The sequence below is a fragment of the Convolutriloba macropyga genome, chromosome 10 (assembly GCF_964194025.1).
Source record: "Convolutriloba macropyga chromosome 10, txConMacr16.3, whole genome shotgun sequence".
In the NCBI taxonomy this organism is placed as follows: domain Eukaryota; kingdom Metazoa; phylum Xenacoelomorpha; order Acoela; family Convolutidae; genus Convolutriloba; species Convolutriloba macropyga.
Window position 1 is genome coordinate 9,833,172 of NC_134477.1, and position 72,089 is coordinate 9,905,260.

The 72,089-nt window shown below is 36.7% G+C and overlaps 2 protein-coding genes across 2 annotated transcripts; both read left to right on the forward strand.

Annotated features, from left to right (window-relative positions):
* Window positions 1-31,821: 31,821 nt before the first annotated feature.
* LOC142348275 (26S proteasome regulatory subunit 6B-like) lies at window positions 31,822-47,502 on the forward strand. Its single transcript, XM_075399571.1, has 6 exons — window positions 31,822-32,300; window positions 32,508-32,668; window positions 41,441-41,570; window positions 42,405-42,567; window positions 42,932-43,185; window positions 47,247-47,502. Exons 1-6 carry the CDS (start codon window positions 31,837-31,839, stop codon window positions 47,329-47,331), a joined length of 1,257 nt encoding a protein of 418 aa, XP_075255686.1. The 5' UTR covers window positions 31,822-31,836; the 3' UTR covers window positions 47,332-47,502.
* Window positions 47,503-50,642: 3,140 nt separating this feature from the next.
* On the forward strand, window positions 50,643-57,196 carry LOC142348309 (kelch-like protein 12). Its single transcript, XM_075399611.1, has 3 exons — window positions 50,643-50,875; window positions 56,163-56,316; window positions 56,603-57,196. Exons 1-3 carry the CDS (start codon window positions 50,678-50,680, stop codon window positions 56,857-56,859), a joined length of 609 nt encoding a protein of 202 aa, XP_075255726.1. The 5' UTR covers window positions 50,643-50,677; the 3' UTR covers window positions 56,860-57,196.
* The last annotated feature ends 14,893 nt before the right edge of the window (window positions 57,197-72,089 follow it).

The window sequence follows — 72,089 nt, forward strand, 5'->3', positions numbered from 1 at the left end:
AAGAGATCTAGTCTTTTAGACACGAACAATGATATCTGTCTGTCTAATGAATTTTCATGTAAGTGGAAACCAACTGAAAGTGTAGTAATTAAATATTTCGAAAGCTCTGCGTCAGTTAAGCACTAGAGGAACCTCATATAGGGTACGGGGCACCGCTTGTTTAGAGAAACCAGAAACTTGTAGGTTTTGCTGAAGCATTAAAAGATGGTTGAAGTTTGGGGAAATCCAAGTTTGGGGGCAAAATTTTTTTAAACTGATAATTAAACTAAGACAAGCCGATCGAAAAAAAGGAAAAAGTAACCATAAACGTTCGTCAAAGAAAATTAAAAAATTTGTTATTCTAAATTACGATTGAATAGTTTTCAGTTTAAGCTCAAACAATAAATAATTTTTTTCTATTTCTTTGGTTTCCACACAAAAAAGACGTTTGGGTCCACCGTCACTCAAATCAAAATTTACAGGAATCTAACCAAGTTTATGACGTTGTCTTTAAGGTATGGGTCCACCAATTTTGGTCAAGAGTGCTGAAATATGACTGCAATATGGCTGGGTGCTGTGGCTGTTCAGAAGCACTATGCAAATTTACACCGCAATGCCTTGAAGCAGAAAAAATTACACGATCGGTAGCATTGCAAATAACTCAGCATAAATCAACCAGCAGCAAGCGCCCGAATCCAAAAGCTTAGAATTCTCACTATAACACTGGTGCTACATACTATCTTACATATTGCCTCGATCGAAATAAAAAATTTTCATTAATGTTATCGAGCTATTTAAACTTTTTTTTCGAAATGCCAAAAAAATCTCGATAGAGAAAAATAAAAACCTCAACGAAGATCTAATTAGACTAATGTTGTTGAGTTTTATTACGAATTTCTTTTAAATTTTCGAAAGATTTCGAGAACAATTTTGGAAAAAACTTTTGAGTCAGCAATTTTCTCAAACGTTTTTGCTATTGCTAGCATTTTCAGCGAATGACTTTTACAAAACAATTTACAAATTTACACTGATAAACTACTGAGTTTCTTAAAATAAGAATTGTTCAATCCCAGAACCTTCGTCTATAATCAATTCAAATATTTAGTATCGAAAAACACGTATTTTCAAAAAGTAATTTTATTTGGATTATCTTTAAGCTTTTTTTCAAGTTCACTTGTTTAAATATGAAATTGCATCTAATACTTTTAGTTTTGCTTCCGAACTCAATTTTGTTAACATGCAAATTTTGAAAAAAAGTCAACACGTGTCGAAACATTTTTGTCAATTCTATGGCCTAGAAATTGTTTCTCGTGTTGAAGGCGAGCCCTTGAAGCCTGATATGAGGCGCCTCAATTTTCATTGTTTTTTATCGTTGCTGCACTGAATCAATATTTTCCCTTAGAATGCTTTCGAAGATCTGCAGCTTTCTTTTAAGCACCAACTATTGATGAATTTGATTTTAGATGTTAAATTGTTTTTGTGGTTAAACATCTGCGGTTCTGCGCACGAAAGGCGGACTCTCATCCACTACAAGTAATTTTAGTATACAAAATTGGACTTTAATTTCCGGTCAAAAAGAGTTTTAAGTGCAAGGTTGCATGATTTCAATATTTTGGTTAAAAAAAACAATTATTACAGGACAAATTTGTTGTATTTTAACTTCTGCTTTAAAGTCAGATTGCGGTATTATTGAAAAAAACCAATTGCTTTCTGTTTCTATATGACTTGACCGCCATTTTCCTTCTGGACTGAGAATTTTTCTAGAGTTTTGTTGACAATCTTTTCCAACCATTTTTCTGGGTATTAGTTCTCCAAATTTGTTGACTGACCTGAAAGCCTCTTTAAAATATTGCCGACCGGTGGTTCATCGGTAAAGCCTCTGTACGGTCCCTTCCACAATTTTTTTAGATATGCAGATCACTGCGATATTGTAAATTGTTCCCAATCGGTTGGTTACCTGTACCATTCAAAAGTCACGTTTTTTTGTCGTTGCCCGCATTCATATATCAAATCACGAGTACCACTTTTAGTCTGATGATTCAAAAATGAACTCAACAATATAATGCAGTTCTTTAGCCAAGTTTCCGCTCCCTTGTAGACATCAGTTGAAGCATTTTTTCACAAATACTGCAACACCATACCAGTTCTTCAATTTTTTCATGCATCTCTTTGCTAATGTTTTGACACTTTGCGTTGAACCGTTTTTGCAAACTTGAAAATCCACGGCATGACCTCGAGATACAAAATCATGCTTTTAATCGCAGAATTTTCCTTCAATGTTGTCCGTGAGAGGGACAGAGAACGCTATTTTTTGTATAGGGATAGCTGTCACTAATTATACAATTAGTATAAATGATTTGTGTAGAAACAAAAATAGTTTTTATACAACTTTAACTGTTCACAGGTCATTTGAAGCGGAAGTCACGCCATGTTCCAGCTTGTTTGATAGGAATTGCTGTTGACTCGGCCATCAAGAACTTTTTCAATCGACATTTGAATACCTGTAAAATTACACTTGTACAACGCAGTTACAGTGGTAGTGAGCTGCACTTCAATGATACATGATTAAAGAATGATTTAGAAGAGGAAGAAGCAGATGGAATATTTCCGACGACAAGTATTTCCTTACTGCGCTTGTTAATCCTATAGCTGGCCGTAGCTAATTTAAGCTGTTGAAAAGCTTCTTTTGAAAATTCTATTGTATTGCAAATAGTAGGTTAAAGTTTTCAACTCAACCAGCTGTTGTTTACCAACTGCATTTTTACGTTATCTTATTTCATTTGACGACATGAAACTAGAACAAAAAATACACAATTCGGAGTCCAATTCATCTGTTACTCCTAGGAAATCACAAAACTTAAACTGATTTGAAAGGGACATAGAGCAATTTACTCTAAATGACTAATGAAAAATGTGTAAAATAGCATAGATAATGCTGCGGAGGGAAATTTATGATGTACAGTTTCAATGGTTTTCATACCAACAGCCATTTTTTCATAAGTTGGTTCACTGATATTTGAATAAAAAAAGTGACTGTCTGCGGTAACACCTAAATATATACATTGTTTTGAGTTTTTTTACTGTTCCTACAAACACAATTTCAGAATCATTGAGCCAATTACCATTTTTGCTTGCGAACGTAATAAACTCAGTTTTCTGGCAATCCAGTTTAACCTACTGATACAAAAAAATTTCTCAGAAATTTTAATGTTTTCCTGTAAAGAGTTTATAGCAATATTGGATTTTTGTGACTATTAAACAATAATCAATCATCCGCATACTGCAAAAGCTTGCCAGTTTCACTCACTTGCTCTGGGAGCTGATTTATATGTAAGTTGAAAAGCAGTGCTTGATTCCTTGGAAAATAAATTAGCGTGTTTTGCTGATATCATATGTCGAAATCCAAATTGAGGCGCCGATAGTAATTTCCTACCTCCTATATATATTTTAATTTATTTGTGCAATTTTCTTTCTAATGTTTTAGAAAAAGTGGTTATCGGGATAAGGCGATAGTTTACAGGGTCCAAGATGTCATGCTTTTATAGACATAAATTGCTCGAGCTTGGTACGAAAAACACAGTCATTAAGGGACTGATTTATATTGAAAGTCAGGTGATGGGCTGAAATTTGCTTAATCAATGATAGCCCAGGTGGTTATTTTTCAAGGACCAGTGGCCTTGTTCGGATTCAGCTCAGTGATGATATCAAAGCAACTTTTTTCTGATATTTGCCGAAAATCAAATGATGAAACGCCAACATTGAAACATGGTGTTTCGTCATTTTTCTTTCCAAAATAGTGCCCTAAATTTGAGAAAACAAAATTATAACCTTCTCCGAGGGAATTGTATGTTTTATTTAAATTCATTTAGACCTGCAACTGTTGGAAGAATTGTACCAACATTCAACCCAAAATGAATCGCTTTTTGATTAATGAAACAGTTTTTAAACAGTTTTTGAATAATCAATCCTTATATTCTTTCGGCGGTAGTTTCAGGGGCAAAAATCCATTTTACCACCCACTTGCTTTTTTGAGTTTTTCGCACATCTATTTGATAGTTAATGAGTATTGTGATCTGCATTCCATAAGTTTATTTTATCATCTTTTCGTCAACCAACCATTGCTATTACCTATAAGTGTTTTCTTTCCCATGCCATTAACAAAAGACTTCAATTGCATACTCACTTTAGATAAGTTTTGAAAAATAATATGGTCAACGCTTAACTTTTGTTTATAATTATCCGAAAATTTGAAAAAACTGATGTTCTAAATTTCAGGGCCCAGATTTCGCTTGATGTCACCAGAGCGGTCCAAAAAAAGTTCAGCATACAAAAGAAACGTCAACGCGCAAATTGATGCTTCGGATAAACCAACGATTCAAAAAGCAAACCTTTTTACATTGTTACATACATCGGAGAGTAGCTCATTATCTCACTTTTGTTACTTAAACAGATTTTTAAACACAATCTTTTCCTTGTCACGCATAAATAGAAAAAGATTCTCATTAACAGTAAGAACATTACGTAGGTATTCCTTCTTCCTCAGTTCACTATATACCTTGGCGCGAATTGGGGTCAGGGTCGTCATTGACAAATATATATATTTTAAAAACCTCATTTCCTAATCAACTAACTTTAGTGCCGCGTCTGACAAACTTGGCAATTATCAGTTTTGAGTCTCTAGCTCCACTTGATAAGCGACGACTTGCGCTAACGTCGTTTGAAGTGATTACGACACCAGTTTTTTCCGCTGCACTCACCATCTTTGCAAAGACATCCTCACATAGCTATTCATCCACACAAAAGATACGCAAATTTTTCTTGCGCCCCAACCACCCAATATAGTCAGCCTCTATGACTGAAGACCGGTCCTTCACAGCAGAGCAACGCTTTCTTTCCAAATCCTGGACAACACAGAAAAAACATACAAAGGGCCTTGTGCAGAAATTTTTGGGATGAGTGGGTGTACCCAAATACTTTTCCAGATGTTGCAGCCATTCGATCAACCCTTGTCTCATTACACTCCAAAAGATGATAGCTGACCTCCTCTTTCTTCCTTGAATTTGTTGGAGATTTAATTACTGTATGATCCATCTTTTCTTGAGACTTTAATTTCTGTTATCTAAGATATGTTAATGTGAACATACTTATTGATCAGCCAAAGCCTATTAACATATTCATTACAACAATTAGGCTAATCACAACAACTTATCAAAAAAATTGCACTTGGTTGGCAATTGTTTTGATAAACAAAAAGTTTATCACTACAATTGCCGTTAGTTGGAGACATGCCAAGGTTCAAATCTCTTCTCTTCGAAAGAATTCATCCAAACTTTTGCCAAGATAAATGCTATGGATGCACCCCTTGCCAGTCCATGTTTTGACAAGACTATTTTTTTGCATTAACGATGAAATTTTGTGTATCATTCATATTCAGGAGGAACATAGCCTATATAAAGTACCGGATAGCATTTCAAATGGACCCCGAGACTGATAGATTAGTGACGAGACATCTTACGTCAAGTGATACTATCTCCAAGGTTTCCAAAAAGTTTTTCAAACAGTGGCGTTAAAATTGTAATCAAATAAGGATATTAACTTCGGAAATCGATAGCAAAAGAGGTATTTTCTCTTTGCTCATTTTTTGCCAATCCACAGAGATTTGCATGTTGGACGACCTTGGTTCTCAATTTTTAATCAAATTTATCGAAGATTTGGTTTTGTTTCTTTATATCTAAAAAAATAGCTTATCTCTTTTAGTTTCAGGCACGATTATATCACTTAGAAGTCTATCTCTGAACACTGTTGACGGTCGCGCCGCCAGGGAAATCTCTGTGAGAAAGCGGCGGCAAAATTGTATTCGAAGAACTTTAGAGACTCGTGAAAACTACCTACGCGGAAAACCTAAACGAGTTGCTTGACCGTCAACAGTGTTGAGAGATAGATTTTTAAAAGACATAATTGTGCTTGGAACTGAAAAAGATTGCTTAATTTTGTTAGAGAATTTCTTCAAAAACAATTTGCTCAGAAGAATTTCTTCAGGAACAAATTGGGCGAATGTATGAATATCAAACTCTGCTCTATTTACTTCAAGTTACTTCAAGTTAATTAGTTGCTCTCAAGCGAAGTTCGTACCAATTACATTAATCCTGTCGGTTTTTTAATCAATTTTTTGTTTGCCCTGTTTGATGTTTCTTTGACATTTCGTCCTCAAACTGGGATAAACAAGTAGCGCCTGGAGGGCATTAAGTGCTCTTTGAGCCTTCCAGCTCACTAGATTTCAGGTATGCGAGTCACAGAAAGAAATTAAAGGATCATAATAATTATAAAAATACTAAAGAAAGGTTTTAGGAAGTTCCCAACGTGTTAATGTCCAGGCAAAATGAGTTGTTCAGTCGGTTAACAAAGTTTGTTATCAAAATCAAAGTTTTTGAAGTCTTTACAAATTGTGCATCCACCTTGTGTCTCCAAGTGCACATTTTTTTCTCTATAGTTTGAATCGAATTAAATCCTATATAACCAGATTAATTTTGGCTTACGCTATTGATCCAGCAGTAGGTAACGTCTGAGGAAGTTGTTACAGGTGTTAGTCAAATAACATGATCAAAACTAAAAACCAGTATTGTTTTTCTCCAGGCGAAAACTTGTAGCTAAAAAGTTTTGAATCAATGTACTTCTGGTTGCACCCGATTCTGAGACACTGACAAGCTACCGGAAGTCCATATGTAATTTCCAGACAAGATATTTACAAATTCTAAGATGAGATGCAGTTTCTGGTACAGTGACAGCGGAAGGATTTCTAGTTTTAGCAGAGTGTTTATTTAATTCAACCTTTTTCCAGCTCAAAATCCACCTAGAGCCTTTTCTTTGCACACTTTTAATTAACGTGAAATCACTTTAGCTGGGAAGCCAGAGAAGGCTGCCGTAGTTGATTAACAGGACAACGTAGTTCTCAAAAACATTCTTCTTGTTGCTCAAAATAGTGTTGGAATAACGCGTTCTCTTTCTAGCATGCGATGAATAATTGAAAATGTTTCACACGGTCAAGACTTTCATTTCGTTTGGCGTGTCTAGCCTTTTTTCTATTTAAGGATGTCATTGTAACCTTTTACTTTTTATGAGCAGAACTAAGCTCTTCTTGACAGCCATAAAATTTTTTTCACATCTTTTTCCGATCCCGTTGATGTCAATTGTAACTGTAACGAGGTTTGTCCCAAATTACTTTGACAACATCTGTATAACCATAGCTCTGTGACATAACACATTCTGGAACGTCATTTCAAAAAAGCAAGGAAGGAAGTAGGGCCAAGAGAGAAAATTGGGGAAATCCACTATAATCTTGAAGAGTAGTAGCCAAAGAATTCTGAATCTTGGCGCGTTGTCGTCTTGGCGCGGTGAGGAAGCTTTCTTTGAGTTTCAGGCATGCTCCCTGAACGCCGAACCTCTGGAGCTTGTCTAGGAACTGACTGTGATTTATTTTGTTGGAGTCTTTTTGGAATTGACCTGTGAACGGGATTAGATATGAACAGTCAAAATTATCCAGATATACAAAAACCTCATGATGGAAATAATTGAGGTTTTTTCATCGTTTGTCATTGTTTTTGGCATCCATGCTGTTGATCAGAGGGCTACGTTGAGATGATTTTGAAGAAATTGTTGAACATTAGTTTCTCTATAATTTTCGAGACAAGAGAAAGCAAGGAGATGGGTCGATAAGTTGAGACTGCTTGACAATCTTCATAGTTGTTTCCACTAGTTTTATCTCACTAGTTTTTCAAGCGCCTTGGAATGTTTGTTTAAAAAAGAGCGATTTGTTTGGAGATGGCGCTATTTCAACTAATATGTTACTGCCTATCCCGTCAAATCCTTTTGCTTTCCAATAGTCGAGATTCAAAAGTGTTAGTTGAATTTCGCCTGAAGTAAAAGGTAATTTTGTTATCAATGTTTCTGAGCATTCAGTTTTTCTTTGTTTAGGCTCTGCAGCAGAAAAGACAGAAAAATTTGTTAAAAAGATTGGCTTTTTCAAACGCCAATTTAGCTGTCGAATCGTCAAGATACACTTTAGTTGGGACACGGGTAATTTTGAAAAACTTCTCAGATAATTCTAAATGTTTGAGAATTTGCCATTCTGAAAAATTCTCTTTTCAAATTTTCTTTGGTCTTCGTTGGGCATAGCTGCCAGCTGATTTTGAGCGGTTTCATTTTTTTTCGTCAGTTGGGATCAAGTATAGTCGAGAGTTTGAGAATCTTGGCGACCCCAAGTCATAGACTCAAGGGCTACGCTTTTGGGAATCAAATGGCTGAAAAATAGAGGATTATTGGAAGAGGAGATTTTTTCGTTTTTTTTAGGCTAAATGCTTAGTTTTTTAAACTTGTGAGATGTTTTGAGCTAATCCAGTGACCTAACTGAGATCTGTGTTTTATTTTTAGGGGGACCAAAATCCTGCAAAACTTCGTAGAGCCGAAGGTATTAATGCTCAAGTAGGAAGCCGACATTACTGAGGCAGTATGGGTTAATAGAATGATTGGGGGAAGTCATTGATAAGCAGTCAGTTTGATTGAAATTTATGTCTCCAACAATTACGAGCTCACGGATTTTGAATTCTTTTTGTCTTTGTTTCAGGAGGGATAGAAAAGACACCATCTAACATTAATCCCAACGAAACTCACTGTTTTTGGTAGGATTGTAAATACAGCATATGAGAATAGGAGGCCTGTCACGAGATGCACAATGACGCAATCTTGGATATCAGACAACATTTCACAGATTGGAAGAATTCCTGCAGCTGCGATGAAAGTTCTTCCGTATTCGGTGACACCCTTTTCGTTTAGTCTACCTTTCGATAGATTGTGCGATTAAGTAAGAAGATAGCTATGTTGCTAATACTTTCAGTGAGCAAAGAATTTCTTTGAGACAATTGATTGAGTATAGATTTGTTATCTGAATGGTGTTGTAAAGCAAATTGCGTTCTTTGATTTTGGTTGAGTATGCTGCACACATATTGCCCGGATAAATAAAAATAGATAGCTACTCAGTCCTGGGTTGCAATTTTTTGGTTTGTTTTGGTGATTGCATTTTCTTTTTTACAAGGACACTGCCATCTCTGACGCGGATATCTACAGATCTGATACCTTCATTGACCAGTTTCCGCCTCATCATGAGAAGTTTATTTTCTGAATCAGCTTCTTTTCTTGATATTTGTTGGCTCAGAGACACAGGAATTGCAAAGGATTTCCGCTTGTTTGCTGATGATAAGATAAGTCTTCGCTGCCACACATTTAGAATCTTAAGCAGAATTGCCGGATTGTTTTTGTCGAGTTTGACCATTCGGACACTATTACCAATGTCAAGCACTACTTCAAGATCAGAAAAACTATTCTGGGTTACTGCGAGGTCATGCTCCTGACAAGATTTTGTATTTTTGTCTTTTGAATCAGCGACATGGCGAAGTCTAATATCTGTCAACTCGTCTTGGGCAGAGATGATTTCCTTTTTAGATGACATTGGTTTAATCTGAGTTTCAGCATGGGACTTTTGTTGAAGGATAGTTTTGCTTTCCTCAACATGTGTTTTTTTCTCATCTCCAAATCAAGATTTCTTATCTTTTTCCTTATTTTGGTTGGTCCAGCTGATGAGTTTCATCATAAATTGTTGTTTGATGTCTGCAGAGTCACTGCACAGAAGCAACGCATTTCCACCAAGTGCACGAAAAATTTTTAGGGCAACATGAGACAGTGTCGTGAGTGTTTCAGTTAGACCCATGAGGCACCCACAAATTACGCACTCAAATACTGGGTTGGATTTTTTTGAACTTGCGGGAACCGGTTTTACAGATATCGTACATGGCAGCCATCCTGTTAAGCGTAATAATAGAGAAGAGAGAACCTTGATGACTTCGAGCCAGAGACTGAAGCACGCTTTCTGTTCTGTATTAGAAAACTGAAAACTCACCCTAGTTACCGATGTGATATTTACGTGCCTCTTGTCGTTCTGAATGACTTTGCAGGTTAATTCGTCGAGCCTTGAAGATCAGTTTGAGATCTGGGAAGTAATGAGGGACAAACCCAAGGGTTAGTAGTTCCTGGTCCCTTCGCTTGATGATGCACACAATATTTAGCACGGACATTTGAATTTGCCTGCTCTGACTTGCTGAGAATGTAATTAGGGATGTCGATGACGATGATTTAAAAATCGCAAATCATCCAAGATTTCAGAAGCACCTTGTTGATTGCAATTCACAATTGCAAACAGGTTTGGTATCTTCTTAAGAGTGGCTAGCAGTTACTAACTACAACTGGATTGTTTCTGTTTGTCTTGTAGTGTGGCGAGATTATTATTATTAAATATAGTTTTTTTATTATTACTATTATTATTATTATTATTTTTTATTATTGTTATTATTATTAGTATTATTATTATTATTATTATTATTATTATTATTATTATTATTATTATTATTATTATTATTATTATTATTATTTTTAATGATTATTATTATGGCTTTCACAAACGTGAGGGCATGTTCCTGCAGTATATATATATATATATATATATATATATATAATATATATATATACATATATATATATATATATATATATATACACATATATATATATATATATATATATATATATATATATATTTATATTTATATATATATATATATATATATATATATATATATGTATGTATATATATATACATATATATGTATATATATATATATATATATATATATATATATATATATATGAATCATAATACTTTAAGTCTGTTAAGTTTTATTTCATTTGAGAACCGACATTTTTCGCAGAGACAGACAATTGTTATGAAACACAAATTTTTGATGCTGAAATATATACTGAAGTGCTTCGAGATCAATTTTACGATTCGGATTTTTCGGATTTTGTGTCCAAGTGGTTAAATGAATTTAACATTTGAATCAATGATATTTGCTCTATATGTTGTTCGATAGAAAAAAAATTTGACATCTGAATTTTTTTTTTCATTTCAGACATTACAAACCAAAAGCTTGGCTTTTTTATCAGAATTAATTTTCTAGATGATGTTGAACGCATAATAGCTGTTCACCAATTTCAATAGCAACAGAAAAATTTTTAGTACAAGGTAATAGTTGAGAGGTAAAGAGTTCAGGGAGCTTAGTCGTTCGCAACAATTAAGGTTCGGTAGAATCCATTTCGAAACTTTTTCTTTAGATTTTTTAAGAGTCGCATGTCAGATTTTGAAGGCATATAACAGATAGGTCCGTAGATCAAGATTGGAATAAGCGTATTCTTATAAAGATTTGGTTATACAGTAACCGTCAGGAGATATGATTTGTTTCTTTTAATTTGGTTAAATAAGTTATTAGCTTTACGGGTCCGCAATTCAACATGTTCCTTCCAAGTGAAATTGTCCATAGTCATTCCAATGTCCACCATAGTTCTTAATCGCTCCAGCGACCATTGAACCAACACCTTACTTAATCTCGATTTGATATTGAAATTTATATACTGACATTTCGATAAATTGAAGCTGATAATGTTTTCGTAACCCCAACTCAAAATTGAATCTAGATCTTGTTTGACTACGTGTGCGTTTCCAAGATTTTCATTATATAATAATTTGAGAACGTCAGCAAGAAGAAAGACTGGAGTTGAAAACAGTTTCAGGTAAGTTATTAATGAAAATAAGAAAAAATAAGGGCCCAAGTATTGAGACCTGAGGTACACCCGAGGTTAATCAAATTCATTGTGTTGTTAATCAGATTGTGTTGCTAATCAGATCATGCCACGAGACAATCTTTTCGAGGTTACTAAAGAGTAGATAATTGAAAACATTCTTCTCTGGTTTGACCGAGTTCGGGTTGAGGTTCTTTCCAGGGGTGGACGCTCTCAATCAAGTTCTGATCAACAGCTGAAAGCTCTTTGATTGAGTGAGACAGGGATCTTGCTGCGATAAATTTCAACATAGAGACTAGAAGGTTGATTTGGGTTGATTCCTGAACTCATTGTCCAGAAAGGGGAAGATGAGAAAGATGTTGGGTCCATGATAGCTGTAGTTCTAATGAGATTAAAATCTCCTTTCTAAAACCCCTTCTTTGAGGCTCTGTGAGTGTCACACTTTTGTAAAAAAAAAGGTGTACTAAAAACCTTGAGTTTCATTGTCAAAGATTTAGTGTAATTTTAATTTATTACTTGATTAATGACTGACACAATCTTGATAGGTGTCGACAGATTGAAATAGACAAAGCTCGGGCTTCGAGCAGTACTAACAATTGTGACATATCAGTATTTACTTGGTTAATTTACCACGGTGATAGAACCGATATTGGGTACGGACAAAACTGAGGATAAAACTCATTCATTGAACAATAAACCTACCTTCAGAGTTAATCACTCAATTAGATCTTCATTTATTTGAAACCATTCTCTTCTGCGTTTATCTACTTTTTAATTAAACTTCAATCCTTGTATTTTAAACAAGTACCACGCTCAATTACAAAAGATAATACATATTGCGCACGGGTGGCTGCTATTGTGGCGACAGAGATTAAAAGTAAATAGAAAACCACCACCCAATAAAATTGAGCGTTGTACTAATTTCCAAAAGAAATATATTTTTTTGTTTGAAAACCAATTTTAAACTCGAGTTCGACGTCTTCACATCACGACCCGGAAGAGGAATTGTGGACTGCTGTCGGGATTCGACAAGAACAACTGCCATCTTGGAACTTTCAAGTGAGTACTCCTTAAAAATTCGAATAGCATAAATCAGGGCGTACATGTTTTTTTGATAATAAAATAGCGTTCAGAAACACCAGTATTTTAATTTGACTTAATTTGACTTAAACTCAAGCATTAAACCTCGAGTTTTTTTGCATTTATTGAAGAGGAGGGAATTAGAGTTTCAATCATATTTAAAAGCTGTTAACTAGAGGGTCGAAAAAATAGTTCGAGTTTCGAACAGAATTAGTGAAATATTTCGAATAACAACAGCTTTTAAATAAAATAAGGATGGCGCGGCACTCCTCAAAAACGCTGTTACCGGAACCGTTTACTGGATCAAATGATTTTGAAAGTTATGTTACACACTTTGAGCTCTTGTCACAACTTCAAAAACTGCAAAGAATAGAAACAGTAAAAGGCGCCGAGACCGAAATTGATGAACGGCCGCTTTATTTCGCGTTCAGGGTACAATATTCGGCTATTGATTTCTATCGTACACTTTCGGAGGACACTAGAGAGAGTTATGACGAGACCGTAAAGGCTTTCAGACAACATTATAATGAGGAATCAGTAGTGTTCCGGGGGAGGCTAGCTAGGAGAGTCCAGCAGCCCGGTGAAAAACTATCAGATTTTCTCGGTGATTTCCAAACTTTAGCCTTGAAAGCATACCCTCAGGAATCTAATGAGATAAGAGAACATCTCATTTTGAGGGGATTCCTCGAAGGCATAGAAAATAGTCAGGTGCGACTCGACCTGAGAAAGAATTTAGTTGACGCGGATATGACTTCAGACAAAGCTTTAGAAAGAGCACTACACATTGAAGCAGTCACGAGAATTGAGGAGGAGAATAATGAGCCGCGGGTTTCGGCCATCCAGTCGAATGAAAACACACAACTAGTTAATTCGATTAACGATTTGGTGAGAACACTGCAGACTAATCAACCTAATATCCAAGAGAATCAAAAGTTTTCATCGCAAGGAGCGCGGCAAAAAGAGTTTCTGCGCGGTAGTGAGCGAAGTTCAAGAGAGAACGGAGATAGAAATAGAAGCGCTACACATTGAAGCAGTCACGAGAATTGAGAAGGAGGATAATGAGCCGCGGGTTTCGGCCATCCAGTCCAATGAAAACACACAACTAGTTAATTCGATTAACGATTTGGTGAGAACACTGCAGACTAATCAACCTAATATCCAAGAGAATCAAAAGTTTTCATCGCAGGAAGCGCGGCAAAAAGAGTTTCTGCGCGGTAGTGAGCGAAGTTCAAGAGAGAACGGAGATAGAAATAGAAGTACTCATAGCTATACCAGAAGCAGTGCTGAGCATATACGAAACAATTACGAAAGTAGAGCGCGTTCGCTAACACCGGGAGGTGAGAACAGAAGCCGAGATCGATCGCACGAGAGTCGTGCCGAGCAGTCGAAGTCAGCGATGAGTTTCGAGAAAGAAAAATGTCGCCGTTGCGGTCAGCGAAACCATGCATCTAGGGAATGCAAAAATTGTTTCGATTGTGGGAGCCCAAATCACTTCAATTGAAATTGTCCGTATTTAAACGAGAACTAGCTGGAAATGGCAGGGCCTCATTTTCAGCCGGCTACGTAAAAACCTTGCGTGGCGGAAACAGCCCAGTGGAGGCGTTGTTTGAAATATAATGATAAAAGACACATTGATAATGGCCCTAAATGATAGTGGAAGTAGTGTTAATATTATAAGCGACACACTCTACAAGCAATGGGGGGAACCGAGCTAGATCAGAATGTGCAATAAAAATATAATAGCTGGCAGCAACGGGAAAATGCCTATAATGGGGTCAGCAGATATTCAAGTTCAACTTCAGAAATTTACATGTGAAATAACAGTTAAATTTCTAGTGACCTGAATTGAGATAACGCCTTGTTTATTAGGCATAGAATTCTTGTGCAATTTTGACTGTATTTTAAATCTCAGAAAGAACGAACTTTTTTACGGAGCAATTGGGAAAACATTACAATTGTCCCCATCCAGCGAAGTAATAAGAATCTGTTTTTAATTGCTGCTGAGGATCACGAATTACCTCGTCGTTTTGAGGGTTTCATTAAATGCAAAATTATCGATGAAGAAGGTAACATAACACAGCAAACAGAAATTATAGTCGAACCCATGAAAGAGTTTGAAGACAAATCACACTTATTAATAGCGAGATCGCTGAATGACATGGTTGTTGATGTCGTATGGATTCGAGTTCTGAACCCTACATTAGAACCAAAGAAAGTTTACAAAAATGCGAGAATCGCAGGTGCGGAAAACATTGAAAAAATTTCAAGAGTACAACAACATAACCCTGACAATAATAAAAAGCGTAGGGATGAATTTGATTTTGAGAAACACGTAAACTCAAGTTCAATGAGCTTGTCTTGTGAGGAAATGACAAAAGCGAGGTCACTTTGCACAAAATATGAAGTGATATTTTCGCGAAACTCAAATGATATGGGATTTTGCCAACGAATTTATCATAAAATAAAATTAAAAAAGTATGCTGTGCCATTCAGACGTACATACGGCAGCATGAGCTTTGAGAAAAGAAAAGCCATGAAGAAAAATGTTGAAGACTTGGAACGAGATGACTTAGTCGAACCAACACACTCTGATAAGGCAGCACCATCATTACTGGTACCAAAAAAGACGGAACCTACCGCTTAGTTGTAGACTTGCGTGGTCTAAACAAACAAATAGAGAAAACATGCTGGCCGTTACCACGCATTAATGAGGTTATTGATTCACTGGAGGGAAACACGTAATTCTCAAACATTGATCTTCTGTCTGGATAGTTTCATATGGCGCTGGAAGAAGAGAGTCAAAATGTAACAGCTTTTATAACACCTTTGGGCCTATATAAGTGGAAAAGCCTTCCTATGGGACTAGCTTCTGCACCAGGAGCTTTTCAAAACCTAATGGAATTAATTTTTGCTGGTCTCTCTTACGAAGTAGCTTTAGTTTATCTAGACGACGTTATCGTTTTCGGAAGAAATTTCAAAGAACATCTTAAACGGTTAGAGCTGGTTTTCCAACGTTTATCGGAGAATGGATTAAAGATTAAATGATCAAAATGCAATGTCTTCCAAAAGCGCGTCAGCTTTTTAGGACATATTATATCTGAGAGTGCTGTCGAGGTCGACTCAGAGAAAATAAGAGCGGTAGAAAAAATGAAAGAACCATCATCCCTAAAAGACGTCAGGGCTTATCTGGGCCTTTGGGGCTATTATCGAAAATTCATTCCGGGTTTTGGAAAAACAGCAGAACCTCTTTACAGGTTACTAAACAAATCAAATAAATTTGAACGGAGTACAGAGTGCACAAGTGCGGTAGCAGAGTTGAAGAAAAAGCTTTTGGAAGCCCCAGTTTTAGGATATCCAAACGATAGGGATCAATATACATTAACTACCGATGCATCGTTGACAGGCATCGGAGCAATTCTTACACAAAAACAAGGAACTGAGGATAGAGTTTTTGCAATTGCTAAGAAAACTTTGAGTAAAAGTCAACGAAACTACTCAGCAACTAAGCGGGAATTATTCGCAATGGTTCATTTTACCCATTATTTTAAAAACTACTTACTTAGTCAGCATTTTTTAATTATAAAGGACCACAGGGTTCTCGTGTGGATCTATAATTTTAAAGAACCAGACTGTATGGTCGCAAGATGGATAGGGAAACTTGGGCAATTTAATTTTGACATCAAGCATATAGCAGGAAAGAAAATCCCACACGCTGACTATCTTTCGCGCATAAACACAGAAGATGAGGAACAAACAGCTTTCGTTAACGCTATTGCACTAGACTTAGAGCAAAACGATACCGTCTATAGTAGTCGAGTTTGGCAGTTACACAAACTACAGAGAGTAAAACTGCGAGGTTCAAAGCAAAGTGACAATATACTCAAAGAAGTGTATTCATGAGTCATAAACAAAAAAAGAACCGAACCTCGGCAAATAAGAAACGGAGCTTCAAAGGAGTTATGGAAATACTGGGTTCAGTATAAAAATCTTTTTCTCATAGAAGGGATTTTGTATCGAAAACACCAAACAGAATCTAATTTAGAAACTGTTTACCAAATACTGGTACCCTGGGGTAGAGTGTCCAAGTTTCTTGAGCTGCTGCATGATTCGCCTAGCGCAGGACACTTTGGTATAGAGAAAACGTACAAAAAAGCTTGCGAAAGGTTTTATTGGCCGTGCATGAGAAGGGACGTAAGAAACTGAATAGAAAGCTGTGACGTTTGCCTAAAAAGGAAAAGCACTAAGCAGAAATAAGGGCATTCAATCACAAAATGGAAACCTAGTCATCCATTTTTGCAAGTATCTCTTCATATCATAGGTCCACTTCCCGAGTCTCAGGGAAACAAGTACAAATGGTACGAAGCCGTAGCGTTACCCAATCAAGATGCAAAAACTGTGGCAAAAGCGTTTGTTGAACACTGGATAGTAAGATCCGGCTGTCCAGTCAACCTACACAGTGACCAAGGGTCTAACTTTATTTCTAAATTGTTTCGTAGTCTTTGCAGTGAACTAGGAATTCAGAGGTCATCAACCACATCCTACCACCCACAAGGGAACGCAATGATTTAACGAACAAATCGAACAATAGAAGAATGCCTCTCCAAAAATATAGGATAATACCAACACGATTGGACTAATTTTCTACCTTTAGCGATGATGGCATATCGATCATCAATTCATAGTGTAACAAGATACAGCCCAGCGTTTGTGATACTGGGTTTTCCACTGTCGCTACCTGTAGACTGCATCTATGGCACACGACAGACCACGATATATGCAACACCAAGTGACTATGTTTTCACGATGAAACAGAAACTACAGGAAACGCAGCATTTGATTCGAGAGTAAATGGATGTCGAACAAGAACGCCAGAAGTTGTAATATGATCGCAGTAAGTATGGGCCGAGCTATAAAGTAGGCGAAGAAGTGTTAGTTTTCAACCCAACGGTTAAAAAAGGAGAAACAAGAAAATTTACTTCTTTTTATAGAGGACCATAGATAATTGTTGAAATTATAAACGATTTGAATTTCAAGGTAGAAGATAAAAAGACGAGTAAAGCTATCAATGTCCATTATGACCGACTGAAGAAATATAAAACACGAAAAAAACCATTCACGCCTGAGCCTCAGGCAAAACGAAAAACAACCATTAAGGAGCAGAGAAATAGCAACTTGAACAGCTCAGACGATGACGATATAATTGAAATAGAATCATCAACAGACAGTGAAAGCAATCTAAACACAGAAAAACAATCCGAAGCTGAAGATGCTAACGATTCACTAAATGTTACAAATGAAACGTCTGAGAATGAAGCTAAAGAATCAGAGCAAGAAACCTCTAAAGGGCAAGAAAAGGCACAAAATGTTCCCGAGGGAGGAGGTGCTACTTCATCAAAAATTACAGAGTACACTGAAAAGAAAACCAGCAGAAACAAAAACTCCAAAACCAGAAAAAAAAGTAACAGGAATCTAGTAGTAAAACAAAAAGTACTGAAGAAAAGATTAATAGTAATCCCATGGCATCAAAAACGGCTACAAGGTCTAGCAGTCAATTAAAATCGGTGCCTGAGAGTTTAGAAAAATACTTTACTGAGCAAGATGAGAAATAGTTTAGCAGCCAAGAAACTGAAGATGTTTTTTTTTTCAGGAAAATCCCGAAAGAAATAAAGAAATCGAAAAGAAAGACGAGTTCGTCTGGAGCATCGTGTGATCGGATATCACTACGTTTGTATCTGGCATTGCTAGCCATTTTTGCTTCTCCTTCACTTTGTATTAAATTATACGGCTATGATTTTGACAATATCGTATCAACAAAAAAACATTCTCTGGATCACAGTAAAAACTGTGATAACAAAATTCGAGTATCGAAAACAATAGAAGAAGGTAGTTTGATTTATGCTGAGGTTCAGCCCGAGATAAAATTAAGATTTTGCATGTATGAAGCGGCATATACTGTGTCTGCACTTAAAAAGAGCAATCTTTATGACGATGTTGTTTTTATTACCAAAAACTCAAGACTCCTAAAATCCATATATCCATTAAACGAGGGAAACTGTAGGAGCATTTGGCAAAACAAAAACATTGCTTTACCAGGTTTTGGAGATAAAACCTTTAAAATCAACAATTCAGTAACGAAAAAGATTTTACAACGAGCAAGTGAAACTACTTATGCCGAGGAGCATAGCCAGAGCTTCATGAAAAAAAATCGTGAAGGTGCTATGTATGCTGAGCCTGTAGAGTGGGTTTCACCTACAGGAGTAAAACTTATTGGAAATGTGATGATGAATGCAAAACATTACATCAGAACAATTTGGGGAAAGCTGATACAAAGAAACCTCTTAAGCTTTAAGGATCCCTAGGTTTCTCGAAAACTGTTTTTATCAAAACCAAATATTTTGAAGACGACTTAGTAAAATGTTTTTCGAAAATCAAGGTGAGCAAACATGTCAAACGATCAACCACCTTAATAAGGAGGACCCTGTAAAAATTTTTGATAACAACAAGACCACTTTTATCAGCGGAAAAATTTTACAAAAAAACAAATATGAAGATTTTGCATTAGGAATCTTAGAGGAAAAAGCAATTAGGGTGTGTGGACAGCAGGTGAAAACAACCGGAGTTCTAGGTGCTTTTTACTCCGAGGAAAGTTCAGAACTGAAAACTGGTAATCTTAAAATAAACATGGAAATGTTTCTTTCAAGCGTTGTTGACACCTTAAAATTCGAACTTCTCAAGGAGAGAGAATTCTTTTTAATGAAAATTAGAACGCTCCAATGCGAGATTCAACGACTAAATATTCAAACTATGATTGAAATGTCAAAAAAACATTGTTAGTCCATCGGTAACGCTCTTCGAGAAAGGAAGTCACGTCGAAAGAGCAGGATCTGTGTTATATGTTCATAAATGTGCAAAGATGGCAGCAACAATAACTAAACTTCCTTTTTGCACAGAAGAAGTTCCTGTGTTAGGAGAGGGTCAGAATTTTTCTTCTATGAGATATATGGACCCTATTACAAAAATTTTGTATCATAATTATGCAATCGCTGCATGCAACTCGCTGTACCCAAATGTTGTGAAATTAGAAGACGGCAGTTTTCAACAATATGGAGAAATGCTGAAGAAATTCAATCATGAGATATATCAGTGGACGATGAATAATAACTTAAATGTAAGTGACGAAAACCTGCATCGCAGACTTTTCTCCATATCAGACGCAAAACAGAGTCAAATTGCTCGAACAATTAGCCATAATAGTAAAGGAATTATCAGTCGGGAAGCATTCCGAGATTCGGATGGAAAATACAATCATGAAAATTTTATCCATCGAAACGCTCAGTTCCAAAAACAATTTTTTCTAACAAATGAAATAACAGTTTTTCGTAACTTAAAAACTGAAAGCTTATACGTTTGGTTAAAAGCTAAAGACATTGCTGTGTCAGTCTCAACAGTCTACCTCATATACCAAGTTGTGAAAAATTTTCCTAAATTGTTCAACTATTTAGGATTAGTCATTAATGGAGCCTCCTGGCAACAACTGTTGCGGAATCTCGACCCTGTACTATGTATACACGTATGTATAATTAACGGGAACACGTATGTATAATTAACTACTCAAATTAATTAATGAGCGCCGAGAACAAAAGAAAATGATTGAAGAGAAAGAGCCCTTGAAAGAGTCAGTTGTGTAAAAAAAGTTCAAGACCAAAAAAAAATGAAAATGACTTGTCTTGATTTCAGGACCAAAAAAAATGAAATGACTTGTCTTGAGTTCAGGACCAAAAAAGAGAGAAAAAATGAAAATGAGTTGTCTTGAGTTCAAGACCAAAAAAAGAGAAAAAAAATGAAAAAGAGTTGTCTTGAGGTCAAGACCAATAAAAATAAGGGGAAAAGTCTTGGGATCAAGACTGAAAATATTGAGAAACTTTAGAAGCAAAAATGGCTTCTATTGAACATAGCAGGCAGTGAGACCCCACAAATTGGTGAATATGTGTACTATATGCCAGAGTTGTGGAAAGTTATTTCGAAGATTTCCCCGGGAGTGTACCGAGTGGAATTTTGTCTGTCACGGACTCGGAAGGTGTCTACACTAGAACTTTTGACACCCGCCAATATTCGGTCCCGATTTCTGCAGACTGAAGTGGAACTGCAAAACTAGTGCGCGCAGTTAGAGAAATTGAAGAGTACAAACTCTTTACTCCAAAAGGATCTTGTCGAGCTTCAACAAAAACTAGACAAACATTAAGGCAAAGCCAATGAGGCAAAAAGAGAAGCATTGGGAAAACTGAGCGCCGAGTGTGAGGCGCTAAGAGATAACCTAAAGGCGGCGGCAGCTAGAAATGCCAAACAAGAGCAGTCAATCAACTTACTTAAGCAGGAGTTGGCCGATCTAGAAGTCAATACTGATAAAAAGAGCGAATCCATGGAGAAAATGGAGAAAGAGAATGACCAATTGAGGTCAGAACTTCAGCAGTTGGAAAACTATAACCAGTACTTGGCGAGTGAGTGCCGTAGGAACAACACTATAATTGATAGACAAAAGCATTCCTTGAAGAACGAGAAAGCCAAAACGAAGGCCACAGAAAAGTATTTATTCGAGATTCGGAATAAAAATGTATTGAATCGGCCTGCGACATTGTACGAGATTTTGTTGGTAAAAAGTTCTGCTTCAAAAGATCAGATCAAAAAACACTACCACAAAATGAGCTTGTTGACGCACCCTGATGCTGGTGGAGATGAGGAGTTTTTCGAGACCATTAATCGAGCATACCAAATACTGATGAACGATGGGGCGCGAGAAGCGCAAAACAATTTCGGTCTGGACGAGGCAGAGAAAGTCATGAATGACGAAAACTGATACCTAAACTTTTTATATGAAAGTACAAACTTTTTGTATTTTAAAACGTTCATGCATCAAAAGCTGTAAAATTTGCTTGATTTTATGTGAGTGAGTGGCACACTCTATTCTTATTGAGAGGGGGCAGTGTGAGTCACACGTATGTAAAAAAAGGTGTACTAAAAACCTTGGGTTTCAAGGTCAAAGATTTAGTTTAAGTTTTAATTTATTACTTGATTAATGACTGACACAATCTTGATAGGTGTCGACAGATTGAAATAGACAAAGCTTGGGCTTCGAGCAATACTAACAATTGTGACATATCAGTATTTACTTGGTTAAATTACCACGGTGATAGAACCGATATTGCGTACGGACAAAACTGAGGATAAAACTCATTCATTGAACAATAAACCTACCTTCAGAGTTAATCACTCAATGAGATCTTCATTTATGTGAAACCATTCTCTTCTGTTTTTATCTACTTATTAATTAAGCTTCAATCCTTGTATTTTAAACAAGTACCACGCTCAATTACAAAAGATGATTCTTATTGCGCACGGGCGGCTGCTATAGCTTTTGTCTCTGGCATATAATACACATATTCACCACTTTGTGGGGTCTCACTACCTGCTATGTTCAATAGAAATCATTTTTTGCTTCTAAAGTTTCTCAATATTTTCAGTCTTGCTCTCAAGACGTTTCCCTTATTTTTATTGGTCCTGACATCAAGACAACTATTTTTCATTTTTTTTTCTTTTTTTCGGTCTTGAACTCAAGACAACTCATTTTAATTATTTTTGGTCTTGAACTCAAGACAACTCATTTTCACTTTTTTTGGTCTTGAATTCAAGACAAGTCATTTTCATTCATTTTTTTTGGTCCTGAACTCAAGACAAGTCATTTTCATTTTTTTCCGTCCTGAACTCAAGACAAGTCATTTTCTTTTTTTTCCGTCCTGAACTCAAGACAAGTCATTTTCGTTCATTTTTTTGGTCCGGAACTCGAGACAAGTCATTTTCATTTTTTTTGTCTTGAACTCGAGACAACTCATTTTCATTTTTTTTGGTCTTGAACTCAAGACAACTCAATTTTGTTTTTTTTTTACACAACCGAATCTTTCAAGGTCTCTTTCTCTTCTTCTTTTCTTTTGTTCTCGGCGCTCATTAATTAATTTGAGTAGTTGATTATACATACGTGTTCCCGCTACAGGGTCGAGATTCCGCAACAGCTGTTGCCAGGAGGCTCCACTAATGACTAATCCTAAATAATTGAACAATTTAGGAAAATTTTTCACAACTTGGAATATGAGGTAGACTGTTAAGACTGACACAGCAATGTCTTTAGCTTTTAACCAGAACGTATAAGCTTTCAGTTTTTAAGTTACGAAAAATTGTTATTTCATTTGTTAGAAAAAATAGTTTTTGGAACTGAGCGTTCCGATGGATAAAATTTTCATGATTGTTTTTTCCATCCGAATCTCGGAATGCTTCCCGACTGATATTTCCTTTACTATTATGGCTAATTGTTCGAGCAATTTGACTCTGTTTTGCGTCTGATATGGAGAAAAGTCTGCGATGCAGGTTTTCATCACTTACATTTAAGTTATTATTCATCGACCACTGATATATCTCACGATTGAATTTCTTCAGCATTTCTCCATATTGTTGAAAACTGCCGTCTTCTAATTTCACAACATTTGGGTACAGCGGATTGCATGCAGCGATTTCATAATTATGATACAAAATTTTTGTAATAGGGTCCATATATCTAATAGAAGAAAAATTCTGACCCTCTCCTAACACAGGAACTTCTTCTGTGCAAAAAGGAAGTTTCGTTATTGTTGCTACTATCTTTGCACATATGAACATATAACACAGATCCTGCTCTTTCGACGTGAGTTCCTTTCTCGAAGAGCGTTACCGATGGACTAACAATGGTTTTTGATATTTCAATCATAGTTTGAATTTTTAGTCGTTGAATCTCGCATTCGAGCGTTCTAATTTTCATTTAAAACAATTCTCTCTCCTTGAGAAGTTCGAAATTTAAGGTGTCAACAACGCTTGAAAAAAACATTTCCATGGTTTTTTTAAGATTACCAGTTTTCAGTTCTGAACTTTCCTCGGAGTAAAAAACACCTTGAACTCCGGTTGTTTTCACCTGCTGTCCACACACCCTAATTGCTTTTTCCTCTGAGATTTCTATTGCAAAATCTTCATATTTGTTTTTGTGTATAATTTTTCCGCTGATAAAAGTGGTCTTGTTGTTAACAAAAATTTTTAAAGGGTCCTCCTTATTAAAGTGGTTGATCGTTTGACATGTTTGCTCACCTTGATTTTACAAAAATTGGTTTACTAAGTCGTCTTCAAAATATTTGGTTTTGATAAAAAACAGTTTTCGAGAAACCTAGCGATCCTTAAAGCTTAAGAGGTTTCTTTGTATCAGCTTTCCCCAAAAAGATCCGATGTAAAATTTTGCATTGATCATAACTTTTCCAATAAGTTTTACTCCTGTAGGTGAAACCCACTCTACAGGCTCAGCATACATAGCACCTTCACGATTGATTTTTTCATGAAGCTCTGGCTATGCTCCTCAGCATAAGTAGTTTCACTTGATCGTTGAAAAATCTTTTCCGTTACTGAATTGTTGATTTTAAAGGTTTTATCTCCAAAACCTGGTAAAGCAAAGTTTTTGTTTTGCCAAATGCTCCTACAGTTTCCCTCGTTTAATGGATATATGGATTTTAGGAGTCTTGAGTTTTTGGTAATAAAGACAACATCGTCATATACATTGCTCTTTTTAAGTGCAGACACAGTAAATGCCGCTCCATACATGCAAAATCTTAACTTTATCTCGGGCTGAACCTCAGCTTATATCAAACTACCTTCTTCTATTGTTTTCGATAATCGAATTTTGTTATCACAGTTTGTACAGTGAACCAGAGAATTTATTTTTGTTGATACGATGTTGTCAAAATCATAGCCATATAATTTAATACAAAGTGAAGGAGAAGCAACAATCGCTAGCATTGCCAGATACAAACATAGTGATATTCCATCACACGATGCTCCAGACGAACTCGTCTTTCTTTTTGATTTCATTATTTCTTTCTGGTTTTTCCTGAAACAAAAACATCATCAGTTTCCTGACTGCTAAATTACTCCTCATCTTGCTCAGTAAAGTAATTTTTTGATCTCTCAGGCACCAATTTTAATCGACTGCTAGTTTTGTAGCCATTTTTGGTGCCTTGGGATTACTATTAATCTTTTCTTCAGTATTTTTTGTTTTACTACTAGATTCCTGTTGCTTTTTTCTGGTTTTGGAATTTTTGTCTCAGCTGGTTTTTTTTCAGTGTACTCTGTAGCTTTTGATGAAGTTGCACCTCCTCCCTCGGGAACATTTTTTGTTTTCTCTTGCCCTTTAGAGGTTTCTTGCTCTGATTCTTTAGCTTCATTCTCAGACGTTTCATTTGTAACATTTAGTGAATCGTTAGCATCCTCAGCTTCGGATTGATTTTCTGTGTTTAGATTGCTTTCACTGTCTGTTGATGATTCTATTTCAATTATATCGCCATCGTCTGGGCTGTTCAAATTGCTATTCTTCTGCTCCTTAATGGTTGTTTTTCGTTTCGCCTGAGGCTCAGGCGTGAGTGGTTTTTCTCGTGTTTTATATTTCTTCAGTTGGTCATAATGGACATTGATAGCTTTACTCGTCTTTTTATCTTCTACCTTGAAATTCAAATCGTTTACAATTTCAACAATTATCTATGGTCCTCTATAGAAAGAAGTAAATTTTCTTGCTTCTCCTTTTTTAACCGTAGGGTTGAAAACTAACAATTCTTCGCCTACTTTATAGCTCGGCCCATACTTACTGCGATCATAATACGACTTCTGGCGTTCTTGTCCGACATCCATATACTCTCGCATCAACTGGTGCGTTTCCTGTAGTTTCTGTTTCATCGTGAAAACATAGTCACTTGGTGTTGCATATATCGTGGTCTGTGGTGTGCCATAGATGCAGTCTATAGGTAGCGACAGTGGAAAACCCAGTACCACAGACGCTGGGCTGCATCTTGTCACACTATGAATTGATGATCGATATGCCATCATCGCTAAAGGTAGAAAATTAGTCCAATCGTGTTGGTATTGTCCTATATTTTTGGAGAGGCATTCTTCTATTGTTCGATTTGTTCGTTCAATCATTGCGTTCCCTTGTGGGTGGTAGGATGTGGTTGACGACCTCTGAATTCCTAGTTCACTGCAAAGACTACGAAACAATTTAGACATAAAGATAGACCATTGGTCACTGTGTAGGTTGACTGGACAGCCGAATCTTACTATCCAGTTTTCAACTAACGCTTTTGCCACAGTTTTGGCCTCTTGATTGGGTAACTCTACGGCTTCGTACCACTTGTACTTGTTTCCCTGAGACTCGGGATGTGGACCCATGATATGAAGAGATACTTGCAAAAATGGATGACTAGGTTTCCATTTTGTGATTGAATGCCCTTGTTTCTGCTTAGTGCCTTTCTTTTTTAGGCAAACGTCACAGCTTTCTATCCAGTGCCTTACGTCCCTTCTCATGCACGGCCTATAAAACCTTTCGCAAGCTCTTTTGTACGTTTTCTCTATACCAAAGTGTCCTGCGCTAGGCAAATAATGCAACAGCTCAAGAAAGTTGGACACTCTACCCCAGGGTACCAGCATTTGGTAAACAGTTTCAAAGTTAGGTTCTGTTTGGTGTTTTCAATACAAAATCCCTTCTATAAGAAAAATATTTTTATTTTGAACCCAGTATTTCCATAACTCCTTTGAAGCTCCGTTTCTTATTTGCCGAGGTTCGGGTCTTTTTTTGTTTATGACCCATGAATATACTTCTTTGAGTATATTGTCACTTTGCTGTGAACTTCGCAGTTTTACTCTCTGTAGTTTTTGTAACTGCCAACCTCGACTACTATAGACGGTATCGTCTTGCTCTACGTCTAGCGCAATAGCGTTAACGAAAACCGTTTGTTCCTCATCTTCTGTGTTTATGCGCGAAAGACAGTCAGCATGTGGGATTTTCTTTCCTGCTCTATGCTTGATGTTAAAATTAAATTGCCCAAGTTTCTCTATCCATCTTGCAACCATACCGTCTGGTTCTTTAAAACTATAGATCCACACGAGAGCCCTGTGGTCCGTTATAATTAAAAAATGCTGACCAAGTAAATAGTTTTTAAAATAATGGGTAAAAAAAACTATTGCGAATAAATCCCGCTTAGTTGCTGAGTAGTTTCGTTGACTTTTACTCAAAGTTTTGCTAGCATATGCAATAACTCTATCCTCAGTTCCTTGTTTTTGTGTAAGAATTGCTCCGATGCCTGTCAACGATGCATCGGCAGTTAATGTATATTGATCCCTATCGTTTGGATATCCTAAAACTGGGGCTTCCAAAAGCTTTTTCTTCAACTCTGCTACCGCACTTGTGCACTCTGTACTCCGTTCAAATTTATTTGATTTATTTAGTAACCTGTAGAGAGGTTCTGCTGTTTTTCCGAAACCCCGAATGAATTTTCGATTATAGCCCACAAGGCCCAGAAAGGCCCTGACGTCTCTTAGGGATGATGGTTCTTTCATTTATTCTACCGCTCTTACTTTCTCTGGGTCGACCTCGACACCACTCTCAGATATAATATGTCCTAAAAAGCTGAAGCGCTTTTGGAAGAAATTGCATTTTGATCCTTTAATCTTTAATCCATTCTCCGATAAACGTTGGAAAAACAGCTCTAACCGTTTAAGATGTTCTTTGAAATTTCTTCCGAAAACGATAACGTCGTCTAGATAAACTAAAGCTACTTCGTAAGAGAGACCAGCAAAAATTAATTCCATTAGGTTTTGAAAAGCTCCTGGTGCAGAAGCTAGTCCCATAGGAAGGCTTTTCCACTTATATAGGCCCAAAGGTGTTATAAAAGCTGTTACATTTTGACTCTCTTCTTCCAGCGCCATATGAAACTATCCAGACAGAAGATCAATGTTTGAGAATTACGTGTTTCCCTCCAGTGAATCAATAACCTCATTAATGCGTGGTAACGGCCAGCATGTTTTCTCTATTTGTTTGTTTAGACCACGCAAGTCTACAACTAAGCGGTAGGTTCCGTCTTTTTTGGTACCAGTAATGATGGTGCTGCCTTATCAGAGTGTGTTGGTTCGACTAAGTCATCTCGTTCCAAGTCTTCAACATTTTTCTTCATGGCTTTTCTTTTCTCAAAGCTCAGGCTGCCGTATGTACGTCTGAATGGCACAGCATACTTTTTTAATTTTATTTTATGATAAATTCGGTCCCAAAATCCCATATCATTTGAGTTTCGAGTAAAAATCACTTTATGTTTTGTGCAAAGTGACCTCACTTTTGTCGTTTCCTCACCAGACAAGCTCATCGAACTTGAGTTCACGTGTTTCTCAAAACCAAATTCTTCCCTATGCTTTTTATTATTGTCAGGGTTGTTTTGTTGTACTTTTGAAATTTTTTCAATGATTTCCGCACCTGCGATTCTCGCATTTTTGTAAACTTTCTTTGGTTGTAATGTAGGGTTCAGAACTCGAACCCATACGACATCATCAACCATGTCATTCAGCGATCTCGCTATCAATAAGTGTGATTTGTCTTCAAACTCTTTCATGGGTTCGACTATATTTTCTGTTTGCTGTGTTATGTTACCTTCTTCATCGGTAATTTTGCATTTAATGAAACCCTCGAAACGACGAGGTAATTCGTGATCCTCAGCAGCAATTAAAAGCAGATTCTTATTACTTCGTTGGGATGGGGACAATTATAATGTTTTCCCAATTGCCCCGCAAAAGTTCGTTCTTTCTGAGATTTAAAATACAGTCAGAATTGTGTAAGAATTCCATGTCTAATAAACAAGGCGTTATCTCAATTCTGGTCACTAGAAGTTTAACTGTTATTTCACATGTAAGTTTCTGAAGTTGAACTTGAATATCTGCTGACCCCATTATAGGCATTTTCCCGTTGTTGGCAGCTATTATATTTTTATTGCACATTCTGATCTGGCTCGGTTCCCCCAATTGCTTGTAGAGTGTGTCGCTTATAATATTAACACTACTTCCACTATCAAATAAGGCCATTATCAATTTGTCTTTTATCATTATTTTTGCAAACAACGCCTCCACTGGGCTGTTTCCGCCACGCAAGATTTTTACGTAGCCGGTTGAAAATGAAGCCCTGCCATTTCCAGCTAGTTCTCGTTTAAATACGGAAAATTTCGTTTGAAGTGATATGGGCTCCCACATTCGAAACAATTTTGGCATTCACTAGATGCATGATTTCGCTGACCGCAACGGCGACATTTTTCTTTCTCGAAACTCATCGCTGTCTTCGACTGCTCGGCACGACTCTCGTGCGATAGATCTCGGCTTCTGTTCTCACCTCCCGGTGTTAGCGAACGCGCTCTACTTTCGTAATTGTTTCGTATATGCTCAGCGCTGCTTCTGGTAAAGCTATTAGTACTTCTATTTCTATCTCCGTTCTCTCTTGAACTTCGCTCACTACCGCGCAGAAACTCTTTTTGCCGCGCTCCTTGCGATAAAAACTTTTGATTCTCTTGGTTATTAGGTTGATTAGTCTGCAGTGTTCTCAACAAATCGTTAATCGAATTAACTAGTTGTGTGTTTTCATTCGACTGGATGGCCGAAAACCGCGGCTCATTATGCTCCTCCTCAATTCTCGTGACTGCTTCAATGTGCAGTGCTCTTTCTAAAGCTTTGTCTGAAGTCAAATCCGCGTCAACTAAGTTCTTTCTCAGGTCGAGTCGCACCTGACTATTTTCTATGCCTTCGAGGAATCCCCTCAAAATGAGATGTTCTCTTATTTCATTAGAATCCTGAGGGTATGCTTTCAAGGCTAAAGTTTGCAAATCACCGAGAAAATCTGATAGTTTTTCACCGGGCTGCTGGACTCTCCTAGCTAGCCTCCCCCGGAACACTACTGGTTTCTCATTATAATGTTATCTGAAAGCCTTTGCGGTCTCGTCATAACTCTCTCTAGTGTCCTCCGAAAGTGTACGATAGAAATCAATAGCCGAATATTGTACCCTGAACGCGAAATAATGCGGCCGTTCATCAGTTTCGGTCTCGACGCCGTTTATTGTTTCTATTCTTTGCAGTTTTTGAAGTTGTGACAAGAGCTCAAAGTGTGTAACATAACTTTCAAAATCATTTGATCCAGTAAACGGTTCCGGTAACAGCGTTTTTGAGGAGTGCCGCGCCATCCTTATTTTAGTTAAAAGCTGTTGTTATTCGAAATATTTCACTAATTCTGTTCGAAACTCGAACTATTTTTTCGACCCTCTAGTTAACAGCTTTTAAATATGATTGAAACTCTAATTCCCTCCTCTTCAATAAATGCAAAAAAAACTCGAGGTTTAATGCTTGAGTTTAAGTCAAAGTCAAATTAAGTCAAATTAAAATACTGGTGTTTCTGAACGCTATTTTATTATCAAAAAAACATGTACGCCCTGATTTATGCTATTCGAATTTTTAAGGAGTACTCACTTGAAAGTTCCAAGATGGCAGTTGTTCTTGTCGAATCCCGACAGCAGTCCACAATTCCTCTTCCGGGTCGTGATGTGAAGACGTCGAACTCGAGTTTAAAATTGGTTTTCAAACAAAAAAATAGATTTCTTTTGGAAATTAGTACAACGCTCAATTTTATTGGGTGGTGGTTTTCTATTTACTTTTAATCTCTGTCGCCACTATAGCAGCCACCCGTGCGCAATATGTATTATCTTTTGTGATTGAGCGTGGTACTTGTTTAAAATACAAGGATTGAAGTTTAATTAATAAGTAGATAAAAGCAGAAGAGAATGGTTTCAAATAAATGAAGATCTAATTGAGTGATTAACTCTGAAGGTAGGTTTATTGTGCAATGAATGAGTTTTATCCTCAGTTTTGTCCGCACGCAATATCGGTTCTATCACCGTGGTAAAATAACCAAGTAAATACTGATATGTCACAATTGTTAGTATTGCTCGAAGCCCGAGCTTTGTCTATTTCAATCTGTTGACACCTATCAAGATTGTGTCAGTCATTAATCAAGTAATAAATTAAAATTTAAACTGAATCTTTGACCTTGAAACCCAAGGTTTTTAGTACACCGTTTTTTACATACGTGTGACACTCACAGCTCTTCAATACGATATTGCTATGACCATTTAACATGAAACTACTTACTAATGGCGTGAAGGACTGACTTGACCGAATGGCTGCGTTTGAATATTTTTGTATTTGAATAATGGTTGGATGGCAGAGCAAATCAAAGATGTAAAAAGCCACCAGTAAGACAATAGTGCAGCAGCAATAGGGTTTAGAATTGCAAAACCTTGTTACAAGGGGTGTGTGTAACTCTAAACAAGAACATCAGTTTGTTGGGAATATCGCGAAATTCATTTAGATCTGTGACGAATACCTGGATTAAAAGGTATTCATTTTTGATTCGAACTCCTCATCAGATCATCAGTTTTTGTTGTTGAAAAAAATTCCCGCCGCAGCTGTGTGGACAATGTCCCTGTTGTCATTTTTAGAACAATGGTTGAAGTGTGGAAAAAATCGATATAAAATTGAAGTCAATTTAAAAATTCAAATCTTTTTGCAATTGCTTGCAGCGTCAGGATTGAAATTGTTCAGTAGTACCAATATTTACAAAACGGTGAAATAAACTAAATCAAACAAAATGGCAGTATTTGCATTTCTACGAATCTCCCAGTAATTTAAACAAAATGTGGCAAGTTTTAAAAGAATACTCATAAAACGAAATTAGATTGGTGTCTTGTGCGCTCTTTTTTCAGTGTTTTTGGACTTGGCCATTATTCAGCTTTAATTTTTGCAGTCTTGGCAGAAAACATCGTTTTTGGGACACCTATTCCAAATTCTGAAAATGTGGAATTGAGTGTCTTCATTGTATATTTTATTTCACTTTCTACCGTTACTACTTTAAAGAAAGTAAATGTGCAAAGTACCTGGTAAATTTTCGGCTTCTGAAGAGCATTTCCAGAACCAATTTGATTTCGTTTATCTTATATGAATCGATTGGAAATTGATAGTTTCGATCTCTCTGATGTTTACCTAAACTGGATAGAGCTGTCGGTTTTCCATCAGCAGCAGTAATAACCCGTATGTGTGGGTACAGTAGTTCATTTAATCTTGAGGATTGTATTTTCTCAATAATTTTGTTAATATTTTGGTTTCAGATTAAATAATTGTGTCGAAATGGAAGAAATCGGAATCGTTGAGAATCCAACACCAGTTGAGGCAACAAGTACTCGCCCGGGAACAGCTGGCACAGATACTGGATATTCTTTCTCGGAAAGTTCTCACGATGATGATTTGTACATTAAATACAAAAAGCTTCAAAAACAGCTCGAGTTCTTAAACGTGCAAGAAGAATATATTAAAGATGAGCAGAGAAATTTGCAAAATGAGTACCTACATGCTCAGGAAGAAGTAAAGCGTATTCAAAGTGTTCCTTTGGTAATAGGACAATTTTTAGAAGCTGTAGATGCCAATTATGGAATTGTTGCTTCAACAACCGGATCCAACTATTACGTCAGATTGCTCAGTACAATTGACAGAGAACTCCTGAAACCTGGATCTTCAGTTGCTTTGCATAAGCATTCAAACGCTTTGGTCGATGTTTTACCTCCGGAAGCAGATTCCAGCATCAGCATGCTTAGGTGAATTATGTAAAATTTTGAATGTACAGAGCCTGCATTAAAATCTTTGTCTTTCTGTTTTTTATTTGGCTGTTAACAAATGTTTTTATTTGGCTGTGAACAACTTATCTTTAAATGTCTCTAATTTTTTGTGACGTATAGTGTGAAACTAGTATAAGTGCGGCGTGGTTGTTGCGTTACAATAAACAATGACGCTTTTTTGTTCAGTGCGGATGAAAAACCGGACGTTGACTACAGTGACATTGGTGGCCTGGACACTCAAAAGCAGGAGATGAGGGAAGCTGTTGAACTCCCACTGACCCACTTTGACCTCTACAAACAGATTGGTATTGACCCACCTAGAGGAGTACTCATGTACGGACCACCAGGTGAGTCAGCAAGTTCCACTTCGCAAGTTCGTCTCGTTTTTCGCTACCGTCTTTCGTAAGCTTCACTGCCAAAGAAACTCTAACTTGGGCTATGGATGAAGAATATGCTTTTTCTATTTTATATCCGTTTCCCTAATCCGAATTCTCTTCTGTGAATGCCAGCTTCGTTGAAAAAGCAAATTGAGAATAATAATAATATTACAGGGTCACTACCGTGCCTGAGTGCATTTCAATTTCTCTGTAAAATAGAATCCAAAATTGCCGAATCTTTACCTAATCTGTACTAGTATTATTGAAGATAGTCCGCAAGACAAAAGCGCAATCATTGTGCCTCATCAAGTTATAGATAATCCGAAAATCGACAACAATCGATCGATATCAACAACCATCTCCTGAAGACTGGTGCAATGGATCTGGTGCAAATTTGGCGATTTTTACGAGGCAAAGGCACTTCAGGAACGTTTTGCAAGACCAATAGAAAACGAAAAGTGATTTAATACAAGGCATTCGATAAAAAAAAGTAAATTAAGAAATGCCCCTCCCCAACACTGATGGTCCAGCGATATTGGATGGTCCAGGGCCTTCCCAGCACTACGTCTTCATAAAGCATTTCGTATTGATTAAATCTATCAATAAAATGATTATATATAAACATCAGCTGAGGAAGAAAAACAAAAGACAGACAGCATTAGAAAACGAACAAATAATGACGAAAATGGATGAGTCAAACTAACAGCCTCCCTTCTTCAACCACAGCTCCCATCGAAGCATCAACAATTTCGCGCCGCCTCAGCGTCCTTGACCCGCGAATGCAGAGGATGGAACTCCTCAGGAGAGCAAAGCTGATTTTTGTCCGTAGATATGATATGATATCAGCGTAGCTGTCTTCTTTTCGCGCAGAGATTTGATGCCAGTTGTTTCAGCGCTTTTGAAGCTGATGGGCCAGCTCCACCAGTGCATGCGAAGACAAGAGGACAGAATGTTGCTTTCTCAACCTGTTATTCTTTGTTCATACTTGTTCTTTTTGATAGATTCATGATATTGTAGGCTTTGCTACGCTTTCAGGGCAACTTTTTGCTAGCGGTTTGCATCAAAAATTTTTACATCAAAATAGGTTTTGTTCAACCTCGATTCCCAAAGTCCGTTGGCCTTGATATCTAATCTTTCATCATCATCAGTTGTCGTTGATTTAAGATCAAAGGTTTTCCTTGCAACGGCTGATGATGAGGTTCGATCTCATCATGACAGACATCACTTAAAAAGTTTGCGATGGAATCGCGGAGTTCATTATGTCCCATGTGCGTGTATCCTTTCGGACAGTGGAGGGCATGTGCAACAGTGAAGTTTTCATTGCATGCGCACAGTGATGGCATCTTCACTGGGTCCCAGCCATAGCGAAGGGCAATGCCATCACGAAACTCGCTTTTTGTTAGGTCAAAGTGATATTGCTTCAATGGCATAGCGTTTAACCAGGTTGATCTCCCTTTCCACTAGCTAAGTCAAGTGAACGAATCTTGTTCTTATTTAATTCGCTCTTAATTTTGGTCTTGTTTGATTTGATAGCAAGCTCTTTCTGTTTTATTTCTTGTATGATCTGTTTTTGCTTTAGTTCGGCTTCCGGCAAAGATAGGGATAAGGTACTTGACAGTTAAACTGATCGCTCATTTTCCTTAAAGCGATCTTCGGGTTTAAGGATGTTCAGGCCGCCCTCCCTTATCGGCAATGAGAAGATGTTCCTGTGTTTTTGATTGTACGCGGGATTCCTTAATATATTAGGTAATAGCTCATTGTTGATTGATATCTCACTTTCTTTTAAAAGCTCTTCAGTATTGGGTGTTGTACGGGCTAAGAAGGTCAATTTATGCTGAACCGATGAAGTGAACGATTTATAAACATTTTGAGGTGAAATATTGGCATGAGCGGCCAGCTTTTTTAACAGCGATTTCTGCTGTTTTAGTGATCTTACTAATTTCTTTTCTACATTATCAGAGCCTATTACACTATCAAGTACTCTACAACCGTCAACTATTTCCACTTCGTCCTTAACAAAAATCTGCAGTGCTTTTTCAAAAAGATGTTTTTTAGTAATGACGTGGCACTTGGTAAGATGATAACCGAAAGCAGGACCATGTTTTCTCAATTAGTCAAAAAGCTTTTTCAAGTTATCAAGAGAGCCGACAGCGTTGCCATCGTCGGCATACCACTTTTGAACAGTGAAGCAATCGTCATGAAGTTCAATTAGGGGGATAATGGCAATTCCATACATCGAACTTAGTGGCTCTGGCGAAACCACAACTCAATCATTGTTGGCGTAAATAGTAACCTTGTGTTTGCTTTTTTGCGGTCAGCGATGAGTTTTTCATCGGGTGTTCTCGGCATCCAAAACGTTTTTGTCGACAAAGCTTTAACTGGAACCATAACAAATTCGTTGCTGCCTTCTGTCTTCTGTTCGTGAGTACGTCTAACAGCGGCAGACAATGTGCCTAATTCAAGCACATGGTTCCTGTTATTGCAACTCGGAGGAGTCTGACCCCTGATCTGTTGCTGGAACGCTCTGGCATATGCTGTTCTTATTCCGCTGTTCCGTGCTTGATGATATCTTCTTTTTCGTGCCGATATCTTTTTGTTGTTGTAGCTGTCGCACGGAGCTGCAATTCGCAGGTAATTTTGGCGGAATACGGGCGCTTATTGCTGTTTTTAACTTGTACCGTAGATACATTTGTATCATAATAATAATAGATATAGTAGTAGTGTGTGACTGCCTATCCACAACTTGCTTGTGGTGCGGTGACCTTTCTGCAACTACGCCATGGAAAATGACATGCGGTCCCCGGTTTAGGGGGACCAGGAGTGGCGTCGTCATCAGGGGAAAGGGGCAAAGAAGCCGGATTATTCTGTGCAGTGTGGTTGTGTAGGACATGTTATTAAGTCCAGCCATTTGTTCTTCTGCTATCTTTGGTTGAGGTGTACCTAGTTGCTTTCTGTCTGTGTTCAACTGAGTATGGACCGTGTGTTGATGGATACTTTTGAGAGCATTTTTGAATTCTTTGCGATTTAATTGCTCTTTATTGTTAGTGTGATGTTTCACGCGGTTCCTATAGGTATCATTTAGTTTCGGTCTCATGGGACGAAAACTGGTTGAAGAGGATGTTCTATAATCGGTACGTTAGCTCTGATAACTGACGGCTAGAAAGTGCTCTGCTAACATTTCTGTGAGCTTTGATAGGCAGCATTTCACCCCCATTGTGTAAGTCATTGAGGTCGGACAATTTTACACAGCCAGTATTTTTGCGAAGAGTAATGTTGTCGCGTTTGACGGTGGTTCCAGTTTGTATTGCTGATTGTGTGAGCCCAAATGGAAGCACCGTAGTTCAGGACGATCCGATCGATATCTTTGTAAGTCACTGAGAGTGTCTCTTTTGTGCAGCCCAGTCGCTACCAGCAATCTTTCAGATTGTTATTGCGCTTTCGTAATTTCTGTATCGGTAAATTGTTGATAGTGAGGTGTGGGTCAAATTTGGCCTCCTTGCTCCAGGTTGTGAACACGGTTGTACTTGGTTTTTCAGCTGATAACTTAAGTTTGTTTATTCTAGCCAGTCGTGTAAAGTATTTAGGTATGGAGTTATCATGTCACGTAATTTTTCAACCTGTGGTTGAGATGCAGTAAAAGTTATATCATCAGCGTAAGACGTGATGTTTATATCCTTCGGGATCAAACTATCGCCAATGCCAATATCTTTCGTTTTCCTGCTTGCCGATATCTTCTGAGAAATGTACTACTTGTACGAAATAAAACAAAACATGTCAAGTAGCCAATTATTGGTGTAGCAAATACTACGCGTATAGCCACTACGTAGTTTTCCTAGAGCAGAACTGGCCTTTGCCTGATGTACTCAAGTAGGCATACGTTTTCAACCACTTTGGCGCTGTCTTCTTGCTGGGAATGTTTTGGGGTCCAACAAATTAACTGCTTCTTAGGTTGTTGTTTCGCTGCTCAAGGAGCGATCCGTCATACAATGCTAATAGCAACAGAAGCGATAAAAACTGAAGAGCCAACGACACTGTTCATCTGCATTGAAACAGTTCATTTTCGATGAAAATATTCACTTTGGTATTGCATCAATTCAATCAATGTTTAATAATTAACTATTAAGGACTATTGGTTGTTTCAAATGTTGGAAGATTCTATATTCAACTACCCAGTATCGGTTCCAGCTTCACGATTTGTGATGTGTTGCTGTTAAGGTTGTGCTCGGACGTTGAAGGTGAGCAATTTGACAGAACTTAGTCTTTCACTACTTTCTGGCGAATCCGCAACTCCATCATTGTTTGGAGTAAATAGTTCCCTTGCGTTCGCTTTTTGTGCTCAGCGATGAATTTTTAGTTGCGATTTATTTGTATTCCACAGCATTTTTTGTCGATGAGGCTGCGTCTAAATTTCAAGCCATCGAAGTTTCAAGCCTTCGTTTTCACTTTAGCATTATCTTGATTATCTTGTGTAATTGCGAGTACTAAAAAACAAATTAATCGTTTTCTTTCAGCAGGAAAGTAGGTTTCAGAGCTAAATCTTTTATTATACAATTTCATAATTCTCAACATCCGTTTTTCGTTGCATTTCCTTATGGCTGGCAGTCTGCTGTCTTCTTTATTTAATCCTGTAGTCAGCAGTAAATGTACACATAGAACAGACGCGACCAAAACTCAGTAACGGCATTGTTCCTGTGTTGATTTCCATTGACATTTGATCCATCTCGAGTGAAAAAGTCCAAACTTATTTGTATCAATCGAAACTTAGTAAACAGCTCTGTTAATATGATCGCTTGGTGTGCTCAAATATTGGAGTTGTATTTTAAATACACAGTATCGGCTCCAGTTTCAAGCCTTCGAAGTTTCAAGCCCTTGTTTTCACTTCAACATCATCTGGTGTAATTTCGAGCACTTAAAAACAAGCTGTTCATTTTCTTTGAACACGAAAGTAGCTTTCAGAACTAAATTTTTTAATTTCCAATTTCAAAAATCTCAACATCTGTTTTTCGTTGCATATGGTTCTGGCTGGTAATCTGACAACTGGTTCAATAACGGTTTTCCTCGCTGCACTAATCCGTTTTCATTCTTTTATCTAGTAGGCAGCAGCCAATGTACTTGATTCAAATACTTGATTTTTCGATATGTATCTCAGGGAAGCTGGATCCAGCTGGAATGCTCTAGCATTGGCATTTTCGTGAGTCCGCTGTTCTTCTGCTCGCCGATATCCTGTGATTATTGACCAGCTTTTACAATATAATGCATTTCGATACGCCAATTATCAGTGTCGCCAATACTACACAAGGTCAATGGATAGTTTTTCTTTAGCATAACCGGCCTTGGTCCCGCACTCAGGTCGGTTTAAGTTTTCAGTGCTTATGTGGCGCTGTCTTATAGATTTGTGTTCTGGGGTTCATCGAGTTAACGAGCTTATCTGTTACGTTTTTTCAGTCACTTCTCAAAGCCTGATCCGTCATTAGAGGCCAAGAACAGAAGCGACCGAAACTCACAGTAACGGCATTGTTCCTATGTTGATTTCCATTGACACTGAGTTCATCTTGAGAGAAATTGTCCAGACTTTAGTGTACCAATCGATAATTAGTAATCAGCTCTGTTAAAATTGTTCGGTCACCAAAATTTAGGATGTTCAATCTCCCCTGTGAAAATTAAACAATTAGTTTAGAGTGCATTGTTTTGAATCTTGTCAGTTAACCATGTTTCTGTTAAATCAATCAAATTGTAATCTTTAGTAATATTACGCAAACTGCTTTTCGTTCAGAGTTTTTGAGGTATTTGGACTTTGAAAGTTAGCAAGTGGGCATAACTCAGCCTTTCAGTACTTTCTGGCGACACCACCTCTCCGTCATTATTTAGAATCAGAAGTTACCTTTTGATCGCTGTTTTTTTGCTCAGCAATGAATTTTTTTATTGGGGTGTATTTGTATTCCACAGCTTTTTTGTCGAGATTCCCTTGAAGTTTCAAGCCTTCGCACTAGCATCATCTGGTGAAATTTCCAGACCGAAAAAACAAGTTGTTCATGTTTATTACGAAAGTTCAACACGAAAGCCGATTTGAGAACTAAAACTTTTTTTACAATTTCATAATTCTCAACATCCGTTTTTCGTTTCATTTTGATATGGCTGGCAGTCTGACAACTCGATCAATAACAGCTTTCCTAGCTGTGCTCTTCTGTGTTCTTTTTTAATCTGGCAGTCAGCAGACAATGTACTCGATGAACACAATTGATTTTTCTTTTTGTCTCGGGGTTGCTGGATCCAGCTGAAATGTTACTGTTTTGGCAATTTCGTGAGTCCGCTGTTCTTCTGCTGGCCGATATCCTTTGATTATTGACCAATTTTTTCAAAACAATGCGTTATGATACGTCAATGATTAGTATTTTAAATACTACACAAGGCCTATGGATGGGTTTCCTCGAGCATGACAGGCCTCGAGCCGGTACTCAGGTAGGTAGATTTGAGTTTTCGATTCTTATATGGCGCTGTCTTTTAGCGGTGTGTTTTGGGGTCCACGGAGTTAACGTGCGTATCTGTTACGTTTTGTTAGTCACTTCTATAGGTGATCCGTCATAAAAGGCTAAGAACAGACGCGACCAAAAATCAGTAACGACATTTTTCCTGTGTTGATTTCCATTGACACTGAGTTCATCTTGAGCGAAATTGTCCAGACTTTAGTGTACCAATCGATACTTAGTAATCAGCTCTGTTAAAATTGTTCGGGCACCGAAATTTAGGATGTTCAGTCTCCGCTGTGAAAATTAAACAATTAGTTTAGAGTGCATTGTTTTGAATCTTGTTAGTTAACCATGTTTCTGTTAAATCAATTAAATTGTAGTCTTTAGTAATTTTATGCAAACTGATTTTCTCTCAGAGTTTTTTAGGTATTCGGATTTTGAAAGTTAGCAATTTGACAGAGATTAGTGATTCTGTACTTTCTGCCGAAACCACCTTTCCATCGTTGTTTGGAGTAAATACATCCTTTGTGTTCGCTGTTTTGTGCTCAGCGATGAATTTTTACCCGAGATGTATTTGTATATCACTGCATTTTTTGTCGATGAGGCTTCGTTGAAGTTTCAAGCCTTAGTTTTTACTTTAGCATCATCTGGTGTGATTTCAAGACCGAGAAAACAAGTTGCTCGTGTTCATTCAACACGAAAGTAGATTTCACTACTAAATCTTTTATTATACAACTTCAAAGTTCTCAATATCTGTTATTCGTTGCATTTCGATTTGGCTGGCAATCTGACAACTTAATCATTAACAGAATTCCTCGCTGCGCTCCTCTGTCATCTGTTCTTTATTCACTCGAACAGGCAGCAGACAATGTGCTCAATTTACACACTTGATTCCTCTATTTGTAGCTCGGGGAGTCTGAACACCAGTTGGAAAGCTCTGGCTTCTTTGGCAGTTCTGTGAGTCCACCGTTCTTGAGCTTACCGTTTTTGATGCTCTGGTTAATAATCAACTTTTACAAAATAAAGCATTACAGGTTGTCAATTATTGGTATCGCCAATACTACGCATACGGCCAACAGATAGGTTTCCTCGAGCATAGCTGCCCTTGAACCGAAGAGCTCAGGTTGGTGTAAGTTTTCAACAGCCTGATATCGGTGTGTTTTGGGGTCCGAAAAACTTTGGAGGTAACAGCATTGTTCCTATGTTAATTTCCATTGACTCTAAAAGTGTTCAGACATTATTGCAACACAGACTTTATTGCATCAATCAATACATAGTAAACAGCTCTGTTAATAAGGTCGCTTGATATACTCAGAGGTTGGAGGTGGATTGGAAATACAAACCAGTATCGGTTTCAGCTTCAAGATAATCTTGTGTTGTGCCGTGCCGCTGATAAAGTTGGGAGAAAAATTGTGCACTTTGTTTTGACACAAGTTTAGGATGTTGAATCTCTCCTGTACAAAGTATTTAAAGGGATTTAGATTGCATTTTTTTTCTAACTGTGTTAGTCAATCATGTTTCTGTTTACAAACTAGTCTTTTATGCAAATATTAGGCAGATTTTATGCAAAATGTTTGTTCGTAACTTTGAATGTAAGATCAAAACTTAGTTCAAAACTAATAAATACGGGTTCATATTATTCCTCAATTAGAATGCAGATTATAGAACAATATCTTACGCTACAGTATTTTCTAAAATTGACACAACATTGGTTGTTGTCGTATTCATTTCATGGTCAAAAATTCATACCTGCAGTTCTGTAGAGAGTGTCCAATTTTTTGTAAAATTATTTTAGTCCTTTGTTCAATTTAAGTTTTTGTTTTGAGTTGATATAGAATTGAGTTTATATAGGAATAAATTATTTATCTGCAGCGTTGGCAGTTGTTTGAGGAACCCCCGCGTACTCTAATTCTTTGTTCCCCTTTCAATTGAGTTATTCTCCAAGTACTTTTTCGGGATTTTCCAACCGCCTCAGCGTATCTTTTTTTTGCATTGATCTCCTGGAAGATTTTTGTTAGTCTCCGCCAAATCTTTCGTTTTGTTGCATGAGAAATTTTGCGCTCTAAATGTTTCAAATTACTCGTCCAATCTACAAAGCTATTGGGGCTATTTTCTGGCAATCTGTCAGCTATGTTTTTCAACTGCGATAGATGCGAGGGCAGGACATTTTTCTATGGAAGTTTAACTATAGGAAGCTTAAACCTTCTAATTGAACAGTAGAATTGGAATCTGCCCTTTCAATTTAATATCGTTTAGTTGCAGTTGCTGTTTGTAGGGTGTGGTAAGACGATGTTGGCGAAAGCAGTTGCCCATCACACGACAGCCTCCTTCATCAGAGTAGTGGGTTCTGAGTTTGTGCAGAAGTACTTGGGCGAGGGACCCAGGATGGTCAGAGATGTGTTCAGGTTCTTCATGATCTTAATTATAATCTTAATTAAGATCTTAATTAGATAGATGTCAGATGTTTGGGGTGCTTATGTAGAAGTAAAGTTAACAAAAATGCTATTTATAGGAATCAAAAGCTGCTTGTAGCAGTTAATGATATTATCAAAAAAATCTTGAGAACATGTATCTTGAACGGATTTTTAATTTCTCTAGAATGTCCGATGTCGATGAGTTCAATTTTCAAACAATCTTTCCTGTAGCTGCTCGGACCTTAGTCCCATAGCATATCAGTACTGAAACATTGTATTCCAATTGTTTATCATCGGCCCAGTGCTGTATCCTAAGAGTATCTTGCTACTCATGATGTGCAGAATAAGTCCCATAGATAAGTTTTTTTTTCTGAAAATAGACATGTCGCTATAACAGATTTTCAGCATTATCAAATTTCATTGGTACTCTGAAAGTTTAAACGAAACAACTAATTCGGCGACCACTTAACAGCAATAAAAAAAATCTCCAAAACGCAATTAGCGGTAGAACTTTGGGTGTTACTTTTGGTCGAGCTAGGATGAAGCATCATTTGAATTTAAGGAAACTATCATATTTATAATTTTGGCTTATGTAGTTATCAATCTCTCTGGACACTCCATCGAAATTCTATATACAAATATTTTGGTTTACCTGCTTAGGGCTAATTTATCCAATATTCTGAATGAGACTTGTTGTTACCCCCACTGCTCATTTTTTTTTAAAAAAAAAATAATAAATCGGACATTTAACTTATGTTTATTATGTTTATTTACTTACATTTAAGTTATGTTTAACTTAAATTTGCATTCAACTTATTTCTGTAGACTGGCGAAAGAGAACTCGCCGTCTATAATCTTTATTGACGAGATAGATGCAATTGCTACAAAGAGGTTCGATGCTCAGACTGGAGCAGACAGGGAAGTGCAGAGAATTCTGCTGGAACTTCTCAACCAGATGGATGGCTTCGATCAGACCACCAATGTCAAGGTAAATTCACCAATAGGGTTTATGAATATTTGATAGCTAGGATGGCTGGTTATATTTCAACGAAATAGAATGCAATTGGAAGTGTTTGTGAGTGAACGTCAAATTTTTTGTTGATTCCCTGTGAAGTAAAGTAAGATTTTGATCTACTATTTAAATAAACAGAACAGATTAGATATATCACGGACAGAAATATCAAGCGAATCCTTTTAACCTTAATTCTGGTAACCCAACCCCCTTACTGAAAGAATAGTTTTCGAACGATGTTGAACGTTGATTGAGTCATGCAAAGCATTGCATTGACTATTAACGTGCTCAATTCAGTTTTTTGCAAACAATATGATATTGTATTGCAATGATAATTAAGGTGATCATGGCAACGAACAGACAAGATACCCTGGACCCTGCTCTGTTGAGACCGGGCAGACTGGACAGGAAGATAGAGTTTCCTCTGCCAGACAGGAGACAGAAGAGATTGATATTCTCAACGATTGCCAACAAAATGAATCTATCTGATGAAGTTGACATTGAAGACTATGTCTCTCGACCTGATAAGATCACCGGTGCAGATATCAATGCCATTTGCCAGGAGGCAGGCATGCATGCAGTCAGAGAAAATAGGTAAGTGATTCTGGATTTTTGATCGCCTTGATAACATTAAAAATGTTAGAAAAGTTTTCAAAAAAATTGAGAATTTTTGAAAAGTTTCTGGCACTAGGAAAGGGAGGTAAGTCAGTATTTCAATTGGATTGTCAGATTTCATGAACTGTTTTCTTTACTCTCTGGAACAAATTTTACTTTACTATGAGAATAAAATAGTACAGGTTTTTGATCTTATAATGGTTTGCGTAGCCTAATTAGTGGTAGAACTAGTCATTTGAGTTTATTTTAACATCGTTAATATATAAAATATCAGTAATGGGTCTATTAGGCTACCGGGGAAACGGGGACAGTTCCAAATGTCGGATAAGAAATTGGAGAAGTTTATGTCATGTATAAGGAATTAAAGAAAAAGTTTGTCAATTTGTTTATCTAAAAATCAAAATCTAATTTTTAAAGATGACAAGGCGGCTCGTTAATGTGCGTTCGCACATGATGTTCCGACCCGAGCTCATCTACATTTTTGACTAAAATGTCAACCAAATCAAGAGATAACAAAAATAGATGTTTGAGTTTAAAACAATCGTTACACATTCTATCTACTAATTGAATTACTAATGCCATGCTTCATTACAGCACCAACGTGACCTGACATTGAAGAGACTAGAAAAAAAATAGCACCAACAAAATTTTGGCGGCAAAAAATGAATATCTAAATTTAAAAGCACCTGGTAACAACGTCAAAATGCAGTCAGATAAAACCTTAACTACACAAGTTTACCTTTTACTAACTATACAGCAGATGAAAAGTTTTCTTAACGAGACTAGGTAACAAGCCGACAAAAAGAACGAACAGTGAGGCGAAACTTAAAAATTAATCAACATTTTTTGCACCAAGAAAATTCAAAAATCTTAAAAAACATTGGTTTTTAATAAAAAAATCCTTGATAAATTACTAAAAAGTCATTACAAAACCAAAAGCACCCGTCTGTGGTCAGACTATGCCATAGAAACAAACTAAAGAGAAACTCAAAAAATTACAAACGATTTGCGAAAACACAAACCTTTGCTACCATTAAAATCAATACCTATCATCTGAATATGTATTTTTAATTCAGTTGTTATTTCTGCTATTTCAGTTGAAGGATTTATACTGAAAGATTAAATAAGTTTACTTGGGCCACATTTAAAAACCATTGGGATCTGTTATTACGCGATTGTTCTGAAGGAAGAGAAAAAGAAACGCAAAAAATGGCCATTCAATAAACGTTCAGAAAAACGAAACAACAGTGGCACATAATATCAATATATATGTTATTTCTTGAAATACACGAAATTCGATGGGACATCTGATTGATGAATAGAAGTTAAATTTGACGAAAGGAACCTATTCGCTATATACTGAATGTTTCGAGCAACATCATTCATTCAGTCCTCAATTACAAGCCTATGAGATCTGTGAGCAATTTACGGCTACCTAAAGAACAAAAACAGCGAATTCAGGAAAAAAAATTGAGCGACAAAAGGGTCGAAGGCATTAAAAAAATGAACTTTTCACTAAACACTCTTCAATTTTAAATTAATTTTTCAGGAGCAATGGGAAAACCTTTTTTATCAATATAATTTCAAAAAATCAACAAATATAAACAAATACATTAGACGCACGAAAATTGCGGGAAAACACGTATTATCAACGCCATTAAATTCATTAGCCTTCAACGGAAGCCAGTATATACAATAAATGATGCCTCGAGGGGACAATAAGTTTTTTTGCCAATCGTATTTCATCAATAAGACCTTACAACAAGTTAATGACTATGAAAACAACAACAGAGAGAGGCAAAAACCACAAATTCAGTAGAAAAGTGCCTGAAGAAAATGTCGAAGCAACTCAAATCATAAGCTCTTCCCTGAAAACTTTATTTATGATCCGTTGAACTTCTTCCCTAAACCAATAGGGACTCTCAGCAGTAAGATGATGTGATAAGATTTCAAAAGGATCGAAAAACAAAATAAAGTACCCAAAAAAAATATGAATTCTCGTGGCATTGATGTTTTAAAACTAATAGGTAGAAGATAAAACCGCTAACCAGATTAATTTTGGCTATAGTAGAACGGAAATGGATTCTGTTAGAACCAACAATGACCAAGAGTATTCACGAAAAAAAATTAGGAATGGTTGAATTTCAAAAAAGTTTCGAAAAATTATTTTTAAACCCTTAACAGCCAGTAAACTCAATCTTTCATCGGAGCTCAATGACGATGCTCAGATATAACCCATAGGGAGGAAAATGATGTCTGTCATGCATAGATAGTTAAAAAGACATCACAATAAGTCTTATGACAGAAAACAATAACAAAAACAGCAAAAACTAAAATTCAGTAGAAAAATGCGAGAAGAAAGTGTCGAAGACAATTAAACCATTAGCTATTCTCTGAAAACTTTCTCTGTGATCCACTGAACGTCCTCTCTAAGCCAATTGGATTACAATAATCTTTGGATAATGTGATAAAGAGTTCAAAATTGACCAATAATTCAAAAAATCCAAAAAAAAATTTAAAAAAATTGAAATCTTTGTCATTGAAGTCATATAACCAATAGCTAGAAGATAAAACAGCTAAACAGAATATTTTTAGTCGCAGTAAAAAGCAAGTGGGTCCAGTCAATACTGAAACTCACTAACAGTTCAAGAAAAATTTAGGAATTGTTATTGTTCAAATAAAATTTTCGAAAAATGATTTTTATTTTAACAGACATTAAATTCAATAGCTTTCAACGGAAGTCAATAAAAACGCTCAAAGATGCCCCGGTGGCAGTACATTTATGTTTGTCATGCATAGGTATTCATTATGAGATCACAGTAAGTATAATGACTATTAAAACAACAAAAAAAAACAGGAGAAAACCAAAAAATCAGTAGAAAAGTGCAAGAAGAACGTGTCGAAGCCATTTAAACCATAAATTTTTGTTTAAAATTTTTATTGGTCATCCACAGAACATCGTTTTTAAGCTAATGGGAACTGTCAATATTTGGATAATGTGATAAGATTTCAAAAGTAACCAATAATACGTAAAAATCCAAAAAAAATTTTAAAAAATTGAAATTTTTTGTCATTGAAGTCATATAACCAATAGATAGAAGATAAAACCGCTAACCAGTTTAATTTTGGTTGCAGTAGGAAGGAAGAGGGTGCTCTCACCCCTGGACTGACTTACAATTCACTATAATAAGATTATGATTCTTTAATATTCAAAAAAAAATTCGAAAAATTATTTTTTAAGTCTTAACAGCCATTAGCCGCCCCCTCAATGAAATAGACATGTTCACTTAATGCTCATTATGGAACATATTGCACTGTTAGTCAATGAATCCCTACCATAGGACTCCAAAAAAAATAGTAAAACTTCAAAAAGAAATTCAAAATTTCATTCAAAATTACGAAAACTCAGAATCGAAGCCAAAAAAAACATGAGCAATTCCTTGAAAACGACGTTTTTTGTTCATTGCGCTTCATTCGACTATAAAGGAGTTTTGTCATTAATAGAACGTCGATATAAAATGTGACTTGTCTCTAGGTGACTTAAAAAAGCAAAAAAGAGAAAAGTTTTATTAAAAAAAGGGCTCTCAATTAGAGTTCGATTTTTTTTTGATAGTGAACTTCCCTATGAGACCAGAACTAGTCTTTCTATCGCCTTGCATTCAACTTTTACGAACTCAAAATTTATTCTTTTTATAGAAATTTGAATTAATGTTTTCGTAAAAAAGATCTTAGTTTGAAGAAAATTGTACTAAAAGTGAACAATCATGCTAAAGATCCCATTGTTCACACAAAACTTCAATCCTCGATAACTCCTCGAAAAAAACGAAATTCAAAAAAATCTTTTTACTTTTGAATTCTACGCTGGACCAGCTTTTTAATGATACCACTCACATTTCTCTACGACGAATATATCGATCGGCCAAAATTCACTGAACAAAAAAAAAAACCCATTTGAGTATATAGTTCCTTCCCCCACAAGTGGGGTCGGAACAATTATACCATTTCACCAATTTGCAATTTGAACAAATGATGTGTTCCAGGTACATTGTGTTGCCGAAAGACTTTGAGAAAGGTTACAAGAACAACACGAAAAAGGGAGACCAGGAACTCGATTTCTACAAGTGAGAAAAGAAAATCTCAACTGTTGAAATATGTCTGGCATCATCGAGGTGAATTGACTCTTGTATTGGATGTCGAAAAATTTCAGATCTTAAATTGTTGTTAAGTACATTGTAAATTATATTGATGATGATACCGTGTTTTGTTGCTACCTTTGAATTCAAGTCTTGATTTTGAGTTATCAATCGCAATTAGACCAAATTTCTTAGTCCTACCGGTCTTGCATTTTTTGTCTGACTGATATGAATTTTACAACCGAATTAAAGCAAAATTTCAGTAATCAGTTTGCATCTTCAAGCTGTGGTTTATTGAACTATAATGCCAGTTGAGACCAGGTGGTTAATTAAAAGCACCCTTGTCTCTGATAAATTGTTACAGAATTGTCGAGACGGTTACATAGTTTCTGATGTCACAAGAGATGACAAAAAGAATCGGCAATGTGCGCTCGCACATAAGGTTTCAGCTTGTCAAAAGATGAACAATATGTAAGATTTGAAAATTGAACTTTTCATCGCTGTTATCTGCTTAAGCATTTGAACAAGCAAACTGCTGCTGCATCAGATGGCTAGCTTTTAACTGTAATGTGTAATTAGAGTCGGTTTTTCAGAATCATTGTAGTGGCCGGTTTTCGAAAAAAAACAACAAAAAACAAGATGTAAATCCATTTTTAATATGAGTGTCCTCTGGTGCCTATTGGTAACCAAAACCCGTTATTTAATGGTTATTAATTTTTAAGAGACAGGCATTTGTGTATACGCGTGAAGCAAAATTGATTCGAGTCTATTTAAAGAAACTCGAATAATTATCTGTGCAAAAATGACAAGCGATATTTTTCTTTAGTAGAAAATGTTTTCCAAATGAGATTATTTAAAACAATTTTGTAATTGCTCTCAAACACAATGTTCGTGTCTATTATTTTAGTGCTGGTGGTCTCATTTGATTTAGTACTACTAACTTTTTGTTTGATCATTTGACCCTTTTGCCTCAAAAATCTGGATAAACAGGTAAAGCACTGAGGTCATTAAGTTGCTGAGGAGATCTCTTAGAGCCTTACAGCTTACTATTTTCTAAGAATGAGATTCACATAAAATTGGTTGTTGAACACATAACTTCATGGTTTGAATGCGGTTCATAAAGTTCCACGTTCCTCGTCCAACCCCTCCACCTTATTCCATCCGTAACCCCGCACGATCAACTCCCTTGAGACCAGTCACTCCGTTGCGCCGCTGAACCCACCCCCTCAACTAAGTGTAAGCTACCCTCCCTAAGCAGCAGCTAGCTATTGCCTTCATTCGTTTAAATAATCCTGTTACAAAAAACTAAGTGCCCCTAATAAAAAGTTTCCAATAATTGTAATTAATAGCCGCGAAGTGATAGCGGCTATTATTGGGGACATAGTGGTTTTTGATTCGTCGTCGCCATCAATGAATCTTGCGACCATTGACTTTTTCAATTTCAGTGAATTCTACCGCTTTGCAGTTAAAATTTGTGTGCGTGAAGTCATTTGTTCTGCCATCAGGTCAATTGCGCGACTTACTTCACTCAAAAAAATGACTTCTGATCTCACTTAATGAATTTTTTTGAACATTTACTAGTTAAAGATCAATAGTGTGCATCTAAGTAGTGCCAAACGTATATGCCCTAATTTCCTGAGTATTAGAGTCCTGAGTTTTTGATTTCGAATATTAATTTTGAAAAGCTCTTAGGGCTTTTTCCTTATATAGTATGTGTCTCATAAAATGACAGTCCGAATCTAACCAAAAAAGTCTAGTGGTGTATCAATGAACTGGTGGTCAAATCTGTTTATCTTATTTCTTTAGTTGTTTCAATTCCATGGAAGGCCACAGGCGTCTATTGCGGCTATTTTCCGGCAATCTGCCGGCTATGCTATCAAGAATGCGAAAATTGGGTTTCTAGCTTTTTCTTTGCATTCCCTAATTCAAAGCAGAAGCTATGTTAACATAAAGTGCGTCAAAAATTTAAAGTACGTCAAAAATGTAAAAGTTAAATCTGCCATTTTTTAAACAACCGATCTTACTAACCATGACAATATAGAAGAGTGAATGACTTGGTAATTTGTTTGACCAGGAGGCGTAACAAGTTTTTATACCAGCTCAGGTCTCTGACCACTGGACTACGCCGTGTAGAGTTGGAATAAACGGAATAACAGGTGGCGCTCTGAGGGCATTAAGTTCTCTTAGAGCCCTACGCCTTACTATACTCTACGAATGCGATTCACCAAAACTGTTTTGAGGAGACATTTTCATGGTGTGAACACCCCCTCCCCCCCCCCCCGCCTTCATCTCCCTCAACGCTCCCATTGTCCACCCTCCACCTGGCGATTTGAACCCCCTCGATTTAGACTTCGCAGCCCTACCCTCGACGATCTTTTGAAAAATCTTTTCAGAGATCGATTGACTCTTTCAAGAGCTTTCTAATGATACTACTTTAAGCAGAAGATATTGACCGAAATAAGTTGGGCTGGTGTAAAGTGCTTTACTCTCAAATAAATTTGGAGGATTGGAGCAATAACGCCACTGTAACTGTGAATAGATTTTCTCGGGTCTTTTCACCAATATCTCACGAGGGAGATATTGAATGAAGTTTAACGGAATTATTTTCATTATCGTTATCATTCAGACAAATTATTGAAGTTTCTTCCCATTTGCATAGTATGCTATATCGATGTGAGTATGTTATGTTGCCTTATATCCAGAATAAATTTAATAGAGCACAGAATATTTCACAATAACATTCGGGAGTGCATGGCCAAATTGGGAATGAGCATTTCTAGGTTCCGCTTCATTAATTATTCTCAGAAGTTTAGGAAGAATTTGGCTTGAGTAATCTTTCGTCTAATCATTTAAGATTCGGTCTTCAAAAATGGGATAAACTGGGAAAGCCTCGGGGGCATTAGGTCCTCGGGCACTTAGAGTTTTTGTATGTTCTAAATGTACGTTTAGCCCAAGCCGTTGAGGATTGAAATTATTATGGGGAGGGCGATTTTAGGGTTTCTGAACCGCCACGCAGTAACGCTAGCTTCCCTCAGCCGGTCAGGTCAGACTTCCATGCGGTGTTGTTTCGATAGGCATCATGATTTTACATTATTCTGCAGAGCTTTAGTAGAGCTTCCACGTCATTTTTATAAAAAAGACTTTGATGTATAAGAGCTACCAGGCTGGTTTTCGAGTGTGGACAGAACTTCCAGTAAAAGCCGGTGTTTCTGGTTAAAATTTTTTGAGCAATACAGAAGAGGATGCTAAACGATCTCAGCACTCTGAATGACGCATGTCTCTTTGAATGAGATCTAATGGTGGAGATAATTATTGGGTAAAGGTAATTTTCAGACTGCATGTGGGGCTGGAGCATGGAGTTATGCCATTTTATATCAGACAGCCAAGCCAAAGAAGTCATCAGATCAATGAACCAGCTGCGCAAACTCAATGCCCTCTGTGACGTTGAGCTAGTTGTAGACTACGAGAGGTTCCCTGCCCATCGGGTTCTGCTTGCATCATGTTCAGACTACTTCAGAGCAATGTTCACGAACACAGTTAGTAATCTATTTGTTTGCATGCATCTAACTGAGCTTGATGAAACTCCAGAATTCTGAGAATATAGAATATTAAGATAGTTTCAATAAATTGCAAATTGCTGTATTAATTAAAAGTAATGCACTGTCTGAAAACATAAAATTTGCCTTTTTTGCTGCGGGCAGGAGATCCCTATCGTTTTTGGATAGGAACTCTCCTGGATTGACGTTTTCATTAAACTTGATTGATTTTTGTTGTCTTTTTAGGGTTTACTAGTTGTCATCAACATTGATGCCCACAAAAATCCTAAGGCGGCCAATGTAACACTAGTGACCATATTTCTTCAATTTTTATGATCTCCTTCGTTATTCAGTTTGATGTTTTTTGTTTCATAAAGGTTACACTTGACAACCCTGAATTGCAGGCTGATTGCTGGGAACGGTTTTGTGTTTAGTTCATCAATTCTTTATTAAAAAATTTTGACCTTATTTTTGAAGTTTTGAAATATTTTTGATGTTTTCCGCAAACACTTACTTTACGATAATTTTCCTCCTAAGACTTTATCAGGAGTAGTGATTTAGGGTACTTAAAAACGAAAAATGTCTGAAAAAACTGTTAGGGGCGTATTGAGAATCCTTCGCGTTTTGAGAAGAAACATAAATATTTATTCAAAATTTCTCAATTTAGGGTTGCTCTAGAACGAAGTTTTAAGCAATTATTGTAAAAGTCTGTGTGTCTTTTTATGTAAAATTTTTGCCTGACCATGTTCTAAAACATTCTTCTTTTTATTTACTTCTCGAATGACTTTTCACGCTGGACTTTCTTGAGTGATTTCAATTGCGAGCATTCACGAATTAAGTTTCTCGCTAAAATAAGAGATGAACGTGCATAGCCCGTTTAACTTAGTGGTTAATGTCTATGATTCTTTACCGGTTGGTCGGCGGTTTGAAACTCTCACTGGTCACAAGTTTTTGCATCAATAAAGTTTCTCTAGCCTACGCGCCCTTCTAAATTGTTTGCCTCATCAGTCGTTCGAGAGCAATTTGTTCGATGTTAGTCGGTTTATGTCTGATTATAGGTCAAAAATTCTTAAAAAACTATACAGGTAATTTAAAAGAGGTTTACAAATTACCAAAATCGCTTGAATTAGTTTTGAATTGTTTTTACCATCCTTCAGAATGTGTCCTTCAAAACTTTGGAAAAAAATCTGCAAGTTCAGAAATATGTGGTAATTGCAGCGCCCGAAGGTGGCTTTCGTCGTTTTTCTCAAGTTTTGACACTGAACCAATCGAAAGGAATGTCGCTCGGATAATAAATGAAGACAAAGGAAAATGTGTCCGTCGAGGTCTTTAATGATTTGTCAGAACGTTTTTGGAGGTCACTTCTTTTATTCGTGACCTCCAAAAGTATACATTATATAGTGACCGCTACCAAGTACGCGTTTTCCTTTGTGTATCTGGTTTGCCAAAGTTTTCTGACAGATGTCCTTTTTCTCGACATCATAATGAGGTAATGATATTGCTTTTCCTTTTGCTGTCAATTTGACTATCATTTGAAATATTTTTTTGGAGAAAGAAATTATTTGTTTCATATTGCTGAGTAAAAACTTGATGGGGTTTTTGGATTTTTTGGAGGTGAGATTTTCATAATAATATGGCTTTTCTGTACAAAATGTTCTCGAGAAAAATTCGAATTTTCAAGCAGTGATGTCAACGAGCAGTCGCTATAAGTTGAATTTTGCCCATTGATTGATCAACACTGGAAACAAATTTGAAAACTGATTAAAAAGCCCAAAAATTCATACAACACTGTAAAGCTATTAGAAATTCACGACAGTTCGAATCTTCGAGGCTATCCATTGGGGACCAGTGGATCTGGCCAGTTAAATCTAAGCTTGGGGCGAAAATGAAAGCGTTTTAAAATTAAAGACGAAAGCAATCAAAATTGTGTTTGCTCGTAAGTCCGTAAGTCTCCCATAAGCATTTCTTAAATTTAATTCCAGATTCTAAATCATTATCGCAGTTTTGATAACTTTTCCATGCTGATTACACGGCTACATTATTGTAGTTTAGAAGCTTATTTTCTTCATTTTGCTGCATTAGTCATTTTTTAAATCGTTTTCTGTAAAATAAATATACATGGTTGCATTGCATGCTGGTATTGCAGTTCTATGTCGGGCTATCTCTGACATTTGATGCATGGAAATCTTCAATGAAAAATTCGACGGAAAATCTCCCTTAATATTTGTTTATTCTTTTCATTCGAACTTACCACAATGGGTTTTAAATGAAAATATACGTTTTGTTGCTGTATTTTGGAGCTTAAAGATTCGGCGATTGAAATTGGTTTGATTATTCATTTGCACCTGAAAGCAAAACGGAGTGAATAGTCAAAAATGTCAATTTTTTGTATCCTTTTAGTTTTCTATGCTTTGGTGGCAATAAGGTTTCAAATAAACTTCACATTATCTCTCCGTTAATCAGAAAATTTTGTATTGTTGGTTGTTTTCGTGTTTACCAATTTTTATCTGTTTACTTTTTGAAATATTGTTTTTAATAGCCGCCCTCATCTTCTCAGCCGGCTATTATTGCGCTCGTATTTTTTTTACAATTCAAAGAATTTGAATTGTGTTGGGGCGCTGTCTTTTTTACGACTCGAAGAGGAGTATTGGAGAAGTCCTTTTTTTTAATCAATTTTATTGGAGTGATTTTTAAAGCGGGAAATGAAACGCGTGAAAAAATTTGGAGTGGTTTTTGTGCTGAACAAAATTGAACAGTGGAGCGAAAAGAGAGTGGTTTTTGTTCACACCGCTGTTTTTGAGAGAGCGATAAATTGATGTGTGAAAAAATTTTCTCTAAGCGAGCGAATTTTTTTTTGTTCACGTGCGGCTTTTTAAAACCGTTTTTTTGTTATTTTTTTGGTTTAGAGGTCTGATTATGATATTGTGTGATGCTTAGGGTTGTTTTAATTGTGGTTCGCAAGTTTTTGGTCATTAATAAGATTTTTATACCATTTTGCTGGTTTTTCAGCTATTTTGCTGAATTTTAGGCGAATTTTAGCAATTTTTTGCGTTTTGTTTTGTTATAATGCTTTGTAATGGCTTTGAATAGACGCATGTTGGTAACTGAGTTTTTAGATACCAAGTGATTACATTCTCTTAGGTTGGAAACGATATTTTTGTTTAGAAAAATGACAATAAACTGAAAAATTTTGAATTATTTTTCTTAATTTTTTGCTGTTTTTCGTTTTTTTTCTAAACTTAGAAAAATTTTTCAGCCTATTCGACTTTCCTATTTTTTCGAAGTCTTCCAGTACTAATTCGCTCCAATTAACGTTTTTTGGGTCTATGTGCTCCCGTGAAATTAAAAAAAAGCTCAATTTTTTCTATGATTTTTTTTTTCAATTTTTTTAAATGTCCTTTGTGTTCTTCAATTTTTTATAGAATTTGGGGATGCCTATAGTCCAAATTAGTTGACCTTGATGCGTGTTGATGATTTTGATTTCAGTTTTGAATCATTTTGTTAAAGATAATTGAGAAACTTTTATGAAGCGTTCCGCAAATTTTCGTGTTTTTTTTTGAACTTTTGCTAAGTTCTTCTGATTGTCTGCTTTTTGCTAGTTTTTAGTGGTCTAGCTTTTGATAGGAGCTTTTCTAGAGGTTTTGTTGAAATATATTTAGTGCACTTTTCAGTGACAAATATCACTAACTTTTCATAAACACTAACTTTTTTTCTATTTTTTTCGTTCTTCGTTTTTACTCATATAAATAAACAATGATTTGGATTGGTGGACACTTGACCAGATGTAGTATTAAAAGTTTTTTGAAATAATGATTTGATTTCAGCATAATGGTATTTGATTCATTATTTTTGGCCAATTTTTTTTTGTTTTTACAAAGTATTTTTGGTTTTGTTTTTCATTTCCTTTCTTTTACTTTCGTTTATTCTACTTGAAATTTGTGTTTGGTTTTTGTCTCAAATAGCAGTGATTCAACAAAATTAAACTAAACCTATTTCACGGGTTTTCGCCATAAATTGTTTTTAAACTTGCAACTCAATGTAAAATTTTTATCACGTGCTTTATCGTCTTTTCTGGTCAGTCATTTTTTCATTGTTCTTTTTCTTTTTTTTTGTTTTAAAGTGACATGTGTTATTCAGTAGGATAAGCATTATGTTAGTTATTGTGGTCAATCAGAAGAATAAGTTTTATGTTTGTTAGGGGCGTTCGTTTTTTCCTTCGAGTCGTTTCCGGAATTCTTCCGGCTATGTTTTTTTTTTAAGATCTGTTCACACATTTTCATGATTTTTGAAGTCAAATTGGAGTGGTGATTTTGGTCACGCCGAAACAGGAAATGGAGCGAAAAAGCGAGTGGTTTTGCGTCGTGAATTTTTTTCGCTCTAATTTTAAAGTAGAGTGAGAAAACGGTGTTTGAACAAAAATTCGGTTTCTCGGTAGTGGTTTTTTGTTCACATGCGGCAATTTCACTCTTATTTTTACTGTTTTTTCGATTTTTTGAATCGGATTTTTTTCTAAATAGTTTTCCCAATCCATTTAGAGCTCATTCTGGACCTAGTTTTTTGTTAGAATCAAAATTACCTATCTTACTAGTGGTTTTTTGTTCTCGCTAGCAGCATTTTGACATTGATTTTCTGTTTTTTTTTTGTTTTTTTATCTGTTTTTTTTAGAAATGGTCTTCCCAATTCACTCATTGTCTGTTCTAGGTCTAGTTGTTCGTTAAGTCAAGGAAAATTCTTTGAATTGTACGTCAGGACTTGTCCTGCTATGTTTTTTTACTTCGTCAAACTTTTTTTCGCTTTACCATTTTGCCGCTTTTTCGACATTTTGCGTGAAATCTTTTTGACTTCTCTAGGCTAGTTTCTCTCTTCTCTCATTCTGCTAAAAGTGAATTTGAACATCAGTTGCTAAGCAAAGCAATTCAAAATGAACAGAGTCGGTATAAAAAATTGAAGTCAGAAATAGAAACGGGATAAACCCATAAAGCCCAATTTTAGATGCCCGCTATTTGAACGTCGTTCCTATAAGTCTTAGTTACCACCTCTAATGCTTATTGGTGTTGATAGTAGCCCCTGTAGCCTCTCTCTAAGAAACAGAAGTATGTTCAATTACGAAATGCCATCGAAATAAATCGGACTTAAAAAATATTTTTGTACAAAAATCTTTTTTTTAATATATTCTATTCGTTAAATCCCAATCATGCTTATTGGAATCAACGGCGGCTATTTTCCGGCAATCTGCCGGGTATGTTTATTAATATTGCCCCTGTTTACCTATTTGTTGTTTATTCAGATGTGTGAATCAATGCGAACCTCAGTGCCAATCAAGAATGTGTCACCTGGTGTGATGAAAATTATATTGGACTATGTCTATGCGGAGCCAATTACAGTCAACGCAGAGAACGTACAGGAACTTCTTCCTGCTGCCTCACTGCTGCAGCTACACAGTTAGTGATCATACTCTGATTGGTTGATAGCTAAGCCGTAGTGAGCTTTGAGGTTATTGTTTTTAATAATTTCACGGAAATTTTCCTTTTGCATACAGTATAGTGTTAAGCAGTTGGGTGTGTGAATAAATTGATAGTATTAATCAAATACATGAAGGAGTGTAGTATATGGAAAGCCGTCCAGATTCTGAACGGATTTCTGCTACTCTATTTCCCTTTACTCTGTTTCTATTTTCATTTCTATAATTTTTGCTGAGTTATTGAGGGGCTTGACTTGTTTTTTTAGCAATTCAACAAGCCTGCTGCGAGTTCTTAGAACGTCAACTAGATTCCTCAAATTGTCTGGGAATCAAGGTATTTGCCGATACACACAACTGTGCTGAACTCTCAAAGTCAGCTGAGAAGTTCATATGTCAGAATTTTGTGGATGTGATGAAGCATGATGAGTTCCTAAATTTGAGCAAAGAGGACTTGGAGTCTCTGATCAAACGGGAAAATATTGCAGTTAGTTATCCGAAGTACAATAATTTTGTTTGCAATTGATATTCTCTCCTATCTAATAGTGCTAGTTGTGATGGAGAGTTCCACCCGGGATGAATATTCTGCGTCACCATATCCAAGAGCCATAGAGGCTATGAAAAAAGTTCCTGCTTGATCTTGCTATGGTTGCCAAGGCCAAGAAAACCATGTATGACATTTCAATGGTTGCCAAGAACTCCACGATGGGATTTTCATGGTTGCCAATACACCATGATCAAAACTTGTTTTCTACCTCAGCTGGCTAACAATGCATGAAAACGTACCTGTTGACATTTCAGGAGGCATACGGGATTCCTGCATTACATCCGAGAAAACCATATATACTGGCGGGTGCTTGGTATCATTTAATTTTGACTCATCTCCTTTACAAAACTTCTGTTGAAAAAAACTGCGCCACAAAATTTTTTGTTATACGTCAGATTGGCAAATTTGTATGTGCGCAAAGAAACACTTTATAATGTTCACCAAACAAGACATCGTGTTCGATTTTTTGCAAAGCTTTTTTTGCACGCGGTTTAACATGCTCTATTTAAGCCCGAAAAACCGGTTCAGCAGCCGATCCCAGTTGTCCATGTCCTTCAAGTCAGCATTTGAGTAGTTATCATTGCTTGGTATGTTTCTCGACAGTCTGAAGGGCAAAGAAAATTTTAATCTTCACCTTTAAACCCAACCTTAAAACAAATTTTAAACCCAACCTCGAAGCTTCCTATCAACTTTCTGTCATAGTCTAGTTCATAAAACAAACTTTCTGAAGACGAGTGTACAATTTCTTCAACTCATGTTTTGTAAAATTGGGCAATGTAACATGTTTTTTGCTGCCACATGATTTGCAGACTTGCCCGAATTTCCTGATTTTGGTTAGACGTTTTCTGAGAAAAAAATTGTGTGATAGTTCTGTAACTGTGTTGTACTGGAAAATCTGGAAAAATGCCGTCCCAAGTCAGAGGAGATTTTCTAATGTATCACAAATTTGATATACTAAAATCCTTCAGATACTCATAATCTAATTGAGTAGTACAGCTATGACAGCGCCGAAAAACGAGAAGAGGCAACTTTCATAAGACAACTTAAGTTAAATTTTTAGATCTTGAGCGAGGCAGAAATTTTGGAAAATGGGGACAAGTTTTTTGTTACACGGGCTAGATATTGATAACTTTGAGTTTCTACCAAGCTGAGACACTTTTATTGATGATAACTAGTAGAATATAATCAGTCATAGTCCGATGTAGGACTAGCGTAAATAGATAAATGAACAAAGAACTTATTAGAAAGAATGCGTGTTTTTCGTCAAACTAGAAGACACACTATTATGATATCAGTTGAAAAGAAATCAATTACATCGTCTTATGTTATAAATATTGACTCCACAGGACCACTGATAGTGATCAGAAGTAGTCATAATTCGCGGTAGGTGTTTGAAAAAAACGAATTGAACGGCAATTTTAATTTGCATCAGTTTTTTGTAATTTTTTTCTGATCAAATCTTTCTATAATCAGTCTAATTGAGTAGTACAGTTATGCCAGGGGCAAAATTGAGGAAAACCAACTTCTATAAGAAAACTTTGAAGTTAAATTTTTAGCTTCCATGAGCGAGAAATAAATTTTCAAAAAAATTAGACCTGGTTTTTGTTACACTAAGTGGATATTGATAACTTAGAGGTCCTGCTGAACTCAGACTCTTGTTTTTATGATAACTAAGAGATTATAATCAGTCAGAGCCATCAGTCAGATCCTCACAAATTTGTTTAAGCAATGAGCTTATTAAGGAGAATGCGAGTTTCTTGCAAACCAAGCTAAAAACCTTGAAAAAACTGTCGAAAAGACACATGTAGATTTGCTCTTGTAAAAAACGCTTAAACCATTTGACTCCACAGGGCTGATGATAACGTTCAGAAGTCTGCATATTTTGCTTTTCATTCGAGAGGAATTTTTCCGACGGGAGTCTGTTTAATATTTTTTAAGTTATTATCCTATCCTTCACATCTAAATCAGTGGCACATACCAGTTTTAAAACGAGTTAAGTCATGTATGAGCAAAAACCTCAATACAGTGTTGACCTAATAACTCAAGTTTGCTAGCATAGGAAAAATGGCGTCAGACGTACGTATGGAATTGCTGAGTCATAGAATTCACGGAACAAAATTGATGAGTGGCACAGTTATGCTAGCGCCAAATAAAAGGAAACCCGATTTTCTACAAGACAACTTTCAAGTTACATATTTAGCTCCTTTGGTTGAGAGACAATTTTTCAAAAATAGGGAGAAATGTTTGGTCATATAAGCGAGATATAGATAATTTTGAGGTCCTATTGAGCTTAGTTAATTTTAATGATAAATAACGACTATTATTAGTCATACTCCGATATAACAACATAATTATATCTAAAAGCAGAGCTTAGTAGAAAAACTGCGAGTTTTTTGACAAGCTAATCGACATACTATTTAGACGGAAACAATTCGAACGATTTTAGGCGGATCGTTTAGCATTATAAATTTACGAATTCCCTAGGGGCGCTTATGGTCTGTTCGAATGTTTTGCATTATCACGGCTAATGTGCGTGTAATGACAGTCTAAGTGAGTATCAGTTATACCAGGGGCGAAATTGAGGAAAATTTTTAGCTCCCATGAGCGAGAAATAAATTTTCAGAAATTAGACCTAATTTTTGTTACACTAAGTGGATATTGATAACTAAGAGGTCCTGCCAATCTCACTCTTTTTTTATGATAGCTAAGATATTATAATCAGTCAGAACCTAATATAAGATCCTCACAAATGGGTTCAAGCAATGAGCTTATTAAGGAGAAGGCGAGTTTCTTTTGAAAACCAAGCAAAAAACCTTAAAAAAACTGTTGAAAAGAGAACATGCAGATTTGCTCTTTTAAAAAAACGTTTAAACGTTTTGACTCCACGTGGCCGCTGATAACGTTCAGAAGTCTGCATATTTTGCTTTTCATTCGTGAGCAATTTTTCCGACGGGAGTCTGTTTGATGTTTTAAAATTTTTTATTCAGATTCTATCTTTCACATTCAAATCAGTGGCACTGCCAGTTTAAAAATGAGGTAAGTGATGTATGAGCCATAACTTCAATACAGTGTTGACCTAATAACTCAAGTTTGCTAGCATAGGAAAAGTGGCGTCTGGCGTATGGAGTTGCTCTGTCATAAAATTCACGGAACAAAATTGATGAGTGGCAGTTATTCCAGGGCCAAATTACAGGAAACCCGATTTTTTAAAAGACAACTTTTAAGTTACATATTCAGCTCCCTTGAGCGAGAGACAAATTTTCAAAAATACGGAGAAGTTATTTATATGAGCCAAATATTGATAATTTTGGTCCTATTTAGCTTAGTCAATTATAATGATGATAAATAACGATTATTACTGGTTGTAGTCCGATATATTATCAACATGATTAGATGTAAAGGCAGAGCTTAGTAGAAAAAGTGCGAGTTTTTTCGACAAGCTAATCGACAATTGTTTAAACGGAAAAAATCGAAAGAATTTAGGCGGATCGTTTAGCATTATAAATTCACTGATTCCCTAGGGGCGCTGGTCTTCTGTTCAGGGCTTTTGCATATTCACGGCTTATGTGCGTGAAAACTTTTGACAGAACCAAGAAGCCGACAAAAGGCAAATTTTTACAAGACCACTCAAATGTAGTAATTTTTGCTGCCATAAATGGAAATACAACCTTCAGAAATTAGGACAAGTCTTTAGTTACACGAGCTAAATAATGACAAGAGTTTGAGATCCTAGCAAGCTTGGACGCTTGTTATAAGGATAACTAACAGTTTAAAATTAGTCATAGCACTATGATGGATCATCAGGAAAAGATATACAAATGAAGAGCGGATTAGAATGCGATTTTTTCACAAGCTGAACAACTGTTAAGTTTAACAGTTGGAAAGATTGCAGCCAGATCTGCCAGCATCCGAAACAATCTGAATCCAGAGAGGTACCGAACACAGACTGGGTTGTAGGAAAATTCACTAGGCATCCAAAAACACAATTTATGTCCAAAAAAATAGAAACCGCTTCCAGAGACCACTTTTTTGTGATGTCGATATTCTTATAATTTTTGCAAAGCCAAATTCGACATAAGTGTTAGAGCGATGTCAGTTTTGAAAAAACCGGAAAAATCATTTACCGGACAATTCTTTAGTTAAGTTTTTAGCTCCGATTCATTGAGCGAGAGATATTTTTAAAAATTAAAGATTTTTGGTTACACGAGCTAAATGTTGATGTCGTACGATAGCGTTGAGAAGCTACCGTGTTCGGACGCTTCGAATGTTGATAATCAACAGTTAAAAATTGTTGATGGATCGACATATTACCATCATAGGTTGATATATAAGCAAAGCGCATATTAGAAAGAATTAGCGTTCGGGTTTTTGTGACAAGGTAAACAAAAAGTTAAAAAAAAATAAAAAATGCAGCTAGATCGTAATTGTCCCTTGTCATAAACTTTCCTGTGATAAGGGCAGCAATTAGATCCAAAAAGTCATCTTTTTTTGTAGGCCGCAAAAATTGCAAGTCTTACTCAAAAAAGCAATCGGTTCGGAAATGTGCTTTTTAAGTTTAACCTTATAATAGGATCCTTTGAATTGTAACAGTATATATGATTATAACAAATAAATTGTGGCTAAAAGACATCCAAAAAGTCAACTTTAAGTTGAACACTCAAATAATTCGACTGAGCTTTTTTGAGAGCAGTTCTCAAAAGTTAGGACCTTTTTTGATTATAGAGGCTAAACATTAATACATTTGTTGTCCTATCAAGCTTATGTGCCTCTACTGATGATAATAAGTAGATTAAAATTAGTCATGGTCCGATGTAAGCTCTTCAAAAGGGTTTTTTTGATTTATACAAGGCATGTAAGAAGTTTCGAGACAATATTTGGAAAATTAAGACCAAGTGGACGAGCTAAATTTTGGTTAAACCGAATTGCAATTTTTGCTTAGATATCTCTGAAGCTGCTAAATATTAGTAAAAGACGATTTATGATCCAATACAAAACAATGAGAGTAATAAGTATACGCAAGAAGTTTTACTAAAATATTACTACTAGAACTACAGAAACCGACCAATTCGATCATGTTTTTCATTTTACAATAGTTATAATCAAAACTCGAAACCTGAATGAACTAAATTGCTCAATGCAGCTGTTGAAAAGAGATTTATTATACTTCAAACACTTTTTTGCCTAATTAACAATTGAATTATGTTCAGACCTGTCAACCAAAAGAACGAGGAGAAAATCACCGTCAATATTTGTTGTCATCAGTTTTTCCTTGAATGCTGAGCTCTCACGAATTATTTCTCTTTTTGGTGACATTGTTACTCTGAGAAAAGAGTAGGTCACCTCGCTAATGACTTCATTACCTTTGAATCTCTCAATGACACTTATTACATCCCTTGCATTTTTCTTGGAAACGTTAGAAATAACCTAATTTGAGCATAATTCTAATTGTTGTTGCTTAAGTAGCTTATGCAACTGTTTTCAGTGGATCCATCTGCCAGCGAATTGAACTCCCAATTATTTATGTGACAATATCTGTAAAATATATTGCCTTGGAAGAACTTTGGCAATCCCAGCCGTCGTAACGTTAGGCTTCAACCGTTTTCACCTTTTAATAAGTTCAATGCAAATCTCGCTCAATCATTCGTTATGTCAAAACTGTATGGCGCCTTATTTCTTCGATGCCTTTTTACAAAAGGAAGTTAACAATTGACTGTACACGTTAACTTTGATTGAAGCACAAATTTTTTGCTGATCCTGACATCATACCTGACGTTGCCCACAAGAGTCCAAAAGATTTGACTTACCTAGCCAAATGAGACTGACTTTACGTTTGACGAGAAGACATTCAGTGTTCTTTTTTCACACAATCCGAAAAACGCTGAAAGGATACCTGCGCTTTTAGCAACAGACTCGAAGCAACCGCACAGCTTAACTGAGATACACGAATCGTTCTTACAACATTTCACGAAAGTGATCGAAACAAAACTGGACCAACGTACAGAAGCCTAACTCGGAATTCGTTTGTTTTGAAAAAACCATCTTTTTAGTGGTCACACTCTTTTGAAATCTCTCGGAAGCTGGAAAATGTTTTTTTAATCTCCTTGACGGCACTTGTCAAAGATTCCGAAGCACATCTGCGCTTTTCATCCGTTATGCCTTGTAGCAGAAATGAAGCTACGCCTAATTAAACCTCATGCGTCAAATCTATCGGGGCCGCAAGAGACAGATTGTCAACTAGATAAAAAAACGTTGTGCCCGCGTACGCACAGATGTGTCCAATCTTCGCTGATTCAGGTTTCCGCAAACTCTCATCATTAAGTTTAGCTGTTCTCAGCATAAATTTCTTGTTGCAAAATTGCGTTTTGCCATTTGTGTTTGAATCAGACAAAGCGTGCAACAATACTTCGCCTGGTGATGATGAATATTCAGCGTCGGGGTGGTAGCTGGCAAGTCGGAAACAACAGCAATCTTGAAGTGGAAATTGAATTCCAAGTATCAGAATCATGCAGTTATTGCACAGCTATTCAACTGAGTTTGGATTTCCTGAATGAGGCAAAGTTCCTAACTAGAAACAAAGCAATAAATTGAAAGTTTTTAGAAAGAACGGAAGAGAAGCAGCTTTTTCTTGTTTCTTAAAAACTTTAAAAAGAAGATCATTAAGTTAATAACATGATCCCACTGTCGCTTATTCTCTCTCAGCCTGAGAGCTGTCAACTCAATATTTTCGAAGGGCGCGAGATTTGATGGAAGATTCGCAATCGCAAGCCACGCAGGCCATATTGATTTCGAAGCTGACTTCTTTATCTTAAACGTTCAAAACTCCGGCATTATATTCAAGACTAACAGGCAGTATTTTGTCATTAACGTCCTCTTCCACCTGTTCTTGTGCAAAAATAGAGTCGGTGTTCTTCTGAACAATTCCTACAATTTGGTCGGTGAATTCCAACATCCATCGATATCCCAAACCAGAAACCTTTAAGAGCTTTGCCTGCTCAGTCTGCGTTTAATGGTACTTTTTCTCGAGTTATGTCTAGGAACATTTCGAGGGGTATTCATTGCTTGTTTTAACTTGTTCAATTCATCAGCTTCACCATCAGATGTTACATGCTTCGCTACAATAAGACACGCACGCACAACACAAAGTTGGGAGTTCAATGATTCTCTCGGCACAGCCTCATCTTCGGTAGAAGTATTATAGTAGCTAGGTTCAACAGCGGAGACATTGGTGTGAGGAGGAGCAGTTTCAGACAAATCAACAACTTCAAGGTCTGCAGTTTCAGAGAAATTGGGATTCGGGGTAAGAAAACTTGAGAAAGTCAAAAGTTTTTCTAGTTGTTTGTTCGCCAAAATCGTCCTTGCTAAATGAACTTCTTGCCCTTTTTCACTGGAATTTTTCAGGAAAATCTTCGATTCGCTGCAATCTTTGTCGTTTCCTTCGATCATTTTTTGCACACAAATTTGGCGCCGTTTCCGTGAAATATTTGAATTGAAAAATTGAATCCGTTGATAATTGAATCAATCAAACTGTTTTTTTTTCAGTGCAGCGTGGGGATAGCTGATTGCTTCAACATCACCAGTTCCATGGAGTTGGGCAATTGGACACTTACTGTCAGGGTTGCCCAAAAAGTTGCTGCCGTAGAAAACCAATAGCTTTCTTGATCTCCTTGATAACTCAGTTGATCTCCTTGATAACTTTCAACTGAGTACACTGACTCCATTCCATTCGATTATTTAGTACTTGCAATTAGAAACTCAGCAATGGTTTGCAAATCGAGCTGCATCTACCATTGTTCTCGACCCTTTGCATTCCTCTGCTGACTTGTACACTAAAATTGGTTTTCATCAGATGCTCATCAGCATGATCAGTTTGTTCAAGAAATGCCCACAGACCAGTTGGGCGTTTTTTGCAGGTTTTAACACATCACCTTCATAAAATATGCCGTCTCTACCGAAACAGTCAAAGTTGATTTTGAATTTTGCGTCTTTACATCGACTCTAACAGTCTCAGCAAACAATCAAACGTAGTGTATAAACTCTCGTTTTCGATCAAAGTCTTGTACTTTTCTTATGACAATCGGTCGACATTCACTCGACATCTCTTCCTTACCGACAAACGATTTCAGAGGAAACTTGTCTATCCCATTGCGCTGGTACTACACTTTTTGCTTGCGTCTCGTTTGATGCTGGAAAACTTTAAAGTCTAGTTGACTGTAAGAAGGTGGAAACGGACAATTAGTGAAAAAGTTAGGGTCGGGAAAAATTTAAAAGAATCAAGCAATAACTGCAATTAGTCAATCAAGCAAACAAATCTTATATGCTGAAGAGCATCAATGAACGGACCATTATCGAGTCCAGAAATCAGTTAGGCAATTCTGCTTTAACTCTTTTTTCACAGCGCTTCTCTAAGTCTAGACACATTTGATTGGCTGCGTTTCTTGCGGCTTTTAAGGCAAACACTTGGTTTTGGGGTTGTTGCCTTGCAACAGCGCATTGAAAAGCGAAGAGTAACAATGGGCGAACCTCAAGTAATTTTCCCTTACAGCAAGTTCAATGTCTTGAAAATTTAAATTTTAGTGCATAACGTTTAAAAGTTAGTTGCCGTTAGTTTGTGTAGTAAAAAATTGCTAAACGCAACAGGTTATGACCCAGGAGACTTACTATCGAAAACCTCCGACCTCTGTGAATCAATTCTTCTGCGCTGTTCTGTATTTTTCCTATCCGGGCTCAGCATTTTTGTGTGCAGCTCGCATTCGACTTCATCACCAAATAATTTTCTTGCGAGCACCCGGCCAAATTTACGCGGTTCAGGTCCAGCCTGGATCTGAACAAATTTTCTCCTTTGAACTCAAAAGCAGGGTCCAACCTGCTGTCATTGTTGTCAATGAATTGTTCTTTTCCGCGAAGCATCAAGTTCACAAAGATTTAAAGCACGCTATATGACGTTTTCCTGTGTTCTGGCCTTCAATTTCTCTTTATGCTTTTCGTCTAAGTTATTTCCAAGCTGTTGAACGACACGCTGTTGAATCTTGTCACAAGTATTTTTCCAACATCGGACTCTTTGACTGAGTTGTGAGAATAGTTCGATAGTTTCTATTTTGGCTACCGTAGAACTATCTTCATTCATTTCGGATGGTTTTAGATACGAGGGCACAATTTTGTCTTTTTGCTGGCTGAATAACGTCCTTGCACAAGACAGAACAATCAGACCACGAATCGTTGGAACTGGAGTAGAAAACCTCAACACTAGTTCTATTTTTAAGAGTTCTTTTTAATCAGTTTTTGAAGAAATTAGTCTTAAATGTTGCAGTTTTCGCAAGTCTGATGAGAATCTTAGATGATTTCATTTTGCTGAAATTATACCGCCTAAAGAAAGTAGAAGCTGAACAGATGCAAACTATTTTTGAGGCAAAAAAAATTAAAACCAGCTACGCATACCAATAACTTCAACTCCGCCTGGCACCAGCCTGTTTTGCCGTCAGCTTTAGGTGAGCGGACCAGTGCACACTTGTGGTTTAGCACAAAGTTCCGGGTTTTCTCTTCTTGACGGATAACTCAGGAATAAAGACGGGCAATAGCAAATGCATCGCCACCAGGGAGTAGCATAATTTCTCCATTCCATTGACTCCATTCCATTCGATTATTATGTACCCACAATTAGAAACTCAGCAATAGTTTGCAAATCGAGCTGCACCTACAATTCTTCTCGACCTTCTGCATTCCTCCGCTGACCTGAACACTAAAATTGGTTTTCATCAGATTCTCTTCTTCATGATCACTATGTTCAAGAAATGCCCACAGACCAGTTGGGTAGTTTTTCGCAAGTTTTAACACATCACCTTCATGAAATATGCCGTCGCTACAAAAACAGTCAAAGTTGATTTTGAATTTTGCGTCTTTACATCGACTAGAACAATCTCAGCAAACAATCAAACGTAGTATATAAACTGCCGTTTTCGATCAAACCTTGTGTTTTCATGTGGCAATCGATCAACATTCACTCGACATCTCTTCCCGACAAACTATTTCTGAACAAACTTGTCTATCCCATTGCGCTGGTACTACACTTTTTTGCTTGCTCTCATTTGTTACTGAAAAACTTTAAAGTCTAGTTAACTGTAAGAAGGAGGAAACGGACAATTAGTGAAAAAGTTATGGTCGGGAAAAAGTTTAAAAGAATCAAGAAATTACTGCAAATACTCAACCAACGAAACTGATCATATATGCTGAAGAGCATCAATGAACGGACTACTGCCGAATCCAGAAATCAGTTAGGCAATTGTGATTTAACTCTTTTTTCACAGCGCTTCTCTAAGTCTAGACACATTTGATTGGCTGCGTTTCGTGCGTCTTTTAAGGCAAATACTAGGTTTCGGGGTTATTTCCTTGCAACGACGCCATGAAAAGCAAAGAGTAACAATGGTCGAACCTCAAGTAATTTTCCCTTACAGCAAGTTCAATGTCTTGAAAATTTAAGAAATTTTAGTGCATAACGTTTAAAAGTTAGTTGCGGTTAATTTGTGTAGTAAAAAACTGCTGAACGCAACAGGTTTTGACCCAGGACACTTACCATCGAAAACCTCCGCCCTCTGTGAATCAATTCTTCTGCGCTGTTCTTTATTTTTCTATCCGGGCTCAGCATTTTTGTTTGCAGCTCGCATTCGACTTCGTCACCAAATATTTTTCTGAAAAAGTTCAAAAGAGTCAAGAAATAACTGCAAATAGTCAATCAACGAAACCAATCATATATGCTGAAGAGCATCAGTGAACGGACCAATACCGAATCCAGAAATCAGTTAGGCAATTCTGCTTTAACTCTTTTTCACAGCGCTTCTCTAAGTCTAGACACATTTGATTGGCTGTTTTTCGTGCGTCTTTTAAGGCAAATACTGGGTTTCGGGGTTATTGCCTTGCAACAACGCCTTGAAAAGCGAAGAGTAACAATGGTCGAACCTCAAGTAATTTTCCCTTACAGCAAGTTCAATGTTTTGAAAATTTAAGAAATATTAGTGCATAACGTTTAAAAGTTAGTTGCCGTTAATTTGTGTAGTAAAAAACTGTTGAACGCAACAGGTTATGACCCAGGAGACTTGCTATCGAAAACCTCCGCCCTCTGTGAATCAATTCTTCTGCGCTGTTCTGTATTTTTTCTATCCTGGCTCAGCATTTTTGTTTGCAGCTCGCATTCGACTTCGTCACCAAATAATCTTCTGAAGAAGTTTAAAAGAATCAAGAAATAACTGCAAATAGTCAATCAACGAAACAAATCATATATGCTGAAGAGCATCAGTGAACGGACCACTACAGAATCCAGAAATCAGTTAGGCGATTCTGCTTTAACTCTTTTTTCACAGTGCTTCTCTAAGTCTAGACAAATTTGATTGGCTGCGTTTCCTGCGTCTTGTAAAGCAATTACTAGGTTTCGGGGTTATTTCCTTGCAACAACGCCTTGAAAAGCGAAGAGTAACAATGGTCGAACCTCAAGTAATTTTCCCTTACAGCAAGTTCAATGTCTTGAAAATTTGAGAAATTTTAGTGCATAACGTTTAAAAGTTGGTTGCCCTTAATTTGTGTAGTAAAAAACTGCTGAACGCAACAGGTTATCACCCAGGAGACTTACTATCGAAAACCTCCGCTCTCTGTGAATCAAATTTTCTGCGCTGTACTGTATTTTTTCTATCCGGGCTCAGCATTTTTGTTTGCAGCTCGCATTCGACTTCGTCACCAAATATTTTTCTGTAGTTTCAAAGAATCAAGAAATAACTGCAAATAGTCAATCAACGAAACAAATCATATATGCTGAAGAGCATCAATGAACGGACCACTCCCGAATCCAGAAATCAGTTAGCAATTCTGCTTTAACTTTTTTCACAGCGCTTCTCTAATTCTAGACACATTTGATTGGCTGCGTTTCGTGCGTCTTTTAAGGCAAATACTAGGTTTCGGGGTTATTTCCTTGCAGCAACGCCTTGAAAAGCGAAGAGTAACAATGGTCGAACCTCAAGTAATTTTCCCTTACAGCAAGTTCAATGTCTTGAAAATTTGAGAAATTTTAGTGCATAACGTTTAAAAGTTGGTTGCCCTTAATTTGTGTAGTAAAAAACTGCTGAACGCAACAGGTTATCACCCAGGAGACTTACTATCGAAAACCTCCGCTCTCTGTGAATCAAATTTTCTGCGCTGTACTGTATTTTTTCTATCCGGGCTCAGCATTTTTGTTTGCAGCTCGCATTCGACTTCGTCACCAAATATTTTTCTGAAGTTTAAAAGAATCAAGAAATAACTGCAAATAGTCAATCAACGAAACAAATCATATATGCTGAAGAGCATCAATGAACGGACCACTACCGAATCCAGAAATCAGTTAGCAATTCTGCTTTAACTTTTTTCACAGCGCTTCTCTAATTCTAGACACATTTGATTGGCTGCGTTTCGTGCGTCTTTTAAGGCAAATACTAGGTTTCGGGGTTATTTCCTTGCAGCAACGCCTTGAAAAGCGAAGAGTAACAATGGTCGAACCTCAAGTAATTTTCCCTTACAGCAAGTTCAATGTCTTGAAAATTTGAGAAATTTTAGTCCATAACGTTTAAAAGTTGGTTGCCCTTAATTTGTGTAGTAAAAAACTGCTGAACGCAACAGGTTATCACCCAGGAGACTTACTATCGAAAACCTCCGCTCTCTGTGAATCAAATTTTCTGCGCTGTACTGTATTTTTTCTATCCGGGCTCAGCATTTTTGTTTGCAGCTCGCATTCGACTTCGTCACCAAATATTTTTCTGAAGTTTAAAAGAATCAAGAAATAACTGCAAATAGTCAATCAACGAAACAAATCATATATGCTGAAGAGCATCAATGAACGGACCACTACCGAATCCAGAAATCAGTTAGCAATTCTGCTTTAACTTTTTTCACAGCGCTTCTCTAAGTCTAGACACATTTGATTGGCTGCGTTTCCTGCGGCTTTTAAGGCAAATACTGGGTTTTGGGGTTATTGCCTTGCAACAGCGCACTGAAAAGCGAAGAGTAACAATGGTCGAACCTCAAGTAATTTTCCCTTACAGCAAGTTCAATGTCTTCAAAATTTAAGAAATTTTAGTGCATAACGTTTAAAAGTTGGTTGCCCTTAATTTGTGTAGTAAAAAACTGCTGAACGCAACAGGTTATGACCCAGGAGACTTACTATCGAAAACCTCCGCTCTCTGTGAATCAAATTTTCTGCGCTGTACTGTATTTTTTCTATCCGGGCTCAGCATTTTTGTTTGCAGCTCGCATTCGACTTCGTCACCAAATATTTTTCTGAAGTTTAAAAGAATCAAGAAATAACTGCAAATAGTCAATCAACGAAACAAATCATATATGCTGAAGAGCATCAATGAACGGACCACTACTGAATCCAGAAATCAGTTAGCAATTCTGCTTTAACTTTTTTCACAGCGCTTCTCTAAGTCTAGACACATTTGATTGGCTGCGTTTCCTGCGGCTTTTAAGGCAAATACTGGGTTTTGGGGTTATTGCCTTGCAACAGCGCATTGAAAAGCGAAGAGTAACAATGGTCGAACCTCAAGTAATTTTCCCTTACAGCAAGTTCAATGTCTTGAAAGTTTTAGAAATTTTAGTGCATAACGTTTAAAAGTTGGTTGCCCTTAATTTGTATAGTAAAAAACTGCTGAACGCAACAGGTTATGACCCAGGAGACTTACTATCGAAAACCTCCGCTCTCTGTGAATCAAATTTTCTGCGCTGTACTGTATTTTTTCTATCCGGGCTCAGCATTTTTGTTTGCAGCTCGCATTCGACTTCGTCACCAAATATTTTTCTGAAGTTTAAAAGAATCAAGAAATAACTCCAAATAGTCAATCAACGAAACAAATCATATATGCTGAAGAGCATCAATGAACGGACCACTACCGAATCCAGAACTCAGTTAGCAATTCTGCTTTAACTTTTTTCACAGCGCTTCTCTAAGTCTAGACACATTTGATTGGCTGCGTTTCCTGCGGCTTTTAAGGCAAATACTGGGTTTTGGGGTTATTGCCTTGCAACAGCGCATTGAAAAGCGAAGAGTAACAATGGTCGAACCTCAAGTAATTTTCCCTTACAGCAAGTTCAATGTCTTGAAAATTTTAGAAATTAGTGCATAACGTTTAAAAGTTTGTTGCCCTTAATTTGTGTAGTAAAAAACTGCTGAACGCAACAGGTTATGACCCAGGAGACTTACTATCGAAAACCTCCGCCCTCTGTGAATCAATTTTTCTGCGCTGTTCTGTATTTTTCTATCCGGGCTCAGCATTTTTGTTTGCAGCTCGCATTCGACTTCGTCACCAAATATTTTTCTGAAAAAGTTCAAAAGAATCAAGAAATAACTGCAAATAGTCAATCAACGAAACAAATCATATATGCTGAAGAACATCAATGAACGGACCACTACCGAATCCAGAAATCAGTTAGGCAATTCTGCTTTAACTCTTTTTTCACAGCGCTTCTCTAAGTCTATACACATTTGATTGGCTGCGTTTCGTTTGTCTTTCAAGGCAAATACTAGGTTTCAGGGTTATTTCCTTGCAACAACGCCTTGAAAAGCGAAGAGCAACAATGGTCGAACCTCAAGTAATTTTCCTTACAGCAAGTTCATTGTCTTGAAAATTTAAGAAATTTTAGTGCATAATGTTTAAATGTTGGTTGCCCTTAATTTGTGTAGTAAAAAACTGCTGAACTCAACAGGTTATGACCCAGGAGACTTACTATCGAAAACCTCCGCTCTCTGTGAATCAATTTTTTTGCGCTGTACTGTATTTTTTCTATCCAGGCTCAGCATTTTTGTTTGCAGCTCGCATTCGACTTCGTCACCAAATATTTTTCTGAAGTTTAAAAGAATTAAGAAATAACTGCAAATAGTCAATCAACGAAACCAATCATATATGCTGAAGAGCATCAATGAACGGACCAATACCGAATCCAGAAATCAGTTAGGCAATTCTGCTTTAACTCTTTTTCACAGCGCTTCTCTAAGTCTAGACACATTTGATTGGCTGTTTTTCGTGCGTCTTTTAAGGCAAATACTGGGTTTCGGGGTTATTGCCTTGCAACAACGCCTTGAAAAGCGAATAGTAACAATGGTCGAACCTCAAGTTATTTCCCCTTACAGCAAATTCAATGTATTGAAAATTTAAGAAATTATAGTGCATAAGGTTTAAAAGTTAGTTGCCGTTAAT

Excerpts from the sequence above, each read along its gene's own strand:
- LOC142348275 (XM_075399571.1), top strand. The coding sequence starts at position 31,837 with ATGGAAGAAATCGGAATCGTTGAGAATCCAACACCAGTTGAGGCAACA. Across the intron at positions 32,301-32,507 it reads TCCAGCATCAGCATGCTTAG|TGCGGATGAAAAACCGGACG; the intron begins GTGAATTATGTA and ends TTTTTTGTTCAG. Across the intron at positions 42,568-42,931 it reads ATCAGACCACCAATGTCAAG|GTGATCATGGCAACGAACAG; the intron begins GTAAATTCACCA and ends ATGATAATTAAG.
- LOC142348309 (XM_075399611.1), top strand. The coding sequence starts at position 50,678 with ATGTGGGGCTGGAGCATGGAGTTATGCCATTTTATATCAGACAGCCAA. Across the intron at positions 50,876-56,162 it reads GAGCAATGTTCACGAACACA|ATGTGTGAATCAATGCGAAC; the intron begins GTTAGTAATCTA and ends TTGTTTATTCAG. Across the intron at positions 56,317-56,602 it reads CTCACTGCTGCAGCTACACA|CAATTCAACAAGCCTGCTGC; the intron begins GTTAGTGATCAT and ends TTGTTTTTTTAG.